Genomic DNA, 71038 nt, shown 5'->3' with positions numbered 1-71038 from the left:
ATCCTCCTGCCTCAGCCTCCCAAAGTGCTGGGATTACAGACGTGAGACACTGCACTCTCTTTTCTTTAAAACAGAAATCTCGGCCAGGCGCACACCTGTAATCCCAGCACTTTGGGAGGCCAAGGTGGGTGGATCATCCAAGGTCAGGAGTTCAAGACCAGCCTGGCCAACATGATGGAACCCTGCCTCTATAAAAAATGCAAAAATTAGCTGGGCATGGTGGCAGGCACCTGTAGTCCTAGCTACTCAGGAGGCTGAGGCGGGAGAATCGCTTGAACCTGGCAGGCAGAGGTTGCAGTGAGCCGAGATTGCGCCCCTGCACTACAGCCTGGGTGACAGAACCAGACTCTGTTTCAAAAAAAAAAAAAAAATCTCAGCCATGTGCCATGGCTCACGCCTGTAATCCTAGCACTTTGGGAGGCTGAGGCGGGTGGATCTCTTGAGCCCAGGAGTTCGAGACTAGCCTGGGCAACCTGGCAAAACCCCGTCTCCACAAAAAATACAAAAATTAACCAGGTGTGGTGGTGCGCGCCTGTGGTCCCAGCTACTCCAGAGGCAGAGGTGGGAGGATCGCTTGAGCCTGGGAGGCAGAGGTTGCAGTTAGCTGAGATTGCGTCACTGCACTCCAGCCTGGGGGACAAAGTGAGACCCTGTCTTGAAAGAAAAAGAAATCTCCCTGACTTCCTGAAAGACAGATCTTATTTTGTATTCATTATCTGAGTAACATCTTTATGTGGCATACAAGTGTGGCAGAGTGAATGAGTAACAATTACTGCTTCACATCAGTAGGAACTACTGGTAAAGGCGGAGGAGGGAGGAGCCCTGTTCCATTGTTAAAAGTGGTTTATATGTAAGTTGAAACTCTAGTCCATTGATTGGAATGCTGGGTTTTGGAGCTGCATAAACAGAGCCCCCTGATTGTTGTATGCCCTATAATATGGGAATGAATGTACTAACATATAAAACATAATTCCTGAGGAACCTGGCATTGCTTATGAACGTTCCACAGGCTGCTTGTGGGAATTGTATATTATCATTTGTTGAACACCTACTTCGTCAGAGTGTTTTTGGGCTTTGCCTCATTTGATTCTGACAAATTGAAAGGCAGGGTAATATTAATCTCATTTTACAGATGAACAAATTGGGTTAGGAAAATTCCACCAGAGAAGCACTGGAAATAATAGAGCTAGAATGCAAATGTAGGATTGGTTTGAGATCCCTGAGGCTTCCCACTGTGTTCAAGATCCAGCCTGGCACCAAGTTTCAGCATCATGGTCTCGAAAGAGCTCAAGCCCAGGGGTCCCGCAGTTTAAGTTCTAGTCCTGACTCCAGGACTTTGGAGCTACATGATTCTGAAGAAACTGCTAAACCTTTCTTGGCCACCTCTTTCATAAACATAAAGTGGATATAAAAAATACTTGCCTGCCTCATTCTCAGGACTGCTGAGCAGAGAACAGGAAAATGCCCTGTATTAGGTAAAGATCTATAGCCCAAGGAATCCTAACCTGCCTGTGTTACATAAAAGAGGGCGACTGGCAGAACTGGGCTAACTGAATGTCTAGGAGTGAAGGTTTTCTATTTTTACTCATTGTTTTTTTAATGGAATCTTCTCATGTCCTATTTGTGATTCCTCAGTTAAGCAGTGTTGATGCTGTTGGCTCAGCTGTTTGCAGTTTTCAATGAGTATAGTTTGTAATGCTAATGTTTGGAATTTGCATACTGGGAAAGTTGGGGTGTTTTGCAGAATGCAAATTTTATAATATCAAAAGGTAGATTATTTTCTATTTCTGTGATCAGATTATTGTTATAGTTTCCAATGGAAAGATGAATATAAGGAAATTACTATTACCACCTTCCTCATTTTGTTTCCCCAAAACATAACAATTTATTGAAACACTTGACTCTTCTTGTCATAGCATTATTCTTGCTTAATATGTATTAATAAGTAGATAAAAGGAAATACAATTTTATCAGAAATAGACATTCTATAATGGAGTCAGGGTGGTTTATATACCATGCAGTTTGATTTGTTCTGTTCTTAGAATACTTTAGAGAAAAAATTTAAAATATAACAATAGATTGAAGAATAAACAACTCTAGTGTTTACATATTAACAAGATATAGTAACTATATCTTGAAATCATACCCGATTGAGGAACATTTTCTGAAGCAGTTTAACACAGGACTTGCCTACAGAATGAACTGAGAAATTGAAGAGAATTTGAAAATATTTTGAAATTTTTCTTAACAAAATTGCCTCATGATTTTCTACTGCTAGTGTTTATAATCTAATGACTGTTTTCTTCTCATTGGTTAGTTAGCCCATTTAACCTTTTCTAAATAATAAGTAGCAAGGAAAACAAAATTTGTTGCTTGTATTTGGGATTTGACTTACGTATTTTAAGTACATGAATGTCAAGCAAAAAACACAATTTGAGTACAGACACTTCTAAATGCAAGCACATACTTTATTATTACCTCATTAAGATGTAACTCATACTTTTTTATTTTTAAGGATTAAACTTGACTAGTACATTTGGTGATTTTTAGCAAAAAAAAATTTGTATAAGATTAATATATGTAACAGATTTGCTTCATTGTTGACACCTCACATTTTAACATGTTGACGTATACTAATCAGTGTTTTCCAGCGGGTTTTCTGCTTCTTAAATTCTAAATTAAGCACTGGCATAAATTTTTAAGAGTAATTTTCAGTGTTAGCCCTTTTAAATAAAAATTTTGTTGGCCAGGTGTGGTGGCTCATGCCTGTAATCCCAGCACTTTGGGAGGCCGAGGCGGGCAGATCACGAGGTCTGGAGATTGAGATCATCCTGGCTAACACGGTGAAACCCCATCTCTACTAAAAATACAAAAAATTAGCCAAGCGTGGTGGTGGGTTCCTGTAGTCCCAGCTACTCGGGAGGCTGAGGCAGGAGAATGGCGTGAACCCGGGAGGCGGAGCTTGCAGTGAGCTGAGATCACACCACTGCACTCCAGCCTGGGTGACACAGCCAGACTCAGTCACAAAAGAAAAAAACAAACAAACAAAACTCCACTTTTAATGTTTCAGCTTTTAAAATATGACATCACTCCCTTAACAGTATTTATTGAGTGCCAGGCATTAGTAGCTACTGAATAGCATCAAGAATCAGATATGGCCCTTCCCTCAAGGAGCTTAATTAAAGTCCATGACAAAGAAGGGCCAGAAGCAGAGTATAATGAGGAGAAAGAAGTAAGGATGCTGTGAATGTGTATAGTTGGAAATTTATTCTAGTTTAAGAATCACTGAGACTTAAAAGATGAGAAGGAGTTAGGCAGGCAATGAATAAGCATAGAGAAAACGTGCCAAGTTGAGAGTGGCCATGACTGTATAGTCCGCAGTGCCAATTGGAGTGGATTTGCCAGGCAGCGGGACAGGACAACAGTGGGAAATGGAGTGTTGAATACAGGGGTGGAATCTAAGCTAGATAGAGGGGACAGGACAGGGGAAAAGGAAAGTCCTGAGAGATTTAGAAAACAACTCTGGTGGGAATAGATGAGGAAGCTACAAGGAGAAAAGTTGCATTCAAAGTGGAATGTCAGATTTCATTTCAGTGATAGAGCAGGTTGGACCCTGATAAGGTCTAGGGTGCACCTGTGAGAGATATGACTGACGTGGTACAGGGCAGGATAAAGCTGGAGATAGGGTGGTCAAGAAAATGAGGAGCAGAATGATGATGGATGGCTGGTCCACTTAAATCTTGAGGATATTCAGAAAAATGGCAGGATGTGGGGAGGAGAGGAGCCCATTTCTAGTGTTCTTAGGAAATGGTCAGGCAGTAAATGGATGTCAGCCAAGAGAAGTGGTGGAGAGGGATATAGCCAAATGCCATGAGGCTTAAAAAAAGTAGTTTTACAAGGCCGGGCATGGTGGTTCATCCCTGTAATCCCAGCACTTTGGGAGGCCGAGGCGGGCGGATCTCGAGATCGGGAGATCGAGACTATCCTGGCTAACACGGTGAAACTCCGTCTCTACTAGAAATACAAAAAATTAGCTGGGCGTGGTGGCAGGCGCCTGTAGTCCCAGCTACTCAGGAAGCTGAGGCAGGAGAATGGTATGAACCCGGGAGACAGAACTTGCAGTGAGCCGAGATCGCGCCACTGCACTCCAGCCTGGGCAACAGAGTGAGACTCTGTCTCAAAACAAACAAACAAAAAACTAGTTTTACAAGAGGATAAAAGAAAGGAGGTATGTGGGATGGGAAGGACACTGACCCCACCTAGCCCCAAACTCTAGACTTTCTTAATTCTCCACATTTCAGTCTATTGGCAAATTCTATGGTCGTCATCTAGAAAATATTTCCATTCTGTTTTCTTAATTTCCACTGCACTACTCAGGTCCAAGCCACCATTATCTCTTGTTCTAAGACTGTTTTAACTTCTCAGCTCTTCTCCCTATTTTCATTTTTGTCCCCATACAACCCATTTCCCTCTAGAATCATTCATGCAATATCACTCTGCTGTTTTAAACTTCAGCCTGCTTCAGTGTCTTCCTACTACTCTTAGAGTAAAATGCAAACTTTCTATGAGGCCTGCAGAGCCACTCTCCTGTTAACTTTTCTCAGATTACATGCTACTCTGCTACTCACATGGGCTTCCTCTCTGTTCCTGCAAGACCAGCCCAGTGCCACCTCAGAACATTGCATTTGTTACTATATACGTGGTGCTTCCACATTGCCTGGTACCTGAAAGGTACTTAATATTTGTTAAATGTGTGAGAAAACAGCCTTCTCTTGAGAGAACTGTGGGGAGAGGGAGTTTCAAGTTAATGCCAGGAGATTGAGGTTGCAGGAGAGTTTAATTATGGAAAATGAGTTCCCCAGGATACAAGGGAAGGCTTTAAATGTAAAAGAGGAGTGTGGCCAGGAGAGTGGAAGCACAGAGAATTTAGGAGTTTGCGGTCATAACAGGCTGTATAATTATGTTATAACAAGTAAACTAAGTGTTAAGAAATCGACCAGTAATTAATGTGGCTGTAGTGCCAACATTTTTCATGCGATTTTGAATAACTCAAAACTTTAGAAGGTTTTAGATTGAGTTAGGGCATAACCATAGACTTCTTAAATTGCAAATTATTTTTCCATACTTCCCAGGAATACTTGACTTGGGGATTTAATTTTTGATTGGAGATGGGGGAGAATAGTTTGTTATTTCATTCTCATTACATTAGAATAGAAGCTTTAAATTTTTTTCTGTGACTCCATGATAAAAAATACATTTATATCACCTATAATATAAATCATGTATTGATGTAAAGTTTCACACAAAATATTGTTTTTAAAATTATTGCTCTTTGATGCATTTTATTCTATTTCATTTTTTTTAAAGTGCTGGATGGGACTCACTAAAAATCTATAACTTGAAAAACACTGTTCTACAAGATGGAGAGGATCACTTCCTCTTAATGAGAAGGGGCTTATACATGTCTGTTCTGATTTTGTCCCTTCTAGAGGGGAAAGGGAAAAAAAAGTTTGTGACTCTAGTTGTTTTTTTGTTTTTTTTTGAGACAGAGTCCCGCTGTGTCACTAGGTTGGAGTGCAATGGTGTGATCTTGGCTCACTGGAACCTCTGCCTCCTGGGTTCAAGCGATTCTCCTGTCTCAGCCTCCCGAGTAACTGGGGCTACAGGCGTGTGCCACTACGTCCAGCTAATTTTTGTATTTTTAGTAGAGACGGGGTTTCACCATGTTGGCCAGGATAGTCTTAATCTCTTGACCTCGTGATCCACCCGCCTTGGCCTCCCAAAGTGCTGGGATTACAGGCGTGAGCCACCACGCCCGGCCAGTTCTTGCTGTTTTTGAATGAATAAACAAATAATTCAAAAGGCCTCTCTGTCCCATCTCCTTTTTCTTACTCTGTTTACAAATGTCAGATAGTCGCGCAGGTGATGAAATGATGAAATAAATGACTAATTTATTTTGCTTTTATCTGTCTTCTGTCACTCTTAATTGTCTTTATTTGAGGGAAACATATGTTATTGTTAGGCATGCTGAGGTAGGCCTTCATTCTCAAAGTTACTGTGCTGTTAAAAGCTAATGTAAATTATCCTAAAGAAAGGCAAATTTTTAACATTTTCATGAAGTATCCAGAAACTATGGGACAACATTTAGAAGCAAAAATATTTTAAGTTACAGTCCTTTTGGGCTGGGTGTGGTGGCTCATGCCTGTAATTTCAGCACCTTGGGAGGCTGAGGCGGGCGGATCACGAGGTCGGGAGTTCTAGACCAGTCTGGCCAACATGGTGAAACCCCGTCTCTACCAAAAATACAAAAATTAGCCGGGTGTGGTGGCGCATGCCTGTAATCCTAGCTACTCAGGAGGCTGAGGCAGGAGAAGTGCTTGAACATGGGAAGTGGAGGTTGCAGTGAGCCAAGATCATGCCACTGCACTCCAGCCTGGGTGATAGAGTGAGACTTCATCCAAAAAAAAAAAAAAAAAAAAGCTATAGTCCTCTTGATTAACAGTTTTCACTAACAGTATAGTATAAGCTAACATGCTGAAGATAAAACTCCAATACTTAAGCTTTAGTAGCATTTTTACTGTACTTAGCAAAACAAAGTTCAGTGACTGCTACATTTTTATGTTTCTTTTGTGTACCATGTTTTTTATTGTTAAGAAGTTGGAAGATATGAAAAAAGAAAAAATATCCAGCACTCAGTCAACCATTTAATTAACATTTTGTTGTATTTCCTGTTTGCTTTCCCTGTGCATATACTTTTTTTTTTTTTTTTTTTTTTTTAAGACAGGGTCTTGCTCTGTAGGCTGGAGTGCAGTGGCAGGATTATAGCTCACTGCAGCCTTAAATTCCCAGGCCCAATCAATCCTCCCACCTCAGCCTCCTGAGTAGCTGAGACTACAGGCATGCTCCACCATGCCCAGCTAATTTTTCATTTTTTCATTTTTGGTAGAGATGAGATCTCACTATGTTACCCAGGCTGATCTCAAACTTCTGAGCTCAAGTGATCTAACTGCCTTGGCATCCCAAAGTGTTGGAATTATAGGCAGGAGCCGCTGTGTCAGTCCCCTTTTCTCTTTTTATAAAAATGTATGTGTAGGAGGCCAGGCACGGTGGCTGGTGCCTGTAATCCCCACACTTTGGGAGGCCGAGGAGGGCAGATCACCTGAGGTCAGGGGTTCGAGACCAGCCTGGCCAACATGGTGAAATCCCATCTCTACTGAAAATACAAACATTAGGGTGGTGTGGGCACCTGTAATCCCAGCTATTCAGGAGACTGAGGCAGGAGAATCACTTGAACCCGGGAGGCAGAGGTTGCAGTGAGCTAAGACTGAGCCATTGCACTCTAGCCTGGGCAACAAAAGCGAAACTCTGTCTAAAAAAAAAAAAAAAAAAAAAAGGCATAGGAGAGAAAGTCTGGAAGGGTTAACAATGTATTATTATATCTGGGGAATAGGATTGTGGTGTTTACTTTTAAGTCTTAGCTATATTTTCTATAATAATTTGTCTATAGTGACACATGTATATGTAAAAAGTGAAGAAATAGAAAAATACAAAACATCAGCAAGGGCTGGGCAGGGTGGCTCATGCCTGTAATCCTAGCACTTTGGGAGGCCGAGGAGGGTAGATCACCTGAGGTCAGGAGTTCGAGACCAGCCTGGACAACATGGTGAAACCCCATTTCTACTAAAAATACAAAAATTAGCCAGGTGTGGTGGTGTGCGCCTGTAATCCCAGCTGCTTGGGAGGCTGAGGTGTGAGAATAGCTTGAACCAGGGAGGAGGAGGCTGTAGTGAGCCGAGATAGCGCCACTGCACTCCAGAAACAAACAAACAAAAAAACAAACAAACAAAAAATCAGCAAAGAGTGTCGATGTCTACAGGGTGCTAGTCTGTGAGGGACAGACATTATGAAGTCAGTGCGGCAAGAATGCTGGGACTTCAGAGAGGAGTTAGGATTTGAATCCCACCTTCCCTAGTGGGGCCCAGTACTTAATGCTCTGCAGTTATTTTCCATCTGTGAAATGGCTTCTGACCAAGAGATTTGTCAAATAGCATGTAGATCAGTAAGTTTAAGATACCATGAGTAAAGAAGCAATTCTTCCCAGGTTACACATGTGTAGTCAGTTCAAACTTCCCTCGGTCTTTATAGCACTCATTAAACAGACTCATTAACAAATGGTACCTAATACCTGCTTGGCTCTGTTTGAGGTCCTTGTGCAACAGTGGTGAACAAAATGGTTAAGGTCCTGGCTATCAGAATGCGTACCTGGCATCCTTAAATCTGGTTTCTGAAAAGAACATGTATTTAGATAATTTATGAATAATTATTCTGAAATAGTGCAAAGAAAAACTAAGATGCTTTGGTGAGACATCTGAACTTTCACTGTCACAGGGAGCTACAACTTCCCACAATGTCCAGGGCAGGACTTACCAGTAATTGGATGTGGCTTCTCTCTTATCTCTTTAGTGCTTTTTTTTTTTTTTTAATATAAACAAAAACCACAGCATTTTAATACTTATTTTTATATTTCCCGGAATACTCATATTACTCATACCTCTGAAAACACATGTTTAAATCTCGGTTAAAATTTAATCGAGATGTGAAAATGCTCATTCTTTGACTTGGTAATACCGGTTTAAGAATTTGTTTTAAGGCCGGGCACGGTGGCTCACGCCTATAATCCCAGCACTTTGGGAGGCCGAGGCAGGTAGATCACTTGAGGTCAGGACTTCCAGACCCGCCTGGCCAACATGGCGAAACCCTATCTCTACTAAAAAGACAAAAAGTAGCCAGATGTGGTGGTGCATGCCTGTAATCCCAGCTACTTGGGAGGCTGAGGCATGAGAATTGTTTAAACCCGGGAAGTGGAGGTTGCAGTGAATTGAGATCAAGCCACTGCATTCCAGCCTAGGTGACAAAGTGAGACTCCATCTCAAACAACTAAACTAAAATAATGTTCAGGGCCAGGTGCTGTGGCACTTTGGGAGACCAAGGCAGGAGGATCACTTAAGAGACCAGCCTGGGCAACATAAGGAGACCCCGTCTCTACCAAAAAAAAAAAGCCAGATGTGGTGGTACACTCACCTGTGGTCCCAGCTACTCAGGAGGCTGAGCCCAGGAGGTTGAGGCTGCAGTGTAGCTGTGACTGCACCACTGCACTCCAATCTGGGCAACAGAGCAAGATCCTCTCTCAATAAATAAATAGACAGATTAGATAGATAGATAGATTGATAGATTGATTGATAAAATTATGTTCATGTATGCATAGAGATGAAGTGTTTGATTTAGTACAATGGCATTATGAGTGATTTTCTTTTTTCTTAAATATTGATCTCCAGTAATGTTGCTGTAATATTTGGCAAAAACAAAACCAACTGAGTTAATACATCTTGCTATACCTGGTTTTGGAATGATTATTGGTGTGGGCAAAAATCTTATCTATTAGATTGAATCTAGTTTTTGGAGAAGGTGGCCAAAGTAAGTAAACAGCTCAAATTGAACACTGAAACTTTGTTAGCCTAAATTAGCTAGGCTTTGAATTACCATGGAAATACTATGAAATATCGGTGTGTACTATGTCTGAATATATTGAAAAGAGATTGATCTAGTATGTATTCATTTAGGTTTTGGGGGTCCCATATTCAACAAATTGTGTGGATAAATGTCAACACAATCTTTTATCCGCAAGATTAGTCAAAGTAGATTCTTGCCATAGGTGTGATGCACCCAAAGAACCTGACTGTTGTAAAACCATGTAATATTTCAGGGAATGCAAAGCAAATGTACTACAATTAGTTAAGCTAGAATTGAACCAGGAGTAAAGTTAAAGGGGTCTAGATCTAATTTCATACTTATTGCTGATGAAAGAAGGCCCTGTTAAGTAAAACCTTTTCCTGAGAATCTAGATATAAGGAAAAAAAAATACAGAGTATATTAAAGTTGCTACATTAAGGCAAAATGAAGAAATTAAAATGGCTTTAAATTTCTACATATTCACTGTTGAATTAGTGAATTGAATATTTTTATAATGTGAAAATTAAGAAGTATGACAGGAAACTTAAGAGTTAATTGTTAAAGTGAATGGACTAAGAGATGGTGCTGTAGTTGGAATCTTGAAGTTTTTAATTTTTTTTAGTTGTTTTTAGAAATATAGTCTTATATTTCGAGAGCAGTTTGAACTTTGAACTGTCAGAATCTGTCTTAGAATCTATCTGGGGTCAGGTGCAGTGGCTTACAGTTGTAATCCCAGCACTTTGGGAGGCCAAGGCGGTGGATCACCTGAGGTCAGGAGCTAGAGACCAGCCTGGCCAACATGATGAAACCCTGTCTCTACTAAAAATACAAAAATTATCTGGGCATGCTGGCGCATGCCTGTAATCCCAGCTACTTGGGAGGCTGAGGCAGAAGAATCGCTTGAACCCTAGGAGGTGGAGGTTGTAGTGAGCTGAGATCGCACCACTGCACTCCAGCCTGGGTGACAGAGCAAGACTCGGTCAAAAAAAAAAAAAAAAAAAAAAAAAAAAGCATCTAGTTGGAATGGGAGGACTTGGATCATTCATCCAAGGATAATATATCAATTGCTTAGAAAGCCTTTTACCAAATCTTATTTAAAAATAAAATTATATGTTGTCATATAGCAGCCTAGAGTAGAAGTATGAGAACATTTTTCTTATACTTTCCTCTAGCCAGCAATAAACTATTTACATCATCCTTAGATCCTAGTCACTCATTTACTTGTTCATTCATTCCTAAAAATTTGAGTATGGGGTACCAGGCACTGTGTCAGGTGCTGGAATACAGTGATAAACTAAGATAGTCAAAGTTCTTGCTCTCCTGGAAATAACATTCTAGTGGGAGTAGACAGACAGAAAATAGCAAACAAACAAGATAACTAGATTGTGCTAAGCACTGCAAAGTAAAGACACAGGATAATGAGCTGGAGAAGAATGGAGGTGGGTGCACTTTAGATTGCTGCTCCAGGAAGAGTTAAAACACATCTTGGACTGTGTCTCATTTTCTAATGCCCCTAGAAGCAGGCTCTGAGCCCATTTAGTACACATAATTGAAATGGTGAATTAGGAAAGATTCAGGTGGAATGAGGGTGCTCAAAACCTGTTAGTCAATTTGACCAAGAAACTTCTGAAACTGTAACATGATTGACTCTACAGAGACAGTATCTGAAGGGTCTTTTAGGATGGTCCCAATTGCTTCTATTAATATCTCGGCCAGCCGGGCACGGTGGGTCACGCCTGTAATCCCAACACTTTGGGAGGCCCAGGTGGGCGGATCACGAGGTCAGGAGTTCGAGACCAGCCTGACCAACATGGTGAAACCCTGTCTCTACTTAAAAAATACAAAAATTAGCCGGACGTAGTGGTGCATACCTGTATTCTCAGCTATTTGGGAGCCTGAGGCAGGAGAATCGCTTGAACCCGGGAGGCGGAGGTTGCAGTGAGTCGAGCGAGCCACTGCATTCCAGGCTGGGCGACAGAGTGAGACTCTGTCTCAAAAAAAAAAAAAAAAAAAAAAAAAAAAATCTTGGCCATATTTTAATGTAGGATCCATACATAAATTTTAACGCCCAATTTTAAATTATAGTCAGTAGCAAACATGTTATTTTTGGGAAGTCTCTTTTCTGACTTGTTAAAGCAAGTATGCATGGGCCTATAATTCTACAACACAAATTGCGTTTTTGTTTTGATGAGCTCTGTTCCTTTATTCATACATTCATTCATTCAACAAATATTTATTCAGAACTTACTAGGTCCTGGGGATACTACAGTGAACAATAAACAGCAATCTATGCTCTCATGTGATAGCCTCTGGTTATACCGCTTGATTCCTTTTCTTTTTCTTTCTGACTCATATACTGCTACTTTCTGACTTATATACTACTTTCTTACTTTCTGACTTATATACTGCTAATATCACTGCTTAACACCAATTTGCGAAGATAACATTTATGTGACGTAAATAGATCTATTTTATGTTCTGCTGTTCTTAACACTTAAACATTATTATTGCGAGTGATTTTTGTATTCTTTTGGATGTGGGTAATTTAACTTTTATTAAGGTAATTTTAGTATGTTAGATGCTCAACTCATTTGGCCATTAGAGTGCTCTTCTTTATTTAGGAGCGTGTAACTACTTGTCTCTGACTGATTGTGCAGTCATGACATAGCTGGAGTCAGGATCCAACTTTAAACATTGTGAGATAAATCATTTCCACAGTCTTGCTTAAGTGGCCATTTTAGTGTAGAGAAGCACATTTTCCGTTGAAAGCCAATGTGAATGTCTCCTTGACCCCGGGTCTCAACAATTTTTGAGCAACATAGGTATGATGGTTTAGAAAAAGCTTGATAGATTAAAAAAAAAGATTCTGTAAAATTAAAAATTTTTCCTTTGAAGAATTATTGATAAAAGCATGCATTTGAAACAATATAATTCATATATATCAGTAATAAAATGGGGTCTATTTGAGTTTACTAAGCATTAGCTTAGCAATAGCTACATTTCTCTAGACAGATTTCTGAGTTGCTATGAATATTTGATCTCAAGACAATGAAACCTGTAGAAATTAGTAGTTCCTTTTTCCTTTTCAATGCTCTGTATACCAAACAAAAACTGTCACCTTTCATGCATAAACATTAATGACCAGTATCTGTGAGCGCAAAGCCTGTATATTCAAGGTTAAAACTCATTCCCTGCACTATTTGGGGAGATGATTAACTCTTCTTGGTAGCAGACCAGAAGCAAGTGGGGCAGCCCCCACCTCTTCATCTTTCTGTGGAGATCTGTAGGGTTGTCTACAAAACAGCTGCTCCCCACATGTACTGGGTGTGAAAAAATCCATTTTTGAGAAACAAACATCAAAACAAAGGCCTCATAGCTGTGTATTTTTCTACCTTTGGGTCCAGGATCCAAAGTCCATATTGAAATGGCTTACTTGCCTTCCAGAGCACAAGGGTGGCTGCAGGAAGTAGACCCAGAGGTTTTCACAAACCAGGTCTTCCCTGGAAATAGTAGTAGAGGCTCGGGACCCAGATCCCCATGGAACCACCTGGCTGGTTTCTTTAGGGGAGGGCCTGAGCCAGGAGTTTTTCAGGGGCAGAGCCATGTGCCTTTCTGATCCGACTATATTCTGGGCTTAGGTGAATCTATGTTGACTTTGGAGTGGTCAGAGGGGTTGAAGCAAAACTGGCATGGATATTCTGCTGGTTGTCAAATGTTGGGCAAGTGTCCTGCTCATAATTTTTAAAGGACAAATATTTGAAATGAGCTAGCTATTTTAGATAATTTAAAAATTATTTATGTGCTGGTTTATTGTATAGAAAGGAATATGAAATATTGTACATAACTTAAAAAAAGATTAAAACAAGCCTGGCACAATGGCTGGCACCTGTAGTCCTAGCTACTGAGGAGGCTGAGGTGAGAGAATTGCTTGAGCCCAGGTGTTCGAGACTGCAATGAACTATAATTGCACCACTGCACTCCAGCCAGGGCAACAGAGTGAGACCCTTTCTCTCTCTACATATAAAACAGTAGATCAACATTACAAAATGTTAAAAAGAGAAAAAACACCCATAATACTGCTATTCCATTTTTCCTCTGTGCAAATATATTTGAACATGGTTATATTCATAATGCACATATATCATCTGTATTCTGCTTTTCAATTTAATATCATCCTCTATTTTCTGTATATTGTGACAGTCTTCATAATTTATTTTTAATGATAATATAGTATTTCATTAGAAACATGTACTATAGCTAACATTTTTCTGATTATTGGGCATTTAGGTTGATTCATATTTTGTAGTGAACATCTTTTCTTTTGGATCATTTCTTAGGATCAGTTTCCAGCAATAAGATTACTGTGTCAAAGGAAGTAGACATTTTTATGACTGATACATGCTTTGCAAAAGGTTTGGCCTTTTTCTTTGCACAACTTTAAAGGTGAATCATCAGCCATGAGCCAGTGCTTACATTTTTGGACAGTTAATTATTATTCCCATATTAGGCAGAGAGAGAAAAGCTCTGTGCACATCTGATTTTCTTCTTATTGCTTTCATTATATAGAGCTGACGTGTTGAGAAAAATGTCCTGGCTGTGAGACATTCCAGACAACAGAGCCATCACTTTGGAAAAGTTTGGACCAATCCCAATTTTGCAATCAGCTCCCAGAGTTTTTCATATTTCTTTTGGCAAAGATATCTGTCGCTGTGGTCAAATGCAGCTGAATGGTTAAAGTCACAGCGTGAGCTGATCAAGGTGCCTATTTTAGTATTAGGTTGGCAGTCTGTGGCCAGGTGTCTGGGTATTTTGAGAGAAGTAATTTTGTAAAGTAATTTGCAATTCTTAACTGTGAACAGTGCCAGAAGAGTTATATGCAGGTTTTCTGTGGAGATTCTCTCTCTCTTCCAGACCAATTGGAGGATAATCATTGGTTTCCGAAGAAAACACACTGGGCCGGGTGCAGTGGCTCATGCCTGTAATCCCAGCACTTTTGGGAGGCTGAGGCAGGCGGATCACCTGAGGTCGGGAGTTCAAGACCAGCCTGGGTAACATGGTGAAACCCTGTCTCTACTAAAATTACAAAAATTAGCCAGGTGTTGTGGCATCCACCTGTAATCCCAGCCACTCAGGAGGCTAAGGCAGGAGAATCGCTTGAACCCAGGAGGCGGAGCTTGCAGTGAGCTGAGACATGCCATTGCACTCCAGCCTGGGTGACAGAGCAAGACTCCATCTCAAAAAAAAAAAAAAAAAAAAAAAAAAAAAAAAAAAAAAAAAAAGAAAACACTGATTGCAGGGAAATTAGGACACCTTGGTCCTTGCTGAATGTGTCACAGTGTCTGTGCTTTGCAGCAAATTGCTTGACTTGAGTTTTTTCCTTCTAAGAAGCAAAGATATTGGAAACAGGAGTGCCAAAATCCCTAAAATTTTTTAGGTTCTTTGTCCGTTGGATGATTCTAATTGCATGCCCATTTTTGTAGCCAAGGATGTAATTTCCCTATTCATTGGGGCTTCTGTCAGGCAACAATGGAAAAGAATAGGATGTGAAGCACAAACCTATCTTTATAGTTTGTCATTTCTACCAGAAGATATCATGGCATATATAATTAAAACCAATGGCAAAAAATTATTTTGACTACCTGTGGCTTGAATGTACTTACTCTATCCCTGCTCCTCATGAATATGTTAAACATAGAAAAAAAAATAGCATTCACTCTTGCCCAGCAGGTTAAAAGGAAGTCAATCTATTCTGTGGAACTGGTCTTGAATTTACCGACCATTACTTTATTTGCTGACTGTAAAAATTCTAGCTTAAAAAATAGCACTCTCAGCAACATCATTTTCAAACATGAAGGCCAACAGTATTTTATTTAGCATAGCATTTTGAAAATCTAATGGCAATTTGGTAAGAAAAACTTAGGCCAGTTAGGGGAGGAGTAAAAATGAAAGTGGAAATAACATTCATTTTCTTTTTGTATTTTGTATTTTTATTTTTTTGAGGCAGTCTCATTCTGTTGCCCAAGCTGGAGTGCAGTGGCGCGATCTTGGCTCATGCAACCTCTGACTCCTGGGTTCAAATGATTCTCCTGCCTCAGCCTCCTGAGTAGCTGGGATTACAGGCGTATGCCACCATGCCCAGCTAAATTTTGTGTTTTTAGTAGAGATGGGGTTTCACCATATTGGCCAGGCTGGACTCAAACTCCTGACCTGAAGTGATCCACCTGCCTCAGCTTCCCAAAGTGCTGGGATTACCGGCTTGAGGCACTGCACCTGGCCATTTTCTATAAACTCTCTGAAATTAATTTTCATTTAGTCTGTTATAAAAGTAGTTATTCTCATTTTTCCCTATGAAGGCATAGAATCAGTAAAGAGATTTATAATGAAGCTATGTGGTCACTTCAATGCATATCTTTGTAGCTGCCTGTAGAAGAGTTTTCTATTGACTGTGGAAACCCCTTCATAAGAAACAGGGTGAGGGTCACTCTAGCTGAGCTTGAGTAGTTTACTTAACCTGTCTGTTTCCAAACTGGTAAAATGGATTGTGGTGAAGATTAGAGCTGATACAGTTTAAGCACCCAGCTGCCCTCTTGCAAGTGAGGATACTATACTTAGAGAGGAACCCAGTCCCAACCTCTCCCCAGGGAATAGCAGCAGGAGAGTGCTGGGTTGTAGACCAGTGTTGAGACTTGTAAATAGTCTTTGGCACCATAGGGCCATGTGTATTCACTCATCAAATTCAGCCGTGTGTGTGTGTGTGTGTGTGTGTGTGTGTGTGTGTGTGTGCGTGTTTGTGACCCTACTCTGAGCCAGGTACTGTTTCAGGTATTAGGGATACTGCTGTGAATAAAACAGAGATGCTGCCCCTGCTGATGGAGACAAGTAATAAGTAAAGAAACATAGATGGAGATCTGTGCTATAAAGAAAGAGCAGAGAGCAGGCATGTTGGCTCATGCCTATAATCCTAGCACTTTGGGAGCCCAAAGTGAGAGGATCACTTGAGCCTAGGAGTTCAAGACCAGCCTGGGCAACATGGTGAGACTACTTCTCTACTTAAAAACAACAACAACAAACAGAGTATGGAGATAGAGAGTGATCAAGTGGGAGGGAATTGTTTTGGATAGGACTTTCAGATCAAGTAAGGTCAGATCAGCCTCTCATCAGAAGACACTTGTAGCAGAGTGCTTACTAAGGAAGTGAAGGAGCTCTGAGTTTGTCATATGAATATTGGGAAAAAGAATGTTCCAGGCAGTGAAAACAGCATGAGCAAAGGCCCTGAGGCAATAGCATACTTGATGTGTTCCACTAAGGAGGGCAATGTTGTGCCTGGAGTGGAGTCAACAAGGAAGAGATTAAGCTAGAGGCTGAGGTCAGAGAGATGGGTGAGGTGGCCAGATCATATGAGGCCTTGTAAATCAAGATAAGGACTTTCTTTGGCTTTTGAGTAAAATGGGAAACTATAGAGATTTTTAAGCAGAGGAGTGACATCATCTGACTTCAAAGGAGTTTTTATAGTGTGTTGTGGGCTTTTATAGGCTCAGGCAAGAGGTGGATAGGGTGGATGGGGAATAGATCTTGTAGAGCTGAGTGTTCCAATATGGTGGCCTCTGGCCACAAGTGGCTACTTAAATGTAAATTAATTAAAATTTTAAAAATTAAAAATTCATTTTATCAATTGCACTAGCCACATTTCAAATGCACAGTAGCCACATGTAGCTAGTGGCTACTGTATTGGACAGTGAGATGTAGATCATTTCCATTGCCACAGAAAGTTCTACTGGACAGTGCTGGTAGGGTATTAAAGGTCTTTGTAGGGACTTCAGCTTTTACTCTGAGTAAATAGAAAGCCATTGGAGGGTTTTAAGCAGAGGAGGAACATGCTCTGACTTATGATTTCGAAAGATCACTGTTGAGAATAGACTGTAAGGGGGCAATGGTGAAAGTTGATAGACCATTAATAGTCTAGATGAGAGATGACCATGTCTTCGATGAGGGGGTAGGAGTGATGATGATGATAAATTATTGGATTTTGGATATATTTTGAAGGCAGAACCAATAGGCTTTTCTGATGAAAATGATGTGATATGAGAAAAAAATGACAAAAAGGTTGTGGGTGATGATGAGAGAAGAGAATACAAGGCCAAAGAGAAGGGATTTCCCTTGTTGTGGAGGAGTCTCACTCACCTTGAAGCAGGAGGGAAAGCAGGGATCTGGGTGGAAAAAGATCTAGAGAATCCTCATCTAAGCAGAAGATGAAGGAGTAAAGAGAGAAAGATGGGTGTATTGGAAGCTTGCGGGTGATGGAGAAAGTTTCAAATAATTCTTGGAAAATAAGTTGAAAAAAGAAACGTAACACAGTTGTTAGAGCAGGGCATGATTGCTTGTGCCTATAGTCCCAGCTACTTGGGATCCTGAGGCAGGAGGATCTCTTGAGCCCAGGAGATGGAGGCTGCGTTGAGCTGTGTTTATGCCACTGCACTCCAGCCTAAGCGACAGAGCAAGACTCCATTTCTTAAAAATAAAACAAAAATGTAGTTGTTAGTATTGAGGGCCCATAAGAAGTTGGTGATGATGAACCTATCTACGCTTTTGATCACCTCCAGCAGAGTTTGACTGTTGCGTGCAAGCAAAGAGAAAGGAGATGGCGGGGTTCAATGAGGGCTGTCGTTTTCCTAGATAGGTTTGTAGAAAAAACAGAGAGGAAGGGAGTTTAAGGGATTGGCAAAAAGGATATAGTAATAACAGACCATGGAATAAAAATTGAGTAAGAAGGAAAGTGAAAACAGCTGAAGGCTAATGAATTGGGAGAAAGCAGATGGATCAATAGACTGGAGGCCCCAATATTTCTAAGAGCAGTTGGAGTTGTTGTCATGCAAGTTGGAAGGAAAGATGCTTATCCAAAAGCTGAATGCCTGAATCAGTAATCTTGCGGCAGAGCTATTGTAGGTGATGACAAGGTCAGTCCTTTGAAGTCTATGCATATATATCTTCATTATAGGCTGACTTGCCAAGTCTTAGAATTTTTACAATATAACCTCACTGTGGATCTCATCTAAGCAGGTTTGGTAACCAAAAGCTCAAGAGCGTGAGATTGAGACCCCAGAGAGCTCATAGCCTGTCACAAACCAGCTGTGTAACCACGGACCTTGAGGAAATGAACCTTATGGTCCCTTCCGTCTCTAATCTGTGACTCCATAGCCCCATTATAATATAGCCTTTTCCCAAACACTGACCTTCAACATAGACCCTGGGGGATTTTTCTATTAAAAATTTGCAACTCTGCACATTTTTATCTGCTGATGCCTCTTGGAATATTAAATGCTTAGAAAGCTGTCGTCGGGATCACATTCTGGAATCTTGACCATGTAGTCATCTGAGTGGGTGTGACAGGAAGTATACACCAGCAGCATTTGTGTCTGAGTGTCCTTCAGACACTGGGATGGCTGCACCTTTACCCGTCCTCTCCAACTCTCTCCACCTAGAAAGTATTCTTTTCTCTTAATTTTGTTAGAGTTATATAGGAATGCTCCTTCAGCAGAAATGACAGAGGCTGTTGCTCTCAGAATCAAATGCAATAATGTGACCTGTAAATTCCTGTGAATATTTGGATATTTTAGCGATATTTGTTTATTCAGAAGAGATTCTGGATGCAGAACTCTCCTCCTCTCTGTTCTCTAACCCTGCTTTCCACCATCATTCTTCTCTCTCTAGGGCACAGAGAGAATTAAGAACAACCTAAGGTAAATTTTTAACAAGATGGTCTAGCTTGAGCTCTGTAGGCTTGACTGATGAAATAAGTAGTAGTTTTTTGCTAAAATAACCACATTGTTTGCAAAAGTTTTCTCCTTTGAGTTTTCTAGGGTCATTACAATGATCTAACTGCCTTACCTGCTTTTGAACTGGTTGAGCCTCTTGTGGGACCGAAAACAAAAGAAGGGTGTTGAAATGCAAATAGATAACTCTGGGTCCCAGTCCCTGACTGCAAAAGGAAGCCAAAACTGACAACAACGTCTCCTTCTCTACGGAGGTTTGTAGAAAGGCTGTACAAAAATCTCACAAGATGTATTTCTTCTCGTGGACTGGAGTCCCAAGGTAGGTAAGAAAAACAAAAACAAGATAAAAACAAACAAAGGATTCCGTACTTGGAATTTGCTCAGTACCAGTTGAATAGCTAATTGTTTCTTGTGTTCTTCCCCTCCCCCCTTTTTTTCTGCCTGAATAGATAATCCTTACAAAACATCTATTCATTCTACAAGTGAAAATTTCAAGAATATTCTATACTGACCTTGGCAAGAGTAATGGACCGAGATTGAGTGATGAATTTGTGTGTGTTGTGGCTGATGTGCATTTTGGTGCTTTGTATGCAAGTTTAAGAATATCTTAGCAATAGGAAAGGAAGATTTATGGCAGTTTAATTAATGAATATAATGAAGGCTAAAACTTGTAGATAAATTTATAAGGTACACAATTATTTTTATAGCTTATTTTTAGCACAAAGGTGATTGTATTTTGTTGCTTTAAGAAAGGACCTCTTGATAATACTGGCGTGTTTTATATTTCAATGTGACCAGTTTAACTGATATGCAAACAATTATTTTTTAAGGGAAATAAAATGAGGCAGTAGTACAACTTAGCGAAGAGGACACTGTGGCAGATTCTAACGACTAGATTAAATTTGAGCTCTTATTTGGCTTTTACTACCAACTGACTGCATAACTTTGGGTCAGTTATTTGGCTCTTTTTTTTTTTTAATTTACAAAATTAGAATGAGAACTACAGATAGTGAAAATATTTGGAAAAGCTTTTTGAAGTCCCACGTGAAAGGCATCAGAAAAAAGAGTTGGGTGATTTTTTTTAATGGGAAATAATCTGATATTGTCAGTAAACCTAAATTTTTTGTATATTAATTTATTTTTTAAGCTGTTATTTAATTTCAGGTGCTTAAGAGCTCTTCAATTTGTTAATGGAAAGAAACACCATTTACACCGGATGGCTACAAAGCAACCTTATTCTGGTAAAATAATCTCTTAAATCCTTATATACACAGTCACTAACTGTTGGCTTTATAAGGTCAGTAGTAGCAAAACAGCCCTGTGGCAGTTAGAAGCTCAGCATGTCCAAGATAGCACTAACGGGGAACAAACACAAAAAACAGCAAACAGTTTAAACAGTACCATTTGATTTGAATTTAACCCAATCTTAAACAGAGGACTCTAAAAAAACAATTACCAGCAAAGTTACATTAATTAGGGAGATCATTAGGTTGTATCAATGCAGTTTAGCTATGCCTTTTAAAAAGTGAAGATGGACTAGAAGCGGTGGCTCATACCTGTAATTTCAGCACTTTGGGAGGCCAAGGTGGGAGGATCCCTTGAACTCAGGACTTTGAGACCAACTTGGGCAACAAAGTGAGACCATCATGTCTACAAAATTTTAAAAATTAGCTGGGTGTGGTGGGGTATGCCTGTGGTCCCAACTATTTGGAAGGCTGAAGCAGGAGGATCGCTTGAGCCCAGGAGGTCAAGGCTGCAGTAAGCCATGATTGTGCTACTGCACTCCAACCTGGGCAACTGAGTGAGACCCTGTCTCAAAAAAAAGAAAAAGATTGAACTTGCAGGCCAACATTTATTTCTGACTATTGACTACTTTTGAAAGAGAAAGCTTTGGACACTAACATTCTAGTCTCAGAGGCCTCAAAGAAGCACAGCCCTGTAAAGAAGAAAATTCTGCTGGGATTAGCAAGAGCCTCAAGGTTTTGGGAACTTGGAATGCCAGGCTCAGTGTTCCGAGTTCCAATGTTGACTCTGCCTGTGAGTCACCCTGAACTAGTCACTCAGTCTCTTGTGTTTCCCCCTTTAGAGAAGAGCTAAGACTATTGACTTTTCAGGAGTTGCAAAACATGTTACAAAAGGATAGGAAAGTACTATGCAAACATGTAAATATCATGAAATATTGGGGGGGTACATTTTAATAAAGATAAGCTGCATTCTTCTGATAATTGGAAGTTGATAATCTTTATGTAAAGACAGGGAGATTGATTTCAAAATAGAGGTTAATGCTTGAAATTTTAATTCGAACAGTGTAAATTTGGATCATTGTTTGCTCTGTTAGTCGATGTTGCTTACTGAAAGGAAACTCTTAACAAGTTGTCTTACTAGAATGGCTTATTTTCAGAGTCAGACCCCCAGGCTTTCTAGAAATGTGTATTAAAATTTAGTAACCTCACTTTCAATTGTTGAGTATAGGACACTGTGGTTGGGTTTCTATATATGTTGTAAACAAGCCAAATACACAAAGTGAACTCTCTATGGACCTTAAAAAAGTCTTAAAAATTTTTTTTTGAGGATATTGAATGAGGCACCTATTTTATTCCTTACTTTTGCAGGATAGCTTGTCAGTGCCAGCTTGGGTTTTTGAATTCTGACTTTTTGCTGGCCATGATTTGGCTGTCTCATTAATAAGACAAACCTTTCTAAAGTGGAGCTCATTGTTTTTTAGTTCTTTTAATGGTGTGGCTAGCCTCTCATTGTTAAAGAAAAGAAAGAATATAATTTTTATTCTTCGTTCTTTCTGGCAACTTTATACCCTCTACTAACCCACCCAGTCCTGAAATCCTGTTAGTTTTTCCATCTGTGACTAGCATCTCTCTTCTGATTCCCAGTAAACGCTACTATATTCCCATCATTCAAAATTAACAACTGTTATTATTTTTGTCATATCTTCTTCAATTTTTTTAAAGAAATAAAACAAAACATTGATGATAAAATCAAGTTGCCTTTGAATATTAATTCCAAGTCCATTTCCTCCTTCTGTCCTCACTTCCCAGAGCCCATGTTCAGTTTGTATACTTTTTAATATTTTATATATATTTGTATGTACCCATAGTTAATATGTAGTATTGTTTTATGGATTTAAATATACATAAATGTTTTCTTTTTTAGAGAGAGAGGATCTCATTCTGTCACCCAGGCTGGAGTGCATGATCATAGCTCACTGCAGCCTCGACCTCCTGGGCTCAAGTGATCCTCCTGCTCCAGCCTCTCAAGTAGCTAGGACTACAGGTTTGTGCCACTATGCTTGGCTAATTTTTTTTTTTTTTTTGTAGAGATGGGATCTTACAATGTTGCCTGGTCTCAAACTCCTGGCCTCAAGAGATCCTCCCGCCTCTGCTTCCCAAAATGCTAGGATTACAAGTATGAACCACCATGCCCAGCCAACTGTTATATGATTTGTTTACTTTCTCTGAGCATTGTTTTTAAGGTCTAGCCATGTTTTTGTACAGACACACACACACGTGCACACACACACACACCCATCTATATATATATATTCATTATTTTTAATTGCTGTCTAGCATTTCTTTTCTTTCTTTTTCTTTTTTTTTTTTTTGAGAAAGACTCTCGCTCTGTCACCCAGACTGGAGTGCAGTGGCACGATCTCAGCTCACTGCAACCTCTGCCTCCCGGGTTCAAGCAATTCTTCTGCCTCAGCCTCCCAAGTAGCTGGGACTACAGGCGCCTGCCACCAAGCCCGGCTAATTTTTGTATTTTTAGTAGAGACGGGGTTTCAACATATTGGCCAGTCTGGTCTCAAACTCCCGACCTCAGGTGATCTGCCCGCCTTGGCCTCCCAAAGTGCTGGGATTATAGGCATGAGCCACCACACCCGGCTATTTGCTGTCTAGCATTTCATGGCATAAATAATACCACATTTTATCAGTCCATTTATTAGTGAATATATGATTGTTTATATTTTTTTCACTAATATATAGGCAATAGTTTCTTAGTCTTGATTCCTAGATGCAGGATTGCTACATTTTGAATATGCACAATTTAACTTTTAAGAGATATTACCAAATTGATTTTCAACTGTTGGAAAACTGTTTCCCCAGATACTTTCCAACACTTGTCAGACTTCTTAATCTTTGCCAATTTTAGGGGTAACAAATGGTTTTCCCTGGGCTTTCTAGCTTTATTTCAGTTCATCCTATTCATAGTTGCTGGCCTAATCCTTTCTAAGGACAGCACTGCTCAGGGCCTTGCCTGGTCAAACACTCTCAGAAGCTCTGCACTATCTACTCAGTCCAAACTGCCCCAAGTCCTCTGCAAGCAACCTGTCCCACCTCATCTATCCATGCCCAGCTGGACCAGAACGTGCAACTTACCACTTTCTCAAACTCAGCTTTTACTTTTCTGCCTCTGCAACTTGATCATGCTCTTCTGCATTCCTGTATTGATTCAACAAATATTTATTGAGCTCTTTACTTCCTGCCAGGTGCTGGGAATATAAGGGTGAAAAAGAAAGACCATATCTAGGCATTTATGGGACTTAACAATTTTTAGCAGAGGATGGGGATGGGCAGAAAATAATCCAGTAAAAAAATTGAGCACGATAATTTTCCATAGTACTTTATAAGTACTATAAAGAAAGTAAAATAGAATGTTAATGAGTTTGTGTGGAGGAGTGACGGGGGTGGATGTGGGGCATGTCCAGGTGGGAACTTTAGAGGGGCAGGTGCTCAGCGAAGGCTTTACAGAGAAGGTTATATTCCCCTTGAGACCAGCAGTGTGAAGCTCATTCACAGACCAGAAGTATTTCTGATCCTGAGCAAGTGCAGATCCCTGCATGTAGGGGTGGCCTCAGAGGATCCTGAGAGGAGCAGAGCTGCCCTTGTGGCTGGCAGTTGGGGCTAGGAGAGTGGTGGATGCTGTAGGAGACAAAGGCAGGCAAAGCCATGCCTCTCAGGGCCTTGTGGATGCTCTCTACCAAAGCCACTGCAGGAAACCGTAGTTTGCCCTTTAAAGCCCTGTAAAGCCGTGATCAAATCCTCTCTTCATAATCATTCCTGATCCAGCTGGCTGGGCGCGCTCTTTCTGGACCACCATTGCACAGTAGTGGTGCCTCTTAAGGCATTTAACATAGCACTTTGGGATCATGATGTCTGTCCTTCCCATGAGCTATTAGAATTTGTTTTCATGTTGCTGTTTTGTTTCTACCTCACAAGGGACAATACTTTATTGTCTGGAAAGAGGAAAGTAGAGGAGGAAAAGGTAGAACACAGAAGAAGCCTGTCATTTTTTATTGAGTCTGGAATGAACTGAGTTTCAGTGAAATAAGCTTTCCTGTTGTATATTTGAGCTGATTTTCACAATGGCAAATATGACAAATTTAATTTTCCTTAAAAATTGATAAGACCAGTTGGAGTTCTAAAAGTGATTTTTTCTACCCCTTGAAGATCTTTTCTCAGAATAGCAGTCTGTAGGCTGTCACCTAAAGTGTCCTGTTTTCAGTGCTGCACCTGCTCTGAGCTTCATCTTTTTACGAAGACGTCATGGTGTGCTATCTGTACTGGGAAACTTTCCCCAGCATCAGCCATCTCCTGAAGATAACATTGTCTGCTAGAGATTGTCATGTATGTGGATTGAATCTCTTTATCTTCATGGTAAGTTTGGAGTTGTGTATTAGACCTACCTTACTGGTGAAAAGAATGAAGGTTCGTAGAGGTCATTACTTGTCTGTCCGCAGGTTACGAAATTAGAGAATAGCGAAGCTGACACTTGAATCTGGGGCTACTGACCAATTCTCTATGAAGCTTCCACACTTTAAGTAGTAACATAGCAAAGACCAAGCACTTAAAATTATTTCTAGATGAAGCCTTTGTGCTCTGAACCACTGTGATCACTGTTGATCGCATTTTCCTTCTTGAACTCATTTTCTATTAATAGGAGCATTTATCACAGACAGTGAGAGGCAGTTTGTGCAGCGGGGAAGAGCACGGGCTGTCTGAAGCTAGACTGTCTGAGTCAGGGTCTTCTGTGCCAGCTTGCTAGCTGTGTGGGGGAAGTTACTTAACATTTCTGTGGTTAAGTTTCCTTATTTTTAGTATGAGGATAATAACAGCACCTACCTCATTGGGTTGTTGTAAGGATTAAATAGGATAATGTACTTAAAAGGCTTAGAACAGAGCCTTGTACTTAATAAGTCCTCAGTTAATGCTCTCCTAGTCTCAGGTCTCAGCTCAAATGTCCTCTCCTAGGGAGGCCTTACCTGGCCCCTGTAGCTAGCCTGGGCCTCCCCCAGGCATTCAACATCTTCACCCTCTGCCTGCACCCTGCCTACTTCCCTCATGGTGTTTTCCCTCTTTTGGGGTACCAGGTTTATTACAGGGTTGTCTCCTCTGTGACAATGTGAGCTTTCCATGGGTTGGCTTGTATGTTCCAGTTTCCAGCTCCAGGACAGTGCCTGGCATGTAGTTTGCTCTCAATGTACATTTGTTTAACGGCTCTCTGTTTCTGAAAATCCTGAATCAGAGCTTTCATTTTGAACAAAATCGTTGCTACTCTGGTTTCTTCTCAATATGCCATATGTATTAGTGTTCCCTGAAACTTCATTCCCACAGCTTCAGACATGATCCCAAATGGCTCAAGAATTTGTACTTCTAGCCCTGACTCCTCTTTCTTTACTTTTTTTTTTGAGACAGAGTCTCACTCTGTCGCCTGGGCTGGAGTACAGTGGCGCGATCTTGGCTCACTGCAACCTCTGCCTCCCAGGTTCAGGCAATTCTCCTGCCGCAGCCTCCCAAGTAGCTGGGATTACAGGCGCCCGCCACTATGCCCAGCTAATTTTTTGTATTTTTAGTAGTGATGGGGTTTCACCATGTTGGCCAGGCTGGTCTTGAACTCCTGACCTCATGATTCGACCACCTCGGCCTCCCAAAGTTCTGGGATTACAGGTGTGAGCCACCAAGCCCGGCCCTGACTCCTCTTTCAATCTGTATTTCCAACTAACTGTTCATAAAACAAATTCTGGTAGGTGTCCTTAGCACAACATGTTCAAAACCAAATGCACTACTTTTTTTTTTTTTTTTCTAAACCAGGTCCTCTTTCTGTGCCCCCAGCCCGGTTGACAATGTGTGCCTTCACTCACCCAATTAGAAACCTTGGAGGTATCCTGTACTCTTCTGTCACTTACCCTCAGCCTAAAGCCAATCAGTCACCAAAGTATTGTCTGTCATTATCATCATCATCATCATCATCACTGTCACCACTGATGGAGTGAGAACCTTGTGCAGTTGAGCATGAACCCCAATTTCATTTGCAAAATGACCCAGACAGCAGATTTCATCTCATATGAAATAAGCAAGGTGAGGTTTTGATGACGTTACAGACATGGCTAAGAAGAGGTTGAGAACCAGCATTCAGCCCACCTGACTCCAAAGCTCATGCCCCGAACCTCAGAAACTTCTCCAGTGAGTTCCTTTTTTTTAATGGCAGGATCACACCATTAGTTTGGACTGGATCCAACCTGGATTGTTGCAACAGCCTTTGATCTGATCTGTCAAGCCCTGTGCCTTCTGTGCAACCCATTCTCTACCCTGGCACGAGCATTACTAAAATACCAATCTGGTCCTATGACTCCTCTGCATAAAAACCACGGCTGGGGCTGGTCAAGTGCAACAGTGTTTACAACTAATTGATCACAACCAGTTACAGATATCTTTGTTCCTTCTTTAGCCAAAAACAAACAGAAAAACAAACAAAACCCAAATAACAAAAACAAACACAAAAAACCCCCCATTGTTTGTTCCCTTTTGCATCTTTTGAATTCTAAACTCCTCACATAGCATAAAATCCCCTTCTGGGTCTTTTCCCAGCCTACAACCCACTTCCCCACCTGCCCCATTCCCCCTGTTGCTCCTACCTCTGGCCTTACTTCAGCCCCAGGGTCCCCTGCTGGACATGGCAGGCCCAGCACATGCTGCCCTGGGCCCTTTCACTTTGCTTTGTGACATATTTTTCATCCTTCAACCTTCAGCTCATAAGCCATATTCTCTGTGAAGGCATCCAGAGGGCCCGAGACAGCCCCTCCCACCTGTGTTCCTCAGAGCATTCTGTGCCCATAATTAGGGTGAACACATTTCTGAATCAGCAGTGGAAATGTTTCAGTTCAGACAGTTACGCATGTGCCCCTGAAGGCAATGGGACAGTTAATAGAGCAAAGTCCAGAAGAAACTCTTGGAGATGATTCCTCTTTATCTGTCTGCTACCCTGTAGAGGGGTGGGGAAGGTACTTCCAGGGTAGAGAGCTGTGGGTGGCCCTTGTATCTCTTGGAGATGATTCCTCTTTGTCTGTCTGCTACCCTGTAGAGGGGTGGGGAAGGTACTTCCAGGGTAGAGAGCTGTGGGTGGTCCTTGTATTTGCCCACACCTGACACGATGCCTAACTGTTGTTTGCTGAATGTATGAAGACTATGCCAGGCCTGAGATTCTTTTGAACATAACCAAATGTCATGTGTAAATTTCTCCAAATAACCAACCAACAAACCCAGCTCTTTATAACAATGGACAATCCAGCATGAGTATTAGGACTCTGTTTAAGTCTCAGGTTTATCACTAGAACAATTCTCATAGACACACTTCTTCATCTGTAAAATGGGGATAATAGTAGCTACTTACGGGAGTTGCAGTGAAGACTCTGTGAATGAATTGAAGGAAATTAGCAGGCACAGAGTCTGGCAAAGAAGTCTTTGTTTCAGGCACAAAGATATGTGTAGCTCATCACTATAAACAGGAACTAGAAGGCAAGGTCATGTTCTAGAATAACTTTTAAAAGTTAGGATATTGTTGGGAATTTTAAAAGGTAAGACAATTAAAAATATGACTAATATTTGTCAGCTTTTTTTTTTTTTTTTTTTGATACAGAGTCTTGCTCTTTTACCCAGGCTGGAGTGAAGTGGCGCCATCTCAGCTCATTACAGCCTCTGCCTCCCGGGTTTAAGCGATTCTCCCTCCTCAGCCTTCTTGAGTAGCTGGGATTACAGGCACCCGCCATCATGCCCGGCTAATTTTTGTATTTTTAGTAGAGACTGGGGTTCACCGTGTTGTTCAGGCTGGTCTTGAACTCCTGACCTCAAGTGATCCACCCACCTCGACCTCCCAAAGTGCTGGGATTACAGGCTTGAGCCACTGCGCCTGGCCTCATTTGTTAGCTTTAACATATGAAGAGACATCCTCCTAAATGTTAAAGTACTCTTTGACATTTTACCTATGCATTTTACAGTTGGGCTGGGAGAGATGTGACTCCCGGTTTGTTTTGCCTCACCTTTGCATTTCATCAGCTGTGTCTGATCCCAGCCTAGCCTGTGTGTCGGAATCACTTGGATGAGTGTTTTACAGACTCCTGGGCTCTACCCCAAACCCACTGAATCAGAATGGGGACAGGAAGGGAACTGTAAATCTACATTTATGAAAACCTCCCCTTGTGGTTTTGATAGTCTGCAAGGTTTGGGAATCACTAGTTCCCAAACACACCAGTAGAAAAGCATATAGTAATTAACATTCTCAATTTCTCAGCTTTACAGTGTTTGTAATTAAAAATTTTTATTTGCTTTTTTGTAAGCAATATTAGCTTTCTCAATGTCTGTTTCACCTTCACTGCAGTCTGTTTATCCAGCCTGGGAAAAAAACTGGCTCCACTTAAACAATGAGACAAAAAAGGTGCAAACCTGACAGCTTCCCTACCTTTTTTGCATTAGCGTGTAGGTATTTCCTCCATGTCCTACCAGGGCCATTTAAATGCTAATATAGTTAAGTACAACAATCTTTTTAGCAATCAGATGGAATTGTTTTTTACCACAATCTTATTTCTCATTTCTCCAGTCCGTACTTTTCCTTTTTTGGGGCAGGGTGGGGGTAGGGCTAGAGGGGCATACATTTAAATTCTTTGACCTTTCAAACCTTAACAAAAATTCTCTCCTAATATCTTCTCAGCAGTTCTTGCAATGTGTGTATCCTCTAAACCTGAGCTCTGTAATTTGAATGTGCTGAGTCACCTTGTCTTTGCAGGGTCAAACATTTTGCATCCAGGAAAAGTACTGCAGAAAATCACACCATTAGCAGCTAGCTGGTATGTTATTTGAATATTTGAATACAAATAGGAAGACTGGAAAGGAGAAAGTTACTGTGTACATAGATACATAGTAACTTACATATACTTAAAACAACCTTTTTTTTTTTTCTAATAGTCTGCTAAGTCCTCTTTCTGATTGATGACTTTTTTGTGTGTGAAATTCTCTAAATATTTATTTGTGTTCCTAGAAAGTGAAAATGAATATAAATGGTAAAGCAGTTGCCTTGCAATGTTTAATAAAAGGAGAAAATAGTCTTTGCTATTATACTGAAGCTTTGCATAATTAAGATTCTTGAATTAATTTTAAAGAATTAATAACAAAAAAATACAATCATGAACCAGATATTGAGAGTTAATGTCTAATTTAAGTTCAACTTTTAGGGAGTCCGTTTTCCTATTTTGATCATGTAGTTGAATAGACAGTGAGGAGATGTTACTACAACTGTATTAATAGAGGAAGTGGCAGGAAGCTACAGTTTCCTTAGAATCAGAAAGAAAGTTTATAGAACTCACTGGAAATGAGGGTTATAGATAAAGATTGAAGTAGGAATAACTTCTATTTAGAATTGCTATTGTATTTTTGTAACATAAGAGTGGTTTTCTTTAAAGTAAGTATTTGGGGCTAAAGAGAATGCCAACACTCCACTCACAGGGAAGTCGGAAAGCTTACCAGTATTAACAAACATCCGAAGTCATTTCACAAGGTGGAAGTTTACTATAGAACCAGTAAACATAATCTTCCTCCAGGGTGTTTTGAGTCATGAATGGGGAGCAACTTGCTCCCTTCGTGGATGGAGCACTGGGGACAAGCTTCTCTGCATCAGAGCCTGTGAAATATCAATAGCAACAGCTACTGTACTCTGAGTGCTCACTTCCTCTATGCCAGAGGCTGGCTCTGGTCTTTAATTGAATTCGCTCACTATACAGCCCCCTATACAGAAGGAACGCTAATTTTCAATACCTTAAAGAGGCCAAATCATTCCCACAGCATTAGTGGCAGAGGGGGTATTTGAACCCAGGCAGAATGACTCGAACTCCCTGGTAATTAGCCATGGTGGAGAATGTCTCCCAGCTCACAAAAATGACTACTCACTGGCAAGTAACACTAAGTACAGAAAGAATGTCATCAGTTGGTTGGTGTTCTTGCTTTCTCTCCGTGAACAATTAAGAGGGCGCAGAGGTGAGATGGGGTGGGGTGGGATAAAGGGAAGGCCTGGAAGAAGGGACAGAAGGGCTGCAAATAATCACCCGGGAGCCCAGTGAGACTCAGAGAAAGATTCTAACCTAAAATACTCTTCTGCTGTCAGCTATTCTGTAATTAACATCCACAGATGAAAACATGAAGTGTATTAAAAATCCTTTGTGTTTTTTTTCAATTTTGACTGATGGACATAATATAATGACTTGATAATTAAAAAAAAAGAAAGAAAGAAAACCCACAAAACCCAACAACCCAAAATTCTAAACTAACTGCTTTTCATCATTCTACTCCCTGATTAGACATGGAATTGGGCTCGTTACTACGGGTAGAACAATGGCCTGTGTTGGGCAGGACAAGGGCATGGAAGCTCTCCAGCAAGCAGCACAGTGGGACAGCACAGGCTTCTAGCAGGCATGGTTTCAGTCTCAATTGTTTACAAGCCTTGGGATCTGGAACAATTGATTTGAGCCCTACAACATTAGAATGGTTCCTTTTCTCAGGGCCTAATATGGGGTCAGAGAAGGCACTCAGCAAGGAGGGTTTTTTCAGAGGCCCAGGAAGAACTAGTTCAGAGGCCGAGCCTCCTGGGAGAACACGTAGATGAGTGGGGTCAGGTGCCTGTGTCTGAGATCTAGCTCAGGTCAGGGCAGTTTTCATTGAGAAGGTGACATTTGAACAAAGATTTGAAGTTGCTGAGTGAGTTAGCCATGTGGGAATCTCAATAGAAGAGATTTCCAAGCAGAGGAAACAACTAAGGAGAAACAGGAAATTGCCTTCTGGCAAGATGTAGGAACAGCAAGGAAGTAAGTGTGGCTGAAACAGAGTGAGTGAGGGGTAAAGTAGTTGAAAGTGAGGTCGGGGAGTAAGAGAGTCAGACTGGCCAGCATCATTTTAAGGACTCTGAGTTTTAACTATGAGAGGAACATGGAGCCATTGCAAAGTTCTGAGCAGAGGAGGACATGTGACTGAGAGTTTAAAAAGATGGCTCTAAGCCAGGTGCAATGGCTCATGCCTGTAATCCCAGCACTCTGGGAGGCCGAGGCAGGAGGATCACTTGAGGCCAGGAGTTTGAGACCAGCCTGGACAACATAGCCTGACCTCATCTCCACTAAAAAAGAAATAAAGCTGGGTATGCTGGTTGCGTACCTGTAGTCCCAGCTACTCAGGAGGCTGAGGTGGGAGGATCACTTGAGCCTGGGAAGTTGAGGGTGCACTGAGTCATGATCATGCCACTGTACTCCAGCCTGGGCAACAGAGCAAGACCCTGTCTCAAAAACAACAGCAACAACAAAAATCTAAAACGATTGCTCTGATTGCTATATTCAGAATAGACTGGGTTTGAAGCAGAAAGACCAGTTAGGAGCCATTGAGTAATCCAGACAAGAGATGATGATGGGTCTGACCAGGGTTCATAACAGTATGAGGGTGAGAAGTGGGCAGATTCTGGATCTATGTTGAAGGTAAAACCAACAGGATTTATCCCTGGGTTGGATATGGAATGTGAGTGGAAAAGAGAACGTGAGGATTTATTCCAGGGCTTATGGCATGAGCAACTGGAAGGATGGCATTGCCAATACCTGGGGTGGCAAGGATATGCAGAGGAAACAGATTTGGGGGGAACACCAAGGGTTCATTTTTGCCCATGTTGAGTGTGAGATGTCCACTTGATATCCAAGTGGAGATCAAATGGAGGAGAGAAAGGGGTCTGGTCTGGTGATACGCTTTTAGAAATTACCAGTATATAAATATTTAAAGCCCAGAGACAAAGAGATCATAAAGGGAGTACTGACAGAGAAGAGAAGGGATCAGCAGACTGAGCTTTGAGGTGCTACAATAACTGAGAGTTCTAGAAAAAGAGGAGGGAGCCCCAGAGGGGACTTGAAATGGAGCAACAAATGAGGCTGTCTTGAAGATGGCATTCACCAGGCAGAGAGTAGGGAAAGAATTCTAGGTGAGGGGAAGGGTGGGTACCCAGACTCAGAGGTACAAAAGCCTGATCTGGGAGAGGGACGGGGAAGATAGTAAGTGGTGTGGTATGGGGAAGAGTAGAGTAGAGGCTGCAAGATGGGCTTCTTTGACATGTAAGGGACTTGGACCTTCAATGGAAGACTTTGGGAGTTAATTTCTTGATAATTATGAGGAAGTTGATGGCAGCTAAGACTCATTGACGTATTATTCTAACTTATTATTCTAGCATGTGTCAAGCACTGTGCTAAGCAAATTACATACATTATCTCACTTAATCTTTACACCTACCCTTTAAGAAAGATAGTAGTATTATCCTCTGCAGATGAAGAAATGGGCTCAGGGGGTCAAAGTTATCAGTGAGTAAACTGCCTTTAACCCAGGTAGTTCCATTCCAGAGTCCATCCTTTTAACCACTAACCTGTCCTGTCTCCTTGAGGTCTGGCACTTCTTAACCAGGTCTCAGAGGGTCAGCCTGAGAGCATGTGTCATTTCCCCATAGAGGACCTGACTTCACTGTTTCTCAGATGAGGTGCTTTACCTGCAAAGGGTTAAGGTAGATTCTGGGCACCAGTGAAGGAGTTCAAGTGGAGGAGCAACTTGACAGGATTTGCTTGTGTAGGATGTTGATCTGGCAGCAGTGTGGTGAACAGAGTGCATGAGGGTGCCTGCTAGTAAGGGAGATCTATTTGGGGAAGATTAGCTCAATGTGAGACCTATTGAGGGGCCTGAGGGCTGATGAAGCAGTGTGCTTCAGGCTGCAGGGTCAGGGTCTTAGTAAGAGATGAGCTAGATTTGAGAGTCACGTGGCTGCAAATAGAATCAGTGGTTCTGAGGGAGGGAAGCAATTTTCAGATATTCACTGTCCATATATACACACTTTTCTCAAATGGATCCCTTAGAGAACAGGGAAAATGCACACCTCTTGCACTTCCATCATCTTCCTATGGTGTGTTTGGGAAGGTAAAAAAAAACCTCCGGGACCCAAACCTAGGTCCAATTTCAAATATAATGCATGTAGGAGAATGTGAATGACTCAGGGCCAGTGACACTTCCTTTTACAAGTCAGATGAGTCTGGCTGTTCGCTTTCAACATACTTGAAGGGAGACCTAAACACACACACACACACACACACACACACACACACAGACACACACACTCTTTAGAGATAGGGTCTTACCATGTTGCCCAGGCTGGAGTGCAGTGGCTGTTCACAGGTGTGATCATAGTACACTACAGCCTGGAACTTCAAGTGGTCCTCCCACCTCAGCCTCAAAGGGTGTGGGATTACAGTTGCACACCACTGTGCCTGGCTGAACATAAGGATAGATTACAACGTGATTTGGGGCTATGACTTTCAAGGATTTCAAAGATTTGAGTGACATTGCTGTAGCTAAAATACTTCCATTCTTTTATTTATTTAAAAATAATTTCTCAGTTATTGTATCTATAAAAAGAACAGTAGTGATATAATTATACCAATGGTTTCATTATAATAATAAGTCATCCACAAACCCATTAACTAATAATAGGAAAATAAACCCAGTTCATCGCATTAATCTCATTAAAGAATGTATTTCCAATAAAACTTTATATTGAATGATTGTCAAAGTTTATAATATACTTATGATGTTTTGATTAATTGTGTACTATGAATAACTGGAATTTACTACTACTTAATCCAGAGGAATTTTTCTTTGTCTACCTAGAGGATTATGGTCACAATTTTTTTTTTCTATTTTAAATCTTAATTTATGTCCATAGTTTTGTGGATGAGATCTATGAATGGGTTATTAATAAAAGGTTTTTGTTTGTTTGTTTGTTTGGTTTTTTTTTGAGACAGAGTCTCACTCTGTCATCCAGGCTGGAGTACAGCAGCGTGATCTCAGCTCACTGCAACCTCCAACTTCCAGGTTCAAGCGATTCTTGTGCCTCAGCTTCCCGAGTAGCTGGGATTACAGATGCTCGCCACCATGCCCAGCTAATTTTTGTATTTTTAGTAGAGATGGGGTTTTCCCATGTTGGCCAGGCTGGTCTTGAACTCCTGACCTCAGGTCATCCGCTGGCCTCAGTTTCCCAAAGTGCTGAGATTACAGGCATGGGCCACTGTCCCTGGCCAATAAAAGCTTTTGAAGCATAAAAACAAATTTCATTTATAATTGGTGGGTAAAACAAAAACTTGCATCCAAATGTTTGTAGCAGCCTTATTCATAATAACCAAAAAGTGGAAACAATTCAAATGTCCACCAGCTGATGAATGGATAAACAAAATGTGGCATATCCATACAATTGAATATTATTGGACAGTAAAAGGAATGAGTACTGATTCATTCCACAACATGGATGAACCTTGAAATATTATGCTAAGTAAAAGAAGCCAGTCACAAAAGATTACATATTATATGATTCCATTTGTATGAAATGTTCAGAATAGGCAAATTTATGGAGACAGAAAGTAGATCAGTGGTTGTTTAGGGCTGTAGTAGGGGAGGGGACAATGAGGAATGAGTGCTAATGGGTACTAGGTTTATTTTTGGGGTGATGAAGATGTCTTAAGGCTGATTGTACCAACGATTGCAGCTGTAAATATGCTGAAAACCATTAAGTTGCATTCTTTAAATGGATAAATTATATGGTATATGTTTTGTTTTGTTTTGTCTTGTTTTTGAGACAGAGTCTCACTCTATCACCCAGGTTGGAGTGCAGTGGCGCAGTCTCAGCTCACTGCAACCTCTGTCTCCTGGGTTCAAGTGATTCTCCTGCCTCAGCCTCCCCAGTAGCTGGGATAACAGGTGCACACCACCATGCCTGGCTAATGTTTTGTATTTTTAGTAGAGATGGGGTTTCATCATGCTGGCCAGACTGGTCTCGAACTCCTGACCTCATGATCCACCCACCTCAGCCTCCCACAGTGCTGAGATTACAGGCATGAGACACTGTGCACAGCCAGTATGTGTTTTATATCTCAATAAGGCTGTTAAAATATCTGTGGGAGGTTGGGCACAGTGGCTTATGCCTGTAATCCCAGCACTTTTTTTTTTTTTTGAGATGGAGTCCCGTTTTGTCGCACAGGCTGGAGTGCAGTGGCGTGATCCCGGCTTACTGCAACCTCCGCCTCCCGGGTTCAAGCGATTCTCCTGCCTCAGCCTCCCAAGTAGCTGGGACTACAGAAGTGCGCCACCATGCCTGGCTAATTTTTTGTATTTTTAGTAGAGACGGGGTTTCACTGTGTTAGCCAGGATGGTCTCGATCTCTTGACCTCGTGATCCGCCTGCCTCGGCCTCCCAAAGTGCTGGGATTACAGGTGTGAGCCACCATACCCAGCCTAATCCCAGCAGTTTGGGAGGCCGAGGCAGGAGGATCACTTGAGGCCAGGAGTTCAAAACAAGCTTGGGCAACATAGTGAGAACCCAGTCTCTACAAAAGAAAAAGTAAAAAGTTAGCTGGATGTGGTGGCCCATACCTGTAGCCTCAGCTACCTGAGAGTCTGAGGCAGAGAATCTTTTGAGCCCAGGAGTTTGAAGCCACGTGAGCTACCATTGCACCACTGCACTCCAGCCTGAGCAACAAAACAAGACCTGGTCTCCCCCAACCTCCTCCCCCACCAGAATTCTGTGGAGTAAGTGAATGAAAACAGAAGTTAAAGCAGATATAAGAATGATACAATATTCTGACTATAAAAGAAGATCTTGTACATTTACAAAACACTATCAATTCATTGCAACCATTTAAATTTGGGATTATAGCTACTTGGGAGGCTGAGGCAGTTGGATTGCTTGAGTTCAGAAGTTTGAGACTACAGTGAGCCATAATCGCCCCACTGCACTCTAGCTTGGATGAAGAGTGAGCCCCGTCAAGTAAATAAATAATAAAATAAATAAATAAATAATTTGGATGTCAAATCAGAAATTGCATAGGAGGGCCGGGCTCACGCCTGTAATCCCAGCACTTTGGGTGGCCCAGGTGGGCAGATCATGAGGTCAGGAGATCAAGACCAGTCTTGCCAACAAGGTGAAACCCTGTCTCTACTAAAATACAAAAAATTAGTCGAGCGTGGTGGTGCACACCTGTAGTCCCAGCTACTCGGAAGGCCGAGGCAGGGGAATCGCTTGAACCCGGGAAGTGGAGGTTGCATGAGCCAAGATCGCGCCACTGCACTCCAGCCTGGTGACAGGGGGACACTCTGTCTCAAAACAAACAAACAAACAAAAAGAAATTGCATAGGAATATGTAGTTTTGTTTTTGTGGGGTTTTCTGTTTTGTTTTGTTTTTTTGAGACAGGATCTCGCTCTGTCACTCAGGCTGGAGAGTAGTGGTGTGATCCCGGCTCACTGCAGCCTCCACCTCCTGGGTTCAAGCGATTCTCCCACCTCAGCCTCCTGGGTGTCTGGGACCACAGGCCTACTGCCACAAAACCGCCTGCCTCGGCCTCCCAAAGTGCTGGGATTACAAGCGTGAGCCACCGTGCGCAGCCCTGTAGTTTTTATTTTAGGAGATTCTTAAGCAAAAAAGCCTGAAGCCCAGAGAATTAAATCTCTTAAAGAGAATGGCTAGATTAAATGAGAAAAGAGGACTAAAGAAGGAAAATTTCAGACTAGCCGATGTGGCAAAACCCTGTCTCTACAAAAAATCCAAAAATTAGCTGGGCATGGTGGTGTGTACCTGTAGTCTCAGGTATGCAGGAGCTGAGGCAGGAGGATCACTTTGACCTAGTCTCATTTAAAAACAACAAAAACAAAACAAAAACAAAAAGGAAAGAGAGAAAATTAGGAATACTAGCATCTAAAGAAAATGCAGGAGAAATGGAGAAGTAGGACTAGAACCACAGAAGGACTGTTTACAGCTGGAGGGTAGTGTCAAGCATCCCTCAGGATTGTGGAAGCTCAGGACTCAAAATCATCTGTGATTGGCAATTATGAAGTCTTTGACTTTGGCACCACCCATTTCAGTGAATTAATTGCAGTCCAGCACAGAGACTGATGGCTGGGAACAGGAGTTCAGAGAGGTTAGAGGCGAGAATCAGAGGGAGGAAGTGAAGACATCAACTGTGAACTACTTTCTTGAGAAGTTAGAACAGAAATAATACGGCAGTAGTTTGGTAACTTTTGGGAGAAGTGGTGTAAAGGTAGTTGTTACTACTTTGAAAACGAGATTGATTTGAACATAAACCAAAGGTAAAAAGCTGGTGAGTGAGAGAGAGGAGGGATGCTCATTTCTGTTGTATGCAAAATGTTCTGCAAATCAGCTAGCCTTGGCTGTGACCCCTGGGAAGCCAGAGGGGATGCCATCCCCCTTACTTCAGAATTGTGGCCTTTCTCTTCTGGTGAGCTAGGAATTTTATTCAGTACTTCTCGGGAATTTTACAAACTCTTATCTAGGCAGTGAGCCACTATCTTGATACTCAGTTTCCAAAACCGCTTGTTTCTACAGAGCTCATTTCCAATGTTGCCAATGTTTAGTGCTACAACAGGGATGGGGGTGTGGATGGACCAACAGGCTAGCTCAACATTCTTTTGAATTTGGGTTAAGTGACTGATTTAGGGTAAGAGTGGCTCCCAGGGCCAGGCGCGGTGGCTCACGCCTGTAATCCCAGCACTTTGGGAGGCCGAGGCGGGCGGATCACAAGGTCAGAAGATCGAAACCATCCTGGCTAACATGGTGAAACCCCGTCTCTACTAAAAATACAAAAAATTAGCCGGGTATGGTGGCGGGCGCCTGTTGTCCCAGCTACTCGGGAGGCTGAGGCAGGAGAATGGAGTGAACCCGGGAGGCGGAGCTTGTAGTGAGCCGAGATCGCGCCAGTGCATTCCAGCCTGGGCTACAGAGTGAGACTCCGTCTCAAAAAAAAAAAAAAAAAAAAAAAAAAAAGAGTGGCTCCCGAATTTCTTGGGTAGGAGTAAAAAAGATTTTACGGTATTTTTTTTTCTCACCTTAGTTCTTTAGAATTATGCTGGAAGGAACCAATTCACCTCAAATACCAAGGAAATGGGTGTGATGTAGTAGGCAGAGGAGTAGCCTTTTCCATACTGCCAGCAGAATGGAGACAGACCTGGGCTCGCACACACCACCCGGACCCAGGAGTGGGTGGTTCAATGTGTACTGTTAAGACTAAAGAAGGTTGGCCAGGCGTGATGGCTCATGCATGTAATCCCAACATTTTGGGAGGCCAATGCGGGCGGATCACTCGAGCGCAGGAGTTTGAGACCAGCCTGTGCAACATGGCGAAACTCCATCTCTACAAAAAATACAGAAAAGCTGGGTGTGTTGGCACGCACCTGTAGTCCCAGCTGCTCTGGAGGCTGAGTTGGGAGAATCACCTGAGCTCAGGAGGTTGAGGCTGTGTGAGCCATGGTTGCACCACTGCACTCCAGCCTGGGCGACAGAGACCCTGTCTCAATTAAAATAAAAAAGAAGGTCATGTGAAAGCTCACTGTGAACAGGACTTTTTTTTCTCTGTAGGTGCTTCATTGTTACTTCAGTTTACTTGAACTCATTTCATTGTTTTCACACTGTTATGAAATGCTCTCAACAATAACTGCAACAACAAATAGAGAAGAAAGGAAGTATTTAGTAATATCAAGAGAGGGCCGTGGTTAGCATGAGACATCTTGCGTTATTCACCACTGCAATGAGAAGAAAAAGACTGAGCAAAGGGAATTTCATCCATTTCTCAAGGATTTAGAGAGCTACATGCTCCATTTGAAGGTCACATTGTACATGGTGAGGTCACATTAAGGGAATTGACTTCCTCCTCTAAATCCCCCTGATCTTTATATATTTCTTTCCATGGTTTTATGCTAATACTTTGAAGAACTGAAGAATGTTATGAGGTGGCCAGGGAATGCTATGGTTCCAGGTAAATGTATTTTCAAGGTCTTTGGCAGTCGGTAAACCATTTTCCAGGACACACTTTGGTGTAAGCATACTAGTAGTAATAGTAACAAGTATTAGCAGGAAAAACTATCTTAGTTTTTTGAATTTATACTTAATATTGTTATTGTTCTTACCTTGTTTTATAGCTGAGATATTAAGTTCCCTGCTGTGTGCTGAGGGCATTGAGAACCCAAAGATAAAGAGGACACAGCCCCTCTAAAAACCTTTCTAGGGCCCTGTGGCTCCTTGTCCTTGGGTGGAATTCAGGGGCCCTGTGAACTTTTATAGGAAAAGATTACAGTTTTATCACCCTCTAACTGCAATACAGTATTTCCTTCAGTTATCAATGGTAATGACAAGCCACAGGAGTGACAGCTATTCCCATTTATACATATCACTACTTTGAAATAATGGTAGTCATTTGATTTACCACTAGATCAATAACAAGGCACATATGGTATGACAGCCAATAAATGTTTGAATAGTTTGATAACTGTATTTCATAATTAGTTTTCTGCATATGCCTATGTCTATTTTACCATATTTTGAGAAGGCTTTAGGAGGCACAAAAAAAGGTTAAGAACCCCTTTCTGTTTACTATCTCATGAGGAAGGCTAGAAGCTTCAACAGATAAAATCAGTACAAAGTGGTGAGTGGCAGCTAGAAACATGCTCAGGAGCTGTGGAGCACAGGCTTGAGCAGAGATTCAGGGAAGGCTGATGGAGAAGATTCCTGAGCTGCATCTGGAATGAAGAAGAAACAGAAGCAGGAAAAGGTCATTCCCAGGAGAGAACAGAACAGATCTTAGGGCAGGAAATGGCCTATGTGGAAGGCGGGTACTGACAGTCAGAGCTTGCTTACTGTGCTAAGTCTTGGGGGCTCAAGAATGAATGAGGGACCTCCTAGGTGGTCAGTGTGCTCACTGTTCAGAACAATGTTTATGGGGACAGGGTGGAGAGGGGTATAGTTTGAAAAAGGAAATTTTTTTTTTGGACACGGAGTCTCACTCTGTCTCCCAGGCTGGAGTGCAATGGCATGATCTCGGCTCACTGCAATGTCTGCCTCCCAGGTTCAAGCGATTCTCCTGCCTCAGCCTCTCGAGTAGCTGGGATTACAGGTGTCCACCACCATGCCCGGCTAATTTTTGTATTTTTAGTAGAGATGGGGTTTCACCATGTTGGCCAGGCTGGTCTCAAACTCCCAACCTTAGGTGATCCGCTCGCCTTGGCCTCCCAAAGTGCTGGGATTACAGGCATGAGCCACTGTGCCTGGCCGCCTTTCTAGAATTTTATATGAGTGGAATCATACACCATGTGCTCTTCTCTTTGGTCTGGCTTCTTTCACATGGCATAATGCATTTGAGATTTGTTCATGCTGTTGCAAATCAACAGTTCATTCCCAATTTTTTTGCCAAGCAGTATTTATTATAGAATTATATACTCTGAAAAGGGGAAAAAAACCAACCTTTGTTTTCATAAAACAAAATTTTAAAAAGGAGTGAGATTTTTAATGCTTATCAAATGGGAATATGAGTTAAAAATTGTTGAGAAATGCTGCTCCAGCATGTGGTCAGAGAGCATTCCAGCCCAAGATTTTCTTATGTCAATGCTAAATTTGAGCACATTTGGAAGTATTTTAGACCTGAAAGAAGGCAGGACATCAAAACAACCACTAGAGCCGAGTGGGCCTTTGTAACCACAGACTCTCTGACGAAAAGATTTGTAAAGACTCTGCCTAATGAAGAGTTCAAAAAGCATTTTGTGTGTCATCTGTTTTCCTTACAGTCTCCTTACTTGGTAGATAAGGGGCAAGAATTATTTTCCATGTTGCATAAATAGGAAATGAGGTATAGCGAGTTTGAGATACTTATTACCCAAGATCCCAGGGAGTCAGAGGCAGACTGAGGACTGCAAAAGATCCCTCCTGGTCCACAATCTTAGCCTTGCCAGTAGGCTGGGCTGAAAGCTTTAAAAAAAAATACAGTAATTTCACTTTCACTTTTGTTCTTGTTTGGGTTGTGATACAATCTTTAATTTGAAAGAATGAAGGGTTTTCTTTTCCTTCTTTGTTTTTAAAACTTTCCCCTCTCTTCTTGGTAAACACCAACATGTGTGTTGACTCTATCCAGTTGAACTCAACAACCTAATGCCTGTTTTGTGCCAGGCTCTTTTCCAGGCACTAAGGAGGCACTGATCTGGACAAATCCTGGAGGTTACTGTGAAGCAGGAAGGACAAAATGACCAAATGAGAATTAAATTACTTTTTTAGGGTCGTGGAAGATTTGAAAATCTGGGGAAACATATGTGTCCTCTTTCCCCCAAAAAATGCACATAGTGTGTACACACACACACACACACACACACACACACGTGTGTGTGTGCGCTTGGGCTCACATGATTTTGCAATGATTTTAGCGTGTTTAGAGACCCCCCAGAACTTGTGTGTAGGATTGGCCTTTGGATGAGTATTTTTGGCATAGAATGAAATAGTAATGCCTTGAAGGCAGCACAAAGCCATAGTCACTGAATAGAGAGAAAGATTCAGAGGATCCTGTGAGATGGGTGGGGCTGTTAGTGTTTTGATAGACACGTGTACTGAGTTGGGAGGGTACTAATTTCTGGAAGGCAATATTCCAGGCAGAGGGCACATCTGAGAAAGGTAGGAGGGGAGGGAAGCAGAAAAATGCAAAGCAATCTGAGAAACCCAGTTTGGCTGGAGGATAGATTATATGAAGAGCAATCTTCAGAAACACCCATAGAAAGGTAGGCAGGGGTCATATTGTGAGTGATACTGAGTAAGCAAGGTGAGTAGTCTTCTTTTTATTCTCCCCAGTAAAATATTCTGCAGTTCCTTTTATTTTTAATTAGATGGCAAAACCCCATCTCTATCAAAAAACACAAAAATTAGCCGGGCTTGGTGGTGCATGCCTGTAGTCCCAGCTACTTGGGAGGCTGAGGCAAGAGGATCACTTGAGAGTGAGCTGTGATCATGCCACTGCACTCCAGCATGGCTGACACAGCAAGATGCTGTCTCAAAAATATGTATATATTATATACAGTTTTCTGTTGTTGTTTGTTTGGTTTTTTTGGAGATGGAGTTTCATTCTTGTTGCCCAGGCTGGAGTGCAGTGGTGTGACCTCTGCTCACTGCAACCTCCGCCTCCTGGGTTCAAGTGATTCTCCTGCCTCAGCCTCCCGAGTAGCTAGGACTACAGGTGTGCACCACCACACCCAGCTAATTTTTATAGTTTTAGTAGAGATGGGGTTTTACCATGTTAGTCAGGCTGGTCTTGAACTGCTGACCTCAGGTGATCCACCAACCTTGGCCTCCCAAAGTGCTAGGATTACAGGCGACTGGCCTTTTTTTTTTTTTTTTTTTTTTGAGATGGAGTCTTGCTCTGTCACCTAGGCTGGAGTGCAGTGGCACAATCTCGGCTCACTGCAACCTCCGCCTCCCGGGTTCAAGCGATTCTTCTGCCTCAGCCTCATGAGTAGCTGGGACTGCAGTTGCGTGCCACCACACCCAGCTAATTTTTGAATTTTTAGTAGAGACGGGGTTTCACCATATTGGCCAGGCTGGAGGTTTTTGTTTGTTTTTTTTTTTTTGAGATGGAGTCTCACTCTGATGCCCAGGCTGGAGTGCAGTGGCACAGTCTCAGTTCACTGCAACCTCTGGTTCCCGGGTTTAAACAGTTCTCCTGTCTCAGCCTCCTGAGTAGCTGGGACTACAGGTGCATGCCACCAAGACCAGCTAATTTTTGTATTTTTAGTAGAGATAGAGTTTCACCATATTGGCCAGGCTGGAGGTTTTTTTTTTTTTTTGAGATGGAGTCTCACTCTGATGTCCAGGCTGGAGTGCAGTGGTGCAATCTCAGCTCACTGCAACCTCTGCTTTCCAGGTTTAAGGAATTATCCTGTCTCAGCCTCCTGAGTAGCTGGTACTTACAGGCACATGCCACCACGACCAGCTAATTTTTGTATTTTTAGTAGAGAAGGGGTTTCACCCTGTCACCATATTGGATGGGGTTTCACCATATTGGCCTCAAACTCCTGACCTCAGGTGATCCACTCACCTCAGCCTCCCAAAAGTGCTGGGATTACAGGCATGAGCCACTGAGCCTGGCCAAATCAGTTAGTTTTTGCTAGTAACAATTCCCCCTACCACTAAAATTTCATGGCTTTAAACAATCATATATTTAGCTTGTGATTTTGTGGTCAGATGATTCTAGTCTGGGCAGCTCAGCTGGGTAGCTGATGTCTTCTGGGCTTGTCCCCATGTCTGGAGCCAACCAATGGGTTAGATGGTGGCCAGGTGATCCAGGAAGGCTTCCCTTATGTGTGGCCACTGGCTAAGAGCCTTGGTGCTCCTCCATGTTTCCACTCCTCTAGCAGGCTAGCACGGGCTTATTCACATGGTGGTCTTAGGGATACAAATGCAAGCAGGAGAGTAAACCCAGAGCACAGGTGAATTAAAGCCACTGCTTGCGTACATTTGCTTCACAAGTCACATGGCCAACTAAAATGCAGGGGCAGGAAATAGACTCAACTTTCTGATGGGAAGAACTGCAACATCACATTGCAGGGATGTGGAAGGGAGAACTTGTGGTGGTTTTTGTAAACTACCTCACCTGGTCATTGAATACATTGATTCCACAGTATATGATAGATACAGGCAGCTAACAAAAATTTGGATTATTGGATAAATTATTGGCCATATATATACATGTATATATGTACCATACTTATTTTGCAAATAGGCTTGAAGCCTGCCTAGGAAAAACTGAGTCTTTTTTTTCTAGCCTATCTTATTTTTGGATCCTTATATTAGTGATATATGGAGCTTAAATATTGCAGAACTAGTAACAAAATGTTAATGTCAATACCTCAGAAAAGGGAGTTACTGAAGAATACTGAACTTAATGTACAGTTGAATTAAATAAAGATAGTAGCCTAAGCCAAATATTATTAGACTAGTGAATGATAGAAACAAAAAGCTACAAAGAGGTTTGGTTTGCATGTTAAAAAGTATCCTATGCATGAAACCACTTCACATCTTTATGCCTCATTGTCATTTCCAATTAGACTACTCTCTAGAATTATTTCACATTTCCAAAATGGTTGAATTAGTTGGGTTACAATTCCAGCTGCATACAGGATTATTTTACAGGTAAGCTAGCCATATCTGGGTTACAAAACAGTGTCAGAAATATGGTGAATGGTGTTTACCATTCTTGCACTCATATATCTACACATGCAGACTAACAGTGATGGGACATGACTTATGCACCAGGCATTGTAATACAGAGAAAAATCAGACAAAACCCTCTCCCTCCAGGAGCTCATATGCTTTGTGAGGGAGAGAGATACATAAGTACAGTTCCAGAGATAAGTGCTAGTAAAATTTTGCAGATGATACTACAGAGCCTAGATTTTTTTTTTTTTCAAGATCTCTCTCTGTCACTCAGGCTGGAGTACAGTGGTGCAATCAAGGCTCACAGCAGCCTCAACCTCCTGGGCTCAGGTGATCCTCTCACCTCTGCCTCCCAAGTAGCTGGAACCACAGGCGCATTAGCATGCCTGTCTAATTTTTTTTTTTTTTTCCGAGACAGAGTGTTACTCTATTGCCCAGGCTGGAGTGTAGCGGTACGATCTCGGCTCACTGCAACCTCCGCCTCCCGGGCTCAAGCAATTCTCCTGCCTCAGCCTCCCAAGTAGCTGGGATTACAGGCATGCGCCACCACGCCCGGCTAATTTTTATATTTTTAATAAAGACAGGGTTTCACCATGTTGGCCAGGCTGGTCGCGAACTCTTGACCTCATGATCCGCCTGCCTCAGCCTCTCAAAGTTCTGGGATTACAGGTGTGAGCCACTGTGCCCGGCCCTAATTTTTAAAGTTTGGAGAGATAGACTCTCCCTACGTTGCCCAGGCTGGTCTCAAACTCCTGGGCTCCAGTGAGACTTCCACCTCAGCCTGCCAAAGTGCTGGGATTACAGGCGTGAGCCCCCATGCCTGGGCCAGATTTTTAACATTGGCTTTTTTTTTTTTTTTTTTTTTTTTTTTTTAAGATTGAGTTTTGCTCTTGTTGCCCAGGCTGGAGTGCAATGTCCTGATCTTGGCTCACCACAACCTCCACCTCCTGGGTTCAAGCGATTCTCCTGCCTCAGCCTCCCAAGTAGCTGGGATTACAGGCATGTGCCACCACTCCTGGCTAATTTTGTATTTTTAGTAGAGACGGAGTTTCTCCTTGTTGGCCAGGCTGGTCTCGAACTCCTGACCTCAGATGATCCACCTGCCTTGGCCTCCCAAAGTGGTGGGATTACAGGCATGAGCCACCACGCCTGGCCTAACATTGGTTTTTTATATTAGTAATGACATAGCAAGTCACTCTGGAACTTTTATAAAGGACATCTGCCCAGGTATTAACCCTGGAGATTCTCATTCATTGGGTATGGAGTGGGGACCAGATGGCTGTATTTTGGAAAGGCACAAATGATACTGAGAGGTACTTCTAAGAACCATTGCTTTATAAAATGTTAGTGTGGCCGGGTGCGGTGGCTCACGCCTGTAATCCCAGCACTTTGGGTGGCCGAGGTGGGTGGATCACCTGAGGTCAGGAGTTTGAGAGCAGCTTGGCCAACATGGTGAGACCCCCTCTCTACTAAAAATACAAAAACTAGCCAGACGTGGTGGCGGGCACTTGTAATCTCAGCTACTAGAGAGGCCGAGGCCAGAGAATCGCTTGAACCCCGGAGGCGGAGGTTGCACTGAGCCGAGATCGCGCCACTGCACTCCATCCTGGGTGACAGAGTGAGACTCTGTCTCAAAAAGAAAAAAAAATGATGAAAGATAGGTTTATTGGTTTTTTTTTTTTTTTGAGATGGAGTCTCACTCTGTCGCCCACGCTGGAGTGCAGCGGCGCGATCTCGGCTCACTGCAAGCTCCACCTCCCGAGCTCACACCATTCTCCTGCCTCAGCCTCCGGAGTAGCTGGGACTACAGGTGCCTGCCACTACGCCTGGCTAATTGTTTGCATTTTTTTTTTTTTTTTAGTAGAGACGTGGTTTCACCATGTTAGCCAGGATGGTCTCCATCTCCTGACCTCATGATCCGCCCGCGTCGACCTCCCAAAGTGCTGGGATTAGGTTTATTGTTTTAAAGAATAGTTTTATTGAGATATGATTCACATAAATGTAATTCACCCACTTAAAGTGTAAATTCGGTGGTTTTAAATATAGTCACAGAATTGTGCAACCATCACCAGAATCAATTTTAGGGCATTCTTATTGCTCCACAAAGAAACCTCGTGCCTATTACCAGTCACTCCCCACATCTTCTCAACTCGTCCAGTCCTAGGCAACCACTAATGTACTTTCTGTCTCCAGATTTGTCTCTCCTGGACATTTCATATAATATGTGGTCTTTTGTGACTGGCTTCTTCCTTTCTCGCTTCCCCTCCGCTCCCCTCCCCTCCGTTCCCCTCCCCTCCACTCCACTCCCTTCTCCCCCACTCCCCTCCCTTCCTCTCCCTTCCCCTCCCGTTTCCTTTTTGATGGAGTCTCCCTATGTCACCCAGGCTGGAGTGCAGTGACGCGATCTTGGCTCACTGCAACCTCTGCCTCCCGGATTCAAGCAATTCTCTTGCTTCCGCCTCCCAAGTAGCTGGGATTACAGGTGTCCACCACCACACCCAGCTAATTTTTGTACTTTTAGTAGAGATGGGGTTTCACCATGTTGGCCAGGCTGGTCTTGAACTCCCAACCTCAAGTGATCCACCCACCTCAGCCTCCCAAAGTGCTGAGATTACAGGTGTGAGCCACCACACCTGGCCTGACTGGCTTCTTTCACATAGCATAATGTTTTCAAGGTTCATCCGTGTTATAGCATGTGTCAGTTCTTCATTCTCTTTCATGGATGAATAGTATTCCATTGCATGAATTAAATGTAGTACAATTTGTTTATCTATTTCTCATTTGGGTTGTTTCCAGTATTTGCCCAATATGAATAAGAATGATGCTGCTGGCCGGGCGAGATGGCTCACGCCTGTAATCCCAGCACTTTTGGGAGGCTGACGGGGGTGGATCACCTGAGGTCAAGAGTTTGAAACTAGCCTTGACCAACATGGTGAAACCCCGTCTCTACTAAAAATACAAAAATTAGCTGGGCGTTGTGGCATCCGCCTGTAATCCCAGCTACTAGGGAGACTGAGGCAGGAGAATCGCTTGAACCCGGGAGGCAAAGGTTGCAGTGAGCCGAGATCGTGCCGTTGCACTACAGCCTGGGCAACAAGAGCAAAACTCCATCTCAAAAAAAAAAAAAAAAAAAAAAAAGATGCTGCTATGAACAGTCATGTACAAATTTTTATATGGACATATGTTTTCATTTCTTTGGGTAAACCCTTAGGAGAGGAATTCCTAGGCGACATGAGAATTTTGTTTCCTCTTTTGAGAAACTGCCAAACTTTTCCAAAGCAAATGCACCATTTTACATTCCATCAGCAGTGTGAGAGCTCCAGTTTCTTCACATTCTCCCTAACACTTGTTATTTGTGATTTTGATTATAGCCAAAGATAGATTTTATTATCCCCATTTTTAAGATAAGGATATCATGGTTTAGAGCAGTTGTCAGGCCATAGACAGGTACTTTGCACTCTCAGACACTGGACCTCATCTGCCATAGCACTTTGAAATGACCTTATAATAATTGAAAGAGGAAGGCCGGGCATAGTGGTTCACGCCCGTAATCCCAGCACTTTGGGAGGCCGAGGCAGGTGGATCACCTGAGGTCAGGAGTTTGAGACCAGCCTGGCCAACATGGTGAAACCTCGTTTCTACTAAAAATACCAAAGTTAGCTGGGCGTGGTGGCGGGTGCCTGTAATCCCAGCTACTTGGGAGGCTGAGGCAGGAGAATCGCTTGAACCTGGGAAGTGGAGGTTGCAGTGAGTGGAGATTGCACCACTATGCTCCAGCCTAGGCAATAAGAGCAAAACTCCATCTCTAAAAAAAAAAAAAAAAAAAAAAGGAAATAATAATAATTGAAAGAGGAAAACATGGAACTATATATGGAATTGTTTTCAAATACTTTAGTATTTTTTCCAGAATTAATGGGCAATTTAATATTTCATATAATTGACTTCTGTAAATGACTGGTATTCCTTTTTTTTTTGAGATGGAGTCTCACTCTGTGGCCGAGGTTGGAGTGCAGTGGTGCAACCTTGGCTCACTGCAATCTCTGCCTCCCAGGTTAAAGCAATTCTCCTGCCTCAGCCTCCTGAGTAGCTGGGATTACAGGTGCCTGCCACCATGCCTGGCTAATTTTTGTATTTTTAGTAGAGACTGGGTTTCACCATGTTGGTCAGGCTGCTCTCAAACTCCTAATGTCTAGTGATCCACCCACCTTGGTCTCCCAAAGTTCTGGGATTACAGGTGTGAGCCACCACGCCTGGCCAACTGGTATTCCTTTTATAAAATACGTATCTGACTTATTTTTGTTGCCTCATTACATCAAGATTTACATCCAAGTTAAATTTGTATAGATTATAGGTAATCAAGTGTGGTAAGCACCTACTGAAATGTTTAAAAATTTTAGAATTTCCTTACTGTCAAAATGATAATTCTTTTTTTTTTTTGAGAAGGGGTCTTGCTCTTTCGCCCAGGCTGGAGTGCAGTGGTGCGATCTTGGCTCACTGCAACCTCCGACTCCTGGGTTCAAGTGATTCTCCTGCCTCAGCCTCCTGAGTAGCTGGGATTACAGGTGTGTGCCACTATGCCCAGCTAATTTTTTGTATTTTTAGTAGAGACAGGGTTTCACCATATTGGCCAGGCTGGTCCTGAACTCCTGACCTCAGGTGATACACCCACCTTGGCCTCCCAAAGTGTTGGGATTACAGGTGTGAGCCACCGCGCCCCACCAAAATGATAATTCTTAACCAGAGGAAATAGACAAATGAACAGAAACTCACATGGAAAGGTTTGTTCCAGGGGTTCACATTCATGATTGTTCATCAGACTTCAGAGCTTTAAAAAATAGAATACAGGTGCACAGGCTCTACCCCAGATTAAGTGAGTCAGGATCTTTGTGGTTGGCTCTGGGGTGTCTGCATTTGTAAAAAGCTCCCCAGCTGATTCTGAGGCTCAGCTGAGGTTGAGAATCAATGGTTTGTGTGACTGAGATGGTTGGCAGTATGAAGATGTTTTTGAGAAATTTACTGGCAGACCTAGCTGGGCATCCAGCTTGATTGGTCTGTTGCATGGGGTGGAAAAGATAGTTGGGGTGGGGGTATGGGGTGGCTTTGGCAGGTGGGAGATGGCAGTGCAGGTAATGCAGAAAAGGAATTTAAGTAAAGTAGTGTGTGTTTTTGAAGCCAATGAGAAGCTTCCTTATAAAGAAATAATATTCATATGCTGTAACTCTATTCCCACCTCAACTTGTTTTGAAAACTTTAAATCTAGAGAGAAGTTGAAATAAAGGTACAATGAACACCTGTATTGTTTTTATCTAGGTTCACCAGTTAACATTTTGCTGTATTAACACTGGCTCTTCCTCCCAACCCCCTTTCTAAACCATTTGAAAGTAAGATGCAGTCACTGTGGCCTTTGCATTTAAGTAACTGTGAAGAATAGGAATATTTTCCTACATAACCATAATATAATTATTACATAATGAAATTTAACCTTGGTATTATACCGTTACCGAACATACAGTCTATATTTGCTCTTCATAGCTCTTTTTTTTTTTTTTTGATTCCAGGATCCAGTTGAAAATCAGGCATTGCATCCAGTTATCATGGCTTTAATCTTAATGCCTTCCCTGCACTGTTTTGGGAATATCTTAATACTGCTATTTTTGAAGAGTCCAGCTCAGTTATTCTGCAGAATGTCTGTTGATTTGGCTTTGCTGTTTCCTCATAAGTAGATCCAGATTATACGTTTTTGTTGATGTTGGGTTCTTCTCAGTGAATCACATCCGATGATGTCAGCACGAGGCCTGATCATTTGGTTTAGGTAGCTTTCACTAGACTTTTTCATTGTAAAGGTACCTATCCCTTTTCTAATTAATAAGTAATATGTTGGGTGATAGTTTGTGTGTGAATATCCTTTTCTCCAGTGACCTTTCATCCAATGGTTTCAGCATTTTAAATGATCCTGGGCTGAGTCAGTTTTCAGTGGTGGCTGCAGACTTGTGGTTTTCCAATTCTTTCATCACTTTTACATTTATTAATTGGCAGTCTATGACTTCTTATAGCCACATAAAGATAATTCAGGAATTATCTGAACCTATGAATGTTACCTTATTTGGAAAAAGAGTCTTTGCAGATACAATTCAATTAAGAATCTTGAGATGAGGAGATTATCCTGGATTATCCAATGGGCCCTAAATCCAATGACAAATGTCCTTGGCAGAGGGAGATTTGAGACAGGAGAAGAGAAGACACGAAGGAGGGAAGGAAGTGATGTGACCACAGAGGCAGCGATTGGAGTGATGTAGTCACAAGCCAAGGAGCACCAACAGCCACCAGGAGCTGGAAGAGCCCAAGAGTATATACTAATACCTGGATTTGGGACTTGGGACTTCTGGTCTCTAGAAGTAGGAAAGAATAAACATCTGTTTTTTGTTTGTTTGTTTGTTTTTTCTTTTTTTTGAGTCAGGGTCTTGCTCTGTCACCCAGGTTGAAGTGCAGGGGTGTGATCACGGCTCACTGCAGCCTTGACCTCCTGGTCCCAAGCAATCCAACTCATCTCAGTCTCTCGAGTAGCTGGGAGACCAGCCACCAAACCCAGCTAATTTTTGTATTTTTTATAGAGATGAGGTTTCACACCATGTTGCACAGGCTGGTCTCGAACTCCTGAGCTCAAGCGATCTGCCTGCCTTGGCCTCCCGAACTGCAGGGATTACAGGCATGTTATTTTAAGCCACTCAGTTTTTACTACAGCCACAGGGAAGCAATACAAAGGTCAAGGGAATTTTCTGTTTTTAAAATATGGAGGCCAGGCTCGGTGGCTCACGCCTGTAATCCTAGCACTTTGGGAGGTTGAGGTGGGCGGATCACTTGAGGTCAGGAGTTCAAGACGAGCCCAACCAACATGGTGAAACCCCCGTCTCTACTAAAAATACAAAAATAAACTGGACTTCATGGTGGGAGTCTGTAATCCCAGCTACTTGTTCAAGAGAATCACTTGAACCCGGGAGACAGAGGTTGCAATGAGCCAAGATCGTGCCACTGAACTCCAGCCTTGGTGACAGAGCAAGACTCCATATCTCTTTCTCTCTCTCTCTCTCTCTCTCTATATATATATATATATACACACACACACACAAACAGAAGATTTCCAGCACACCAGAAAGGCATTCTTTCTCTGTTTTGTATATATACATATACACACACACACGCACACACACACACACACAGATACACACACACATATATACATACACACACACACACACATATATAGATAGATACACACACTTACACACACACAAACAGAAGATTTCCAGCACACCAGAAAAGCATTCTTTCTCTGTTGTTTTTTTTTCCATTTATGTATCTCAGACAGGTCCAATAACTGGATCTGGAAAGACTGGAAATCTTCCTTTTGTCCCTCTGTTTCCCCTCTCCACACTTCTCCACCCTGCCCTCTCCTGGGGGAGTCTGGCCCTTATGAACCACATCAAAGGATCCTCTGGCTTCCGGTTGGGTTTGGCCAGTGGGGAACCCCAGCAGGTAGAGGGGAGGTGGAGAGCTTGGCTGTGTCCTCAAGTAGAAGGCCACTGGTTCTCTCAGCATGTCCTCTCTACATGCATGTCAGGGTCCCCATGACCACTCCTTTCTTGCATCCTTAAGGCCTTGGAGTAGACAGCACTGCTTGCTAGCCCCAGGAACCTGCACTTTTCCTTGGGGTTTTCTGTACCGTATCTGTATTTACAAATAGCATCTTTACTAAATCCTCTTGGAATTATGCAGAGTTGAATATGCCATCTACTTCTCTGTGGGGACTCTGACTGGTGATGCACTTTGAAAGGACAGAAAACCTTGAGTCTCTGGACATTTCTACAGTGTTTCACATTCAGCATTGCTGGTATTGTAGATAAATACCTGTCGGGTAGTTGTATCATTTTCATGCTCAATTATTTTTCAGCAAAAGCTCTTTGGACTACTATTAATATTCAATGTCTTTGTGTTTTCTCTTAGATCTCCCTAAGTCTCATATCTTATGCTATTTGCTAAATGATTATATTCTTTTTTAAAAAAATTTTTAATTTTTTAATTTTTTTTCTAATTTTTCATCACTCTCAGGATGTGATTACATTCTTTATCTATTAATATTTTCTTTTTTCTTCCACTTCTTGCCCACAAGTATCATCTTGATCATGGGTAAATAATTGCATTAATTTAAAAATTTCAGCTTATAGTCATATGATGTTTTTTTCCTCCTAAGAATTTCAGGAAACAACATATTGTCCTAAGGTATTTGTATACGTGTCACGGTCACTTGTTTGGTAATTAAATACTGTGTCCTTTGAATGCCTGTGGAAAGCTGTCTTCCCTGATATTTCTCTCTCAAGATAGCCATGAGCCCACAATTCTGATTATCAGTGCAGAGCGGGGCCCCAACTTTTTATTCTTTATTTTTATTTTAGAGATGGAGTTTTGTTCTGTCGCCCAGGCTGGAGTGCAGTGGTGCAGTCATGGCTTACTGCAGCCTTGAACTCCTGGGTTCAAGCAATCCTCCTGTCGCAGCCTCCTGAGTAGCTGGGGCTAAAGGTATGTGCAACCATACCCAGCTAATTTTTTTTTTTTTTTGAGACAGAGTCTCGCTCTGTAGCCCAGGCTGGAGCATAGTGGAATGATCTCAGCTCACTGCAGCCTCTGCCTCCCAGGTTCAAGCAATTCTCCTGCCTCAGCCTCCTGAGTAGCTGGGATTACAGGTGCACACCAGCATGCCCGGCTAAGTTTTATATTTTTAGTAGTGACAGGGTTTCACCATGTTGGCCAGGCTGGTCTTGAACTCCTGACCTCAGGTAATCCGCCTGCTTCAGCCTCCTAAAGTGCTGGGATTACAGGCGTGAGACACCGCACCAGCCTTTTTTATTTTTATTATTATTATTTTTTGAGACAGAGTCTCACTCTGTCTCCCAGGCTGGAGTGCAGTGGTGCGATCTCAGCTCACTGCGACCTCCACCTCCAGGGTTCAAGCGATTCTCGTGTCTCAGCCTCCAGAGTAGCTGGGATTACAGGCGCACGCCACCACCACTGGCTAATTTTTTTGTTATTGTTGTATTTTTAGTAGAGACAGGGTTTCATCATGTTGGCCAGGCTGGTCTCAAACTCCTGAGCTCAGGCAATCTGCCCACTTTGGCCTCCCAAAGTGCTAGGATTACAGGCGTGAGCCACCACTCCCGGCCCATAGGTTCTTACATAATGTTCACAACCATCCCAATTATCTTCTTTTTCCATCTTTGGAACCGAAGCTTTGAGGAGTGAAGCATGGAGTGAGGATTTGGACCTGGGACTCCTGACCCCTTATCTAGCTAATCCCCTTTCCAACCACCCACAGAGCACAGCACTCGCAGACCGGCCCTAGGTTTGCGGCCTGGCTTCTTTAGTGACCATTTGCGAGGTTTCAGACATCACTTTCCCATCTCTAAGATGGGGATGATACCCCACAGGGTGTTCAGCGGGTTAAACATGGTCACGTGTGAGAAAGCACTGAGCCTCTTGCCTCTCTAAAATGACCTCCCCTGGTCAATTTCATTATCCTGTTTGTTTCCTCTATACCAAGTACCCAGTCTGCAATTACCTTGTTTGCTATGAGGTTCTCCTGTTTAAAACATGTGCTTCCTAAGGGAAGGGACTCGGCCTGTTTGTCTTCCCTGCTACATTCTCAGCAGCACTTAGCACGGTCATTGGCACACAGTAGATGCTCAATAAATATTTTGTTGTCTCCCTACCTCCTCATCTATTTATCATTTTCTTTTTTTTTTTTTTTTTGAGACGGAGTTTCGCTCTTGTTGCCCAGGCTGGAGTGCAATGGCGTGATCTCGGCTCACTGCAACATCTGCCTCCTGAGTTCAAGCGATTCTCCTGCCTCAGCCTCCCAAGTAGCTAGGATTACAGGCATGCGCCACCATGCCCGTCTAATTTTGTATTTTTAGTAGAGAGAGGGTTTCTCCATGTTGGTTAGGTTGGTCTGGAACTCCTGACCTCAGATGATCCACTTCCCTCGGCCTCCCAAAGTGCTGGGATTACAGGCGTGAGCCACCGCGTCCAGTCTTACTTATTTTCTAAAACAGGATCCCGCAAACTATAGCTCAAGGGTCACCTCTGCCTGTCACCTGTTTTTATATGACTTGTGAGCCAAAAGATTTTTACATTCTTAAACGGGTAGGGAAAAAAAAGAAGAATTTATGACATGAAAATTATGCAAACTTCAGATTTCTGTGTACGTATGTAAACTTTTAATGAAACACAACTGTGTCCATTCATTGACATATTGTCTATGTCTGCTTTCAAACTACAGTGCAGAGTTGGGTAATTGCAACAGAGATCATAGGAACCACAAAGCTTAAAATATTCACTATGTGGCTCTTTACAGAAAAAGTTTGCCCATCCTTGTCCTAAAAGATAAATAGAAATTGCTTGAAAACTAATAATCACTCTGCTATTCACCCTCAGTTATTCATGTACTTACCTGATTGTCTTTCATTCAGACACTTATTTATTCAACAAATATTTATTGAGCATCCACTTCTTCTACCAAATAGATCAAGGGACTCAGCTCTGTTTGCCCTCCCATAGTTGGGGAGGTGTGTCAGGGAATCGGGGGAATGTGGCCCCAGTGATGGTGACTGAATTTGTGTTAACCCACCAGCTCCGTACCTTTGTTAAGGTGACATATGGGGGCTGTTGAATAGAAAGAAGCCACATACATCCCATGGGGCTTGAACCCAAGCTTTTGGCATGATGAATATCGAAGCGCTAGGCAGGGTCTCATAAATGGAGGCCTGTTCTTTTAGATCAGGTTTTTCTTTTTCAGTCTGGGACTCACCTGTTACTTTTCTGGGCCTTGAAGCTCTGATCTCTGCTTTTGTCTCTCTGTCTTCTGCATCTCACAGTGTAAATATAGCTAAAACATCCGCAGACACCCTTCTTCCTCTTCCCCTATGGTTTCCATTTCCTCTGTCCTCTGTCCTAGCTGTTAAAACTACATTAGCTATGAAGGGGGTCAGAGGAATGAGAAATAATAGCTGTAAATATTTGTTAGGTGCCCAGCACAAGCATTGTCATTTTTAATCTTTTCTTTAAAAGGTGGGTACTTTTATTGTTCTCCTGTGTTACAGATGAAAAAACTGTGGCTCAGAGGGGCAAAGCAATTTGCCCAGTGTAACATCTGTGAAGCAGTGAAGCCTGGAATTTGAACCCAGGCAGTGTGACTCCAGAGATGGAGCTCTTAAGTATGGTGACGGATCAGGCATATCTGCATATTCTATGACAGGAAAGCAGTGTGGGTGGAAAATAGGGGTGCCTTCCTTTTTTTGTAATGGCAGTTTTGGCAACTCCCTCAGGTAGATACCAAAGAGGAAATTGGTAGTCACTGTCAGACCAGACACCCTGCATCTCAGAAAGAACATTTACTACCAAAGGGACTTGGAAGTGCTAACAGGCCGGAAAGAAACTGGATGAGGGACAAAAAAGACTGACACTTGTTCTTTCTGCTGGTGTGGGGTTATCATGACTTTGCAAGATCAAACATCTTGACAAAACATCAAAACATCTTGACATCTGACAAACCAGGTTGGTTCTCAGGATCGACTCAATGATTGTCCAAAATACCAGGTCATAAATTTAACAGAACTGACCCAACCAGCAATGCCCGAGGTGCCTGTGGAATGTTAATCATGTTACTAGAAAAAAGGAGGGGTCAAATAAGTATGGGGATGTAGAGTTAAACAAGGGTAAGCAGGATCTTAACTGTGTGAACTTCTGTGACCCTCCAAGAGGGACAAACTATGGATGGCAATTATCAGACCTCGGCCATGTGTCAATGGCTATCTCAGGGGACTGGTGTTCTGGGTGTTCCAGGGAACTCCTTTTGGGCAATGCTGCTTTAAGCCTTTCCCTTTCCCTTTTCCTTTTAGCTTAAGAAATCCCAAACACGTTTGTGATTTCAGAGCAGTCTGTGTCTTGTGTCAATTCATTGCTGCTTCTAGGCTAGGAAGGGAAAAGGGTTGCCATATTTCCAGTGATGAAAGAACTTTGTTAGGAAAGATGTTCAGATTAATAACACAAAATTAGATTGGAGTTTTTTGAGAGCCTTTCAATTATTCAGCAGTGATGTCTCAGTAAAAGTGGAAGTAAACTGGGACCATGTAAACCTTTCTCAAGTGTTAATGTTTCACATATTTTAGTTTGTTTAGTCTTTTACATATTGTTCAAACCATTAAGTTAGACCTCAGAATATAAAGCATGTTTATTTTCTAATGATAAACGAAACACATATTTATGTGACTAAGATGTGGGAATTGTAGCCCTGGGCTGTGGTTATGTAAACATGGGAATGTGTGGAATTTACTCATAGTTTACAGGAAGTAAGGTGTCATTGTTCGGATAGTTTCCTGTCATAAAAAGTTATCTAATTTGATTTTAAAATAGTAACCTTAGATGTTGTTTTTCTACTCAGAAATTCATAGGAAACCCAAAATTGTATGTTTTTTCTTTTTCTTTTCTCTGTTTTTGTGAAAGAATTTTCTGTATTTTCCACCAAAAAGAAATTAGATGTTTCTGTTCCTGGTAGTGCTCAATATAATGATGTATATATTTACCACATGCACATGTGTAGGTGACCTGACATTAAACATAGGGAAACTCTGTGTTGATTTCAGTGATGAGCTACATGTACACAAAACCATCCTCCTTACTTGGTCATTTCTACAACTTCCAGTCCTGAGAACTGGTCACTCCAGCAGGTTTAAAGTAATAATCTGTGGCTGTCAAATGATTTTAAATGAAGCATTTTTGGCTCGTACTTCGTTATAAGCTTGCATTTAAAAGCAAAGGCAGGCCGGAAGCGGTGGCTCATGCCTGTAATCCCAGCACTTGGGGAGGCCGAGGCAAGTGGATCACCTGAGGTCAGAAGTTCGAGACCAGCCGGATCAACATGGTGAAACCTCATCTCTCCTAAAAATACAAAAAAGTTAGCCGGGCATAGTGGTGGGTGCCTGTAGTCCCAGCTACTCAGGAGGCTGAGACAGGAGAATCACTTGAACCCAGGAGGTGGAGGTTGCAGTGAGCCAAGATCACACCACTGCACTCCAGCCTGGGCGACAGAGTGAGACCCTGCTTCAAAATAAAATAAAAATAAATAAAAATTAAATTTTTTTCTTTTCTTTCTTTTTTTTCTTTTCTTTTTCTTTCTTTTCTTTTTTTTTTTTTTTTTGCGACGGAGTCTCGCTCTGTCACCCAGGCTGGAGTAGAGTGGTGCAATCTCGGCTTGCTGCAACCTCCACCCCACAGATTCAAGCGATTCTCCTGCCTCAGCCTCCTGAGTAGTTGGAACTACAGGTGCGCGCCACCACGCCCAGATAATTTTATATTTTTAGTAGAGAGGGAGTTTCACCATGTTGGTCAGGCTGGTCTTGAACTCCTGACCTCATGATCTGCCTGTCTCGGCCTCCCAAAATGTTGGGATTACAGGTGTGAGCGCCGCGCCTGGCCAATTTTTTTTTTTTTTTTATTGTGGTACAACATAAAACATAAAATGTACCAATTTTACCATGTTAAAGTGTACAATTCAGTGGCATTTACTACATTCACAATGCTGTGCAATCATCACCACAATCTAATTACAGAGTAGTTTTATCACCCCAAACGGAAACCCCACACCTATTGAGCAGTCCTCCCTGTTTTTCTCCTCCCTCCAGCTTTGCTCTCTACATGGATTCGCCTATTCTGGAAGTTTCAAACAAATGGAATTGAACAATATGTGGCCTTTTGTGACTGGCTTCTTTCACTTAGTATACTGTTTTCACAGTTCATCCACATTGTAGCACATATCAGCATTTCATTCCTTTTTATGGCTGAATAATATTCCATTTTGTGGGGATATTACCTTTAGTTTATCCCATCATCAGTTGATGGACATTTGAGTTGTTTCCACCTTTTGGCAATTATGAATAGTGTTACCATGAATGTTTCATGTATACGTTTTTATTTGAAGACCTGTTTTTAATTCTTTTGAGTATAGATCTAGAAGTGGAAATGGTGAGTCACATGGCTATACTGCTTACCTTAGTGAGTCACCACTGACCTGTTTTTCTCTTATCTTTTTTTTTTTTTTTTGAGATGTGGTCTTACTCCATTGCCCAGGCTGGAGTGCAGTAGCACAATCACAGCTCACTGCATCCTCAACCTCTGGGCTCAAGCAATCATCTCACCTCAGCCTCCTGAGTAGCTGGGAGTATAGGCACACAACACCATGCCTAATTTTTATTTTTTATTTTTTTGTAGAGACAATGTCTCACTTTGTTGCCCAGGCTGATCTCGAACCTCTGGACTCAAGCGCTTCTCCCATCTCGACCTCCCAAAGTGTTGGGACTATAGGCATGAGCCACCATACCTGGCTTCTCTTATCCTTTAAAAGCCTTTCTAAAAATAAAAATGCACCACAAAATATCAATTATGAGACTTGGGTTAAAGAATGTTTATATTTCTGGACTGAATATTATAAGCCTAAGATGTTTCCTTGAGGTCAAAATTCATTCAGAATACTTGGCTAAATGAACAGGCAAAGCAGGCGGAAGCCACTTATATTCATTTGCTTCTTGCCATCCTTGGCTTTTTCCTAAAACATTTGGCCTTTCACAAAATTCAGTATCTCTAAAGATGATGGTTATAAATAGATGATACTGTCACTCTCCACTTTGGTTTTGTACTTTTTCTGGGTCAGACGGAAGCTCTCTAATCTCTTTTGTGATTTGGTTAAATGTAGAATAATCCAGTGGCAAATCCGAGTTAGCTGCTCATCTTCCTTTTTTATGTTTACTTTTGCTTAAATATCATGGTTTCCTAGGGCAGGGTAAAAGATAAATAGAATGATGACAGATAATGCTGATAATTTCCCAGCATGAAATTGGCTGGTGAGGATCCTAGTCCCAGCTAAAAATGAACAATAATGCGAAGTCTGACTGCCACAGACAGTGAGCTCCACAGAAGGGTATAAGAGCTAGTGAAAACCGAAGTGTTTTCCTACTCACACTCCCCACAGCACAGAGCTCCCCAGTCAACAAAATGTGTGGGTTTTTTTCCCCTGCAAACCAAGCAATTCTCCAGCGGACACCAATGGGCTGTCCTATGATTCAATTTAATTCTGGAGTTAGAGTCAGATCCTGCAGGTTAAGGGCTCAGTCCCACAGACTGCTCCTATTTCAGATGCCAATTGCAAGTCCATAGCATGTTGTCACCTGTACTTCTGGGTTCGTTTGTTTGTTTTTGTGTTTTTGAGACAGGGTCTTACTCTGTTGCCCAGGATGAGTGCAGCGTTGGCTCACTGCAGCCTCGATCTCCTGGGCTCAAGCGATCTTCCCACCTCAGCCTCCTGAGTAACTAGGACCACAGGTACGTGCCACCATGCCTGGCTAATGTTTTATTTTTTATATAGATGGGGGTCTTGCTACATTGCCCAGGCTGGTCACAAACTCCCGGAACTCAGCACCCACCTTGGCCTCCCAAAGTGCTGGGATTACAGGTATGAGCCATTGTGCCTGGCCCACCTATGCTTCCAATCTACCGGCTATAAATCAAGTTACCAGGACCCCTTTCTCAGGTTCCATTAATTAGCTAGGATGGCTCACAACTCAGGGAAACAGTTACTCACATTTACTGGTTTGTTGTATTAATAAAGGATGCAGATGAGCAGCCAGATGAGGAGATGCATAGGGCAAGGCAGGTGGGGAGGAGCACAGAGTTTCCTTCCATGTGCTACCAGGTGCACCACCCTCCAGACACCTCCACACATCCAGGACCCCAGAAGCTCTCCTAGCCCTGTCCTTTGAGTTTTTACAGAGGCTTCACTACAAAGACACAATTGATTACATCATTGGCCATTAGTGAATAACTCAGCCATCAGCCCTCTCTCTCCCCCTCCCTGGAGGTGAAGGTGGGGTGGAGATAGAAGTTCCAACCATCCAATCACATGGTTGGTTCCCTTGGCAACCAGCCCCCTTTGGGAGGCTACCAGAGCCCCCAACCATCAGTCATCTCATTAGCATACAAAAATACTTATCCCTTTGGAGATTCCAAGAGTTTTAGGAGCTGTGTGCCAGGAAACTGGGACAAGAACCAAATACATATTTCATACATAAATCACACATCACAAGGGTCTGTGGCCCATTCATGAATATGTAGCTCCTCATCCATCAACTACTCTTTGGTGGCCCAGCCTTCCTAACACTTTACAGGTTTTGGGAAATAGTTTAGGAATTTTTCTCCACAAGAGGTCTGCTCTCACCTAGGACTTAGATCCCAAATATTGAACAATCAATATGGTGCAGGCATCAACCAGTCTGCGCACAGGACATGGGCCATGGTATAATGCAGCAGGTTCTGAATTCCATCCCCCACCCCACCACCCCACCACCACAACTCCCCACCATCAGGCTCAATGCTGTCGTTGCTGGAACATGAAGTCTCCTGGTCCTGGGATTGAGGTTAAGGAGGCAATGACCATGGGAGGGCATGTTAGGGTATCGACTATTTACCAACCGATATAGAAGTATTTTATTTTCTATTTATTTATTTAATTTATTTTTAAGATGAAGTTTTGTGCTTGTTGCCCAGGCTAGGGTGCAATGGCACAATCTCGGCTCACTGCAACCTCCGCCTCCTGGGTTCAAGCGATTCTCATGCCTCAGCCTCCCAAGTAGCTGGGATTACAGTTGCCCACCACCATGCCTGGCTAACTTTTTGTATTTTCAGTAGAGATGAGGTATCACCATGTTGGCCAGGCTGGTCTTGAACTCTTGGCCTCAGGTGAACCGCCTGCCTTGGCCTCCCAAAGTGCTGGGATTACAGGCGTGAGCCACCGCGTCCGGCCCAGAAGTATTTTAATGTTTACACAGCCAGTATGACTGCACTGATGTGCTAGGAGGATTATATTACTAGAAACTATCTTTCCCCATCATCCTTAACCATAAATCTTCAGGATCAGGATTCTGCTATCTTACCCTACTGTCTTTCCACAAGTAGTTACCCCTTTTCCTATTTGAGAAGGCATCATTGTGCCTCCGTAAGAGATGACCCTTCTACCTATAGCAGTCTAGGAAGGTTACTGTCATGACCTGTGGTTCCTTGTTCTTTCAGGAATTTCTTCCTCTATCCATTTGACTTGATACTGCCATCAACTTTTTTCTAAACCTCAGTTACACTTGGTCATTGTCCTGCTTAATAGCCATCAATGTGTGTCCGATGCCTAAAAATAAACAATCTCCCCACTTCTGGCAAGGGAAAAAAAAATCACACACATAACTTTAGAATGACATTCTAGGCCTCAGTTTCATTCCCAACGTCTTTTTCAATAACAACTTCTCTTCGTATCCTTCTCCCCATGCATGGGAATGCATATTCTCCCCCAAATACACCCTGTCAATCACCATCTGTGTCCCTCAATTCCCTCCAAGTATTCTCTTGCTAAAATCCTATCGTACTTGCTGGTTATTCCGTCAGTGTCACACCCTCTCCTTTTTTTGGAAGCTGTGGAGGAAGCATGTGAGCTAAGCTGAGCAGCCAGCCTTTTTCCGGGGTTGATGTGGGCACCTAGAGAGAGACCGTGACCGTCAGCTCTGAGGCTGTGTGAGTCTGGAGCTGCCACAACCATTTATTCTACAGCATGGCAAAAACCTGTCAGAGAGCAAACTCAACGCGGGAGCAGGGCCAAGGGGTCAAGGGATTTCAGGAATGTGCCCTGATAGGCATCAGTGAAACCCTGAGATACCTCCTTGGATTTCTCTTCTGCTGGGGACAATACATTCCCCTTTTTTGCCTAAATTAATTTGAGTTAGCTTTCTGTCGCCTGTGAGAACCAGGTGGCCCTTCTTCCAAGGCGCAGGTCATACGCCAACTCCTTCTTGTGTTCCTGCCTCCTTTTTCTCCGGCCTTTCTTTGCACTGTTTCGCCACTGCCTTGGGGCGTGTTGTTTTGCACATGCTTTATCCTGCTAGGATGTAAGGGCCTTCGGGAGGACAGATTCCTGGAGCGTCAAGACCAGATTACATGGCTAATTAGGGAGGAAGTGGGTGGTGGGCACTATGTGTGAGTTGCTCTTTTGTGAGATTAGGCAGGAAGAAAGAAAGGCTGGTAGGAAAAGGCGTAAGGGACCAGGCTCAAGGCCGGCTGAACACTGGCTCTAGAAGGCTCAAGAAGAAAAAAATTCAGCTCAGAGTATATATGAACATTCATGCTTTTAAACAAAGGGAAGTCAGGGAAGAGGGAGGAAGATGGTATCAAAGAAAGAAAATTCACTGCAGAAATCCTATCTCAGGATCAGCAGGAGGGCTGGGAGAAGAGCTCAGAGAGGTTGGGGCTTGGGAAAGAGAAAAGGGTATTTATTCAGACACATGAATGGAGAAAATAATGTATTAAGATATGGCGACAATGTAACATGAAGAGGAGTTGAAGGAATACATACTTTATGATATTAATCTTGGCAAAGCAGCAAATCCTCAGTTTACTGGACATGTTATTTAAGGGTTTTAATTTAAGGCTATTTTCCTTAAAACTGCCTTAAGGATTTAACAGCTGTGTCTTTATTTTTCCTCCAAGTAGAGGTCGCTTCTCATCAACTTCCTAAAGGGTCTCCTTGTCCGTATTCTCTTTCCATATTAATCTCTTCTCTACCCAGTGGCAGGCATTCTAAAGTGTAAATCTTATCTTGTCACCTTCTTTCTTGAAACACTGCAAATCTTCCCAGAAATTCTAGAATGACATTTCCAGTCCTTAGCTTAGCACATAGGCCCTGTATTCTGGTGATACAGATGTCATAGCCCAGCATGGGGATATATGTGGTAAGCAGGCCCTGCTCACCTGTCCAGACCACCTTCAGCCACCTCTTTCCTGCCCCCTTGCTTCCCTAATCCCCACCTCACATTTCACACCTCCATGATATTGAAGTTTCTTGGTATTTTCTGCCAAACTGTGTGCTTTTCCATCCCTCGAAATCTTTCTGTATATTGCTTCAACTTAATTCAATAACATTCATTGAGCACAAAAAAGGTGTCTGTTGCTGTAGTGGGAGCTACAATAATCTTACTCAAACTCATTTACTCGGTTAACTCCTAACTTAGGTTAACTGCGGTGAAGGGATTGCCCTCCCTCTGCTGGAAGCCCTCCAGCCCCTCCCATCTGGCAGGAAGGGGGCAGCCTGCAATCCCCAAGAGCAGGTCTGGGGCTGCCAGGTGCTCCAGGCAGGAGGCCGGAGGGGGCTCACCAAGGGTTGCCCTGCAGGAGATGACAGTGCTGCCCCTAGCTTGTCCACCTGGGTGCAGAGGTCCTTGACCTCCTGTAGCCATTTGCTGGTAATTCATGCAGGATCCCTGTCAGCTTCTTCTTGATGGTATCCTTGGAGCTGCCATAGATCATTCTACTCTTAGGGGTGCAGACTGAGGGGCTCAGAAGATAAACACTAGATCCTCCTCTTGGCTCCCTTTGGTCTCATAGGTTGCGTCACAGAGGACATAGTGGCAGTCCTTGGCTGGCAGCATCTTGACCTTGACAACCACGGTGTAGGAGTTGTCAACAGCCTGCCCCACTTCACCTGCCAGGGTCCCCCTGCCCTCCTCAACGATGATGTTCTCGTCCCCACTCAGGCAGAAGAGCACCACCTTCTTATGCATCTTCACCTCCTCTGCTGTTGAAAACTTGTGCTCCTTCTTATCATCATGTCATTGAACACCTTTTTTTTTCTTTTTTCTTTTTTTTTTTTTGAGACTGAGTCTTGCTCTGCCATCCAGGCTGGAGTGCAATGGCACGCTCTTGGCTCACTGCAACCTCCACCTCCCAGGTTCAAGCACCTCCAGCCTCCTGAGTAGCTGGGATTACAGGCATGTGCCATCATGCCCGGCTAATTTTTGTACTTTTAGTAGAGACGGGGTTTCACCATATTGGCCAGGCTCGTCTCGAACTCCTGACCTCAGGTGATCCACCCACCTCAGCCTCCCAAAATGCTAGGATTACAGGCATGAGCCACCACACCTGGCCTCACTGAGCACCTTGATGATGCCATCAGAAAGCCACACCTGATGCCGTGTTCCTGGAAGTAAGAAGGGGATGGCACGGAGAGCCCCAGAAGAGGAGAATTGCTGCAGCTGCTGCCGGGATCCAACGGAACCAAAAATTCTTATGATGGTGCTGGGTTGAAGCATGAAATTCATATGTAAGAATGGTACCTTTTGCTCCAGCGTTGGAACAGACTGTGGCTTTTTTTTTTTTTTTCAGTTGAGCATGAGGTGAAGTAGTTGGCTTATGTTTTGGGGCCAGGAGTCTCTTGAAACTCTCCACTTACTTGTGCTCAAAGTCCCAGAGGCATTTAGGAAATGCGAGGCATTTAGGAAATCACAGCCACATTCACTACAGTCCTCATTTTGTGGAATGACCTGGGCTATTTCTATTGTTTTATTTATCTTGTTTAAAAGAAAATTACTGAATGAGTATATTTGAATTCACTTAAGTCAGATACTGATATGATGTGACCCCACTCACTGTAAGGTCTCAGTTCTCCAGAAAGTTCTAGCCTGGGAATGCATTTGGAAAGTAATCAGCATGTAGTTTAGTAGTTAAAGCTGTGAGTGTGGATGTGTTCACCAAGGGGAGTGTGTGTCAAGAGTAAGAGGACGCAGCCTTGGGCAGAGCCTTGGTGAATACGGATGTTTATGGGGCTGGAGAAGGAGGAACCCAAAAAGCAATCTAAAAAAGGTATGAGCCTGGAAAGTAACATGGAGACCAAGGACAAGTGTTTCAAAGAAAAGAGAGTGGTGAAAAGTGTCTAGTACTACAGAAAGAGGTATTCCCCTATCTTCTTTAATTCAGATAGGCCTGGAGGGCGTCCTTTAGGTTTAACAGCTTCTCCAAAGCGGCCACCATTGAAAGCCATAGTGGGGTAGAGATCAGATTGCAAAGGAAGGAGCTGGGAATGGGAGACTAGTTATTTCAAGAGTTAGAAGTGAGCATGGAAGGTTACTAGAGAGGGGGTTGTGGACTAAGAAAACGCTTTAAAAATAAATAGGGGAGGAAATTCTTGAGCCTGTTTTTATGATGAAGGGGAGAACCAGTTAAAAAGGAGAGCTTAGAAATAAAAGTGCATGGTGGTGGAGATGATTAATGGAACAAGGTCCTGGAGGATACGGGAGGGGACGATCTGAAGGCCAGGTCCAACATTTCACCTCGGACTGGCGGAAGGAATAGGAAAAGCAAATGTTTTGCAAACCAGGAGCATGTCATATTTGTGTCTTTGCCCCTGTGCAGCATGGTGCCTGTTTGCTGGAAGGTGAGGGAGGTACAGATGACTGTGCTGTAGGTGAGGGATGAAGGGTCAAGTGAGCACTTGCCTCTTTTCAAAGAGGAGCAGTCAAGACCCTCTATTGAAGGCACCTGAGAAAGTGGTGGGGCTTTGGAGACAGAGTGCAGGTTGGGAGGACCCACTGAAGGAGGTGGAGAGGAGGAGGGAGAAGTAATTGTGCTGGGGGAAATCTTGCTAAGATTGGGGACCATGAAGTTAGCAGCCAAATCCATGGGATGGGGGTGTCTTCTCCAGGAGTGTGCAGATGCCCATGGGTAGGAGTCAAGAAGGCAGCACCTGGCTGGGCATGGTGGCTCACGCCTGTAATCCCAGCACTTTGGGAGGCAGAGGCAGGAGGATCACCTGAGGTCAGGAATTTGAGACCAGCCTGGCCAACATGGCAAAACCCCATCTCTACTAAGAAAAATACAAAAATTAGTTGGGCTTGGTGGTGGATGTCTGTAATTCCAGCTACTCGGGAGGCTGAGACAGGAGAATTGCTTGAACCTGGGAGACGGAGGTTGCAATGAGCCGAGATCACGCTGTTGCACTCCAGCCTGGGCGACAGAGTGAGACTCCATCTCAAATAAAGAAAGAAAGAAGGAAGGAAAGAAGGAAGGAAGGAAGAGAAAGAGAAAGGAAGGAAGGAAGGAAGGAAGGAAGGAAGGAAGGAAGGAAGGAAGGACACGAAAGCAAGCAAGCAGGCAGCACCTATCAGAATAAGTCATCCATGTGGGAAGGGGGTGAGGGGCTACTCTCTGGCATTAACTTTCCATTTCTCCCCCAAAAGCTCAGAGCCTGCCCTGTCCTCAGACACTGAGGTGGAGAGAGCTGAACTCCTCCAGGCTCTCCCTTGGGGATTTGCATCCGTTTAGTGACCGTGCTGACCATCGCCAGCACTTGAACCAGCCTGGGTTGGGGGTTATGATTACTGGACTTCTGTGCTGCCCAGTTCCACCACACCCCTACTGTGCCTTTCCTTTTCTTCAGGTTCCTGAGCTCCCTGTATATATCCTAGAATGGTTAAAAATGTTAAACTGTCAATACCAGGTGTTATTGAAGATGCAGAGCAACTGGAACACTCAGACACTGCTTGTGGGAATGTAAATAGGAACAAACACTTCGAAAATTCTTTGTCAGTGTTGACTGTAAATATACCCAATGACAGTAATTCTACTCTGAAATATACGCCCAAGAGTAAATACACTAAAAAATGATATAAGAATGTGTACAGCAGCATTATTCCTAAAAATAACCCAAGATTAGAAACAACCTAGATGTCCATCAGTGGTAGAATTGATAAATAAATTTGCTATGGTCCTGCAGTTGAATACTATTCGGTAGAGAAAATGAGCTACTGCTACACACGAAAATATGGATGCATCTCACAAACATAATGCTGAGTGAGAGAAGAGGGATGCAACACACATGCTGTGTGTTGTAATTAGAGATAAATTTCAAAAGCGGGTGAAACTAATGGTTGGAGTAAGGACTGGGAGGGGACATGAAGGAAGCTGATGGGTTACTGAGAATGTTCTCTATCTTAATCTGGGTGGTGGTTATATGAGCATTTTTACATTTAAAAGTTCATCAAACTTCAAAAATTCATCAAGTATATTTATAGTTTCTGAATTTTTTTTTTTTTTTTGACAGAGTCTTGCTCTGTTGCCCAGACTGGAGTGCAGTGGTGCGATCTTAGCTCACTGCAACCTCCGCCTCCCGGGTTCAAGTGATTCCCTGTCTCAGCCTTCCAAGTAGCTGGGACTAGAGGTACATGCCACCACACCCGGCTAATTTTTTGTATTTTTAGTAGAGACGGGGTTTCACTGTGTTAGCCAGGATGGTCTCGATCTCCTGAATTTGTGATCTGCCTGCCTCGGCCTCCCAAAGTGCTGGCATTACAGGCATGAGCCACCACCCCCAGCCAATTTCTGAATTTTTATATGTAAATGTTGAAAATATAATTTCTTAAAATACTGTGACTGATTCCAAGTCAGCATAGACTGTAATATGGACTATGTTAAATTTTATAAATAGCATTATTTAATTAGTTTTGAATTTATTATGCTTATTTCCCTTTTCATTTTCTGTGATTTGATTTCATCTTATTGGACCATGAAATACTGATTGCAGTCAGTTTTAAATATGATTATTAGGTGGCTGGTATAATTTTGTTGGTATAAATGGTTCAAAAATCGAAGATTACATTTTGTTTTTTTTTTTTTTTTTTTTGAGACAGAGTTTTGCTCTTTGTTTCCCAGGCTGGAGTGCAATGGCGCGATCTCGGCTCACCGCAGCCTCCGCCTCCCGAGTTTAAGGGATTCTTCTGCCTCAGCCTCCCGAGTAGCTGGGATTACAGGCATGCACCAACACACCTGGCTATTTTTGTATTTTTAGTGGAGATGGGGTTTCTCTATGTTGGTCAGGCTGGTCTTGAACTCTCAACCTCAGGTGATCCGCCCACCTTGGCCTCCCAAAGCGCTGGGATTACACACGTGAGCCACCGCGCCTGGCCACATTTTTTTAAAACAGGTATTTTTGGTGGTTAAATATGATGGTTAAGTGAATTTATTTTCTGATAATCTATAATTCAATTAATTGGATTATTGATCAATCAATTTGCCATTTGTAGTCTACTTAGGCAAACAACAGGATTGAATGGCAAATATTTAATCAGATTGCTCATTGTGGTAGACTTTTTTTTTTTTTGAGATGGAATCTCTCTCTGTCGCCAGGCTGGAGTGCAGTGGCACGATCTCTGCTCACTGCAACCTCTGCCTCCCGGATTCAAGTGATTTCCTGCCTCAGCCTCCTAAGTAGCTGGGACTACAGGTGCCTGCCACCACGCCCAGCTAATTTTTGTATTTTTAGTAGAGATGGGGTTTCACCATACTGGCCAGGCTGGTCTTGAACTCCTGACCTTGTGATCCGCCTGCCTCAGCCTTCCAAAGTGTTGGGATTACAGGCGTGAGCCACCATGCCTGGCCATGTAGACATTGTTTTTGCCATGCAGCATCTATTCCCCGTTTCTGTGACAGCAGCACTCTGTCTTTGCTTTTGTCGGTGCATTAGTTACCTGTTGCTGTGTCATAATATTATCACAGATTCAACAATATATTTGTCATCTCACAGTCCATAGGTCAAGAGTCTGGGTGTAGCTTCACTGGGTCCTCTCCAAGGCTACGACATGGTGGCTATGGCTGTGTTCTCATCTGAGGCTTGACTGGGGAAATATTTTCTTCCAAACTAACATGGTCTTTGGCTGAACTCAGTTCCTTGCAGGCCACTGCAATGAGGGCCTCATTTTCTTACTGGCTATTGTCTGGAGGCCAGCCTGAGGTCCTAGAAGCCATGCTCAGTCCCTTCCCACACAGGCCCTCAACAGAGCTGCTTGCTTAATGAAGTCAGCAAGGGAAAGAAAAAGACTTCAGCAAGACAGGTTCTACAATATTTTCAAACAATTATGTATACCCCATCACCTTTGCTGTGTTCTCTTGGTTAGAAGCCAGACACAGGCTGTGTTCATTCTTAAGTGGAAGGGATTGCACAAGAGCATGAATGCCAGGAGGTGGACTCATGGCAGCCACTCGTATGAGTATTATGAGTCTATCTGCCACAGTAAGGAACAGTCTGCTTCTCATGCCATGTTTCGGGTCCAGCAGACTCCATCCCTCTCACCTTGGCTAAGCCAATCACCATGTTCCATTCTCTGGCCACAGTGATTGGATCAAGGTTGGGCATACCACCAAGGTCAAGCCAACTGGGGCCCATGTGACTCAAGTGCTCAGAAAATAAAGTGTTGAAACATCAATAAAGCAGACTCACCCTTCCACAGGAGAGGAAGGGGAGAACGCTGGGAAGGGAACCCAGGATTCAGAAACAGTGGTGCTGGAAGGTAGATTCTGGAGTTATTATTTGTGTCCCAAATTGAGCCCACCTGAGGTAGTCCCTATTCCTGGCTTTTGAGTAATGGACATGTCACACTTTGGAAATCATTGCTCTAACCAATTGAATATATATATTGTGTGTTTGCCATACTCAGGTAAAGATTAACATGGTGTCAGGCACATAAACATGACTTATATTAAAAGAAAAAAAGTCAAGTGCCAAAATGAGTGGGCATGGCACGTAATATGACCGAGGTTGATATTATGAATTGCATCACAATCTAAAGAAAAAGTAGATTCTACCTGTTTGTCTGTAACTGTGTCAGGCTAAATGTCTGAGTGGATTTTCACTACATTTGGAGATCATATTTGGCATGGCTTGACTTAAAGCATAGATTTTGAGTAAGGTAACTGTGAATTCTGATTTGCCCAGAAAAGCTCCAGTTTAGACCTGTTGTCCCAGTATAATTATTACTAGTGTTTCCTTTCACTCTTTAAAGTGTCAAGTTTGGACAATAAATTATATGATTACCCCAGCTCAGAAGTGTGTTCCAGATTCACTTGGAAAGCCTTAGAGAGGACCATTTCCATTTCCAAGAGACAGCCTGTTATCCCCTACAACTGCAGACGGGGAAGAACCCCTGTGACTGCTGATTGAGAGAGACATGCACGGTACGCAGTTATTAAGATACTGTGTACAGAACAAGCAGGGATTCCAACTGAATATGCACCCAAATTCTTAATAAAAGAATTATAGGTGTTGACTTGCAATTTAGATGCTTCTAACATGAGCACTCTATCTTGAACTTCATGGTTAGAAGCAGCAGGGATTCATTGAATTATTAATGAAATGACTGGTTCACTCAAGGAACTCTAGTTCTGCAAGTTAAGAAATTTAAATAAGAAATGAGTTGGAGGAATTAGAATTTGGAGACCTGCTTGGAAGCAACAGATGAAAGATGAAAGGAAGGATACAAATAGCAAGTGGAGATCAAGGAATCCTGTGGTAGGTCTGCAAAGGCCTCAGCACACTTCAGAGTCCTCTCTTTTTGCTTCCTTCCTCTCGTTTAGAACAAGGACTAAAAATTGCCTTCAAAGAAAAGGAAAGGAAGGTGGAGAGTTGGGGTGGGATTGAGACCATGGGGGAAGAT

The 71038-nt window shown here is 42.6% G+C and overlaps 1 long non-coding RNA gene across 1 annotated transcript, besides 9 other annotated features; it reads left to right on the top strand.

Annotated features, from left to right (window-relative positions):
- Window positions 12793-12842: an enhancer, noted in NCBI's record as "active region_2297". NCBI's record gives its function as "activates an Ori minimal core promoter by ATAC-STARR-seq in GM12878 lymphoblastoid cells {active_cell/tissue: GM12878}" and the evidence as "EXISTENCE:reporter gene assay evidence [ECO:0000049][PMID:35858748]".
- Window positions 18342-19541: an enhancer, noted in NCBI's record as "BRD4-independent group 4 enhancer chr1:200343201-200344400 (GRCh37/hg19 assembly coordinates)". NCBI's record gives its function as "activates an origin of replication core promoter dependent on BRD2, P300/CBP, MED14 and CDK7 cofactors, and independent of BRD4, by STARR-seq in HCT116 cells {active_cell/tissue: HCT116}" and the evidence as "EXISTENCE:reporter gene assay evidence [ECO:0000049][PMID:35650434]".
- Window positions 19822-51070, top strand: LINC00862 (long intergenic non-protein coding RNA 862). Its single transcript, NR_040064.1, has 5 exons — window positions 19822-19967; window positions 20445-20521; window positions 22449-22568; window positions 24743-24949; window positions 50204-51070. It is a non-coding gene; the product is annotated as a long intergenic non-protein coding RNA 862 (long non-coding RNA).
- Window positions 20938-21468: an enhancer, noted in NCBI's record as "H3K27ac hESC enhancer chr1:200341274-200341804 (GRCh37/hg19 assembly coordinates)". NCBI's record gives its function as "activates a minimal SCP1, AML or CMV promoter by ChIP-STARR-seq in primed H9 embryonic stem cells {active_cell/tissue: H9 hESC(primed)}" and the evidence as "EXISTENCE:reporter gene assay evidence [ECO:0000049][PMID:30033119]".
- Window positions 29139-29433: an enhancer, noted in NCBI's record as "tiled region #708; HepG2 Activating non-DNase unmatched - State 6:EnhF". NCBI's record gives its function as "activates a minimal TATA promoter and a strong SV40 promoter by Sharpr-MPRA in HepG2 cells {active_cell/tissue: HepG2}" and the evidence as "EXISTENCE:reporter gene assay evidence [ECO:0000049][PMID:27701403]".
- Window positions 29139-29453: a biological region, named in NCBI's record as "Sharpr-MPRA regulatory regions 7059 and 708".
- Window positions 29159-29453: an enhancer, noted in NCBI's record as "tiled region #7059; HepG2 Activating non-DNase unmatched - State 6:EnhF". NCBI's record gives its function as "activates a minimal TATA promoter and a strong SV40 promoter by Sharpr-MPRA in HepG2 cells {active_cell/tissue: HepG2}" and the evidence as "EXISTENCE:reporter gene assay evidence [ECO:0000049][PMID:27701403]".
- Window positions 37730-38229: an enhancer, noted in NCBI's record as "H3K4me1 hESC enhancer chr1:200324513-200325012 (GRCh37/hg19 assembly coordinates)". NCBI's record gives its function as "activates a minimal SCP1, AML or CMV promoter by ChIP-STARR-seq in naive H9 embryonic stem cells {active_cell/tissue: H9 hESC(naive)}" and the evidence as "EXISTENCE:reporter gene assay evidence [ECO:0000049][PMID:30033119]".
- Window positions 40039-40539: an enhancer, noted in NCBI's record as "H3K27ac hESC enhancer chr1:200322203-200322703 (GRCh37/hg19 assembly coordinates)". NCBI's record gives its function as "activates a minimal SCP1, AML or CMV promoter by ChIP-STARR-seq in primed H9 embryonic stem cells {active_cell/tissue: H9 hESC(primed)}" and the evidence as "EXISTENCE:reporter gene assay evidence [ECO:0000049][PMID:30033119]".
- Window positions 40540-41040: an enhancer, noted in NCBI's record as "H3K27ac hESC enhancer chr1:200321702-200322202 (GRCh37/hg19 assembly coordinates)". NCBI's record gives its function as "activates a minimal SCP1, AML or CMV promoter by ChIP-STARR-seq in primed H9 embryonic stem cells {active_cell/tissue: H9 hESC(primed)}" and the evidence as "EXISTENCE:reporter gene assay evidence [ECO:0000049][PMID:30033119]".
- Window positions 51071-71038: the final 19968 nt, after the last annotated feature.

The sequence above is a fragment of the Homo sapiens genome, chromosome 1 (assembly GCF_000001405.40).
Source record: "Homo sapiens chromosome 1, GRCh38.p14 Primary Assembly".
In the NCBI taxonomy this organism is placed as follows: domain Eukaryota; kingdom Metazoa; phylum Chordata; class Mammalia; order Primates; family Hominidae; genus Homo; species Homo sapiens.
Note: the sequence above shows the minus strand (reverse complement) of the source record. Positions and strands in the feature narration are given on the sequence as shown.